Here is a 72,089-nt window from a genome sequence, read left to right on the forward strand (position 1 = left end):
AGTATGGGCAGCCTTCCTGGGCCTGACAGCTGCCAGTTGGGAGACAATGGGTCTGCCAGGAGCATTGAGCCTGGGACTCAGCTGTGAGATGCCTGCCTGGCCTGGCTCTGGATCTGGTTACCAAGGATGCTTGCTCTCGGTGTTTGTGTCCAGGCCAGGCATGGCTGGATGGTACTCACTGTTAGGACCACACTGCTACCCATCCCAGCACTGAGGCTTCTATGCAGCCCCATCACCTTTCCTCTTTCTGGAATCCAGTATCTTGTAGATACCATCAGGTGAGAAGCACTGTGTGGCCCCCTTTGACCAAACAGACACCAAACACATGGGACACTGTATGCCACTCACTTCTGCTGAGTGCTTACAAGGTGCTAGGTGGGGCATGAGGCATTAACTTGTACAGCCCTCTCTGTACTTGGGATCATAAAGAACAAGGACCAAGGGTTGGGGAGATGGTCCGGATAGTGAATGCTTGATTTGTAAGCATGAAACTTGACTTAGATTCCTCAAACCACATAAAAGCCGGCATAGAGATGTTTGTAATCCTAGGGCTGGAGAGGGGGAAATGGGTGGACCTATGGGACTCCCTGGCTAGTCAGGCTCGCCTGCTCAATGGGAGACCTTGTCTCAACAAACAAGTCAGATAGTGCCTGAAGACTGACACACGTGATCATGGTAGCTAAACCCACATGAACACACACACACACACACACACACACACACACTCCATCCATGCCTTCCTCTCTTTCTTTCTCTCTCTCATACATACAAACACAGAATGAGGACCAGCCCTTTCTTCATTGAGGAGGACCCAGAGCTATAATTCAGATTCTGAAGCTGGAGGGAAGCTAGGAGGCCATTGACACAGTTGGCCAAGTCCGGCATTGTGAAGGAGAAGGCAGTCTTTATTAACTGACCCAGATCAGGCAGATCGCTGGGTTTGCAGGTGCCAGGGCTGAAATGAGAACTACAGGGCCTGGGCTGATGCAAATCTGGGAACCCTCATCCAGAAGACACTGGCACCATCTGCGGATGGAGCAAAGAGCCACTGGGTGGCACACTTCCAAATAGTGCATGTGGCTTAAGGTGAGGCCTAATAAAAAAAAGACAGGCAAGCATGACAACACACACCTGCCATCCCAGAGCTTGGGAGGCTGAGGCAGGAGGACGCCAGCCTCAGCCGCAGATTCTGTCTCGAAGAGCCCAAGCAAACTGTTCCTCTAGCAGATGGCACAATGCAGACTCTCCTCTGGGTCTCTGGCCTCTGGGCTGCTCTGCAGATTTCGGGCTTCCCAGCTGACATTGCTGGGAGGTCCAGTCCCTCAAGTGCTCAGTAGATCACACCAGTTCTTGTCTACATGACCCAAATCCACACTGTTTGTTGTGACTTAGCTTTGAATTCTCTGGTGATGTCATGTGATTAAAATCAGAGACAGTTATCATGAGAGTTCTGCCGCCCAGTTCTGGGTGTGACTCCATGGGAAAGGTGATGAGGGCAGTAGAGACTTTCACATAAGGACCGAGTGTGTCTCCTGGGCCTGAGCAGGTCAGCCAAGCAGCCAGCACAATCATTTCTAGCACGGTTCTGATGGTGAGAACAGGAAGGACAAACAATGGTGGTGATTTGGGGAAATACTGGTTGGCTCCTAACATTAGTTGTTATGATCTCTCCCTGTTCCTCCACGCTTTTAACAAACTTCCATTCTCATGGAAACAAGCAAACAACAAAACCAACCAGACAGAAACAAAAGCATGAGCTTGATCTTGCAGGATGCTCAACTGCTTTCTCATAGCTGCTCCAATTCCTGCATCTCCGCTTTGGCCCATCTTTCTGGGAATGACACTGGGCTGTGGATTGCAGAGCCATTGCCCTGTTCCCCTGTCTGTTCAGTGGCTATCTGGTGTCATTCTAACACTGCCACTCATGGGTTTTTCATCAGCTTGCAGTTCCAAGCTAGAGTTCATCATTGTGAGAAAGTCAAAGTGGGAACTCTAAACTGCTAGCGGCTTCGTATCTGCAGCCAAGCGTGGAGAGGAATGCACGCATGCGTGCTCATTCCTGCTCAGCTTGCTTTCTTCACTCCCGCATAGTTCAGCCTAGGGAATGGTGTCACCCACAGTAGGCTCAGTCTTCTATCAGCTAAGACAATCAAGACAGTCCTTCCTAGACATGCCAAGTCAACTCTCCCCAGACAGTTCCCCAGTTAGGACCCTTTTCTCTGATGATTCTGGTCTGTGTAAAGTTGGCAAAGCTAACTACCACCAGCACCTTCACCATTTTGTGGGAGTCAGAATTCCACTGAGCTGGAACTTCGCTCTAGGCTAGGCTGGCTGGCGAGCAAGCTCCCCAGATCTGCTTGTCTCCACTTTCCATTTCACTGATACTGGGACTACAGGTGGGAGCTACTGGGAGGACTTTGGTTTGATGTGCATCTTGGGAAACTCCATCTTTCTCAGCCTCCATCTGTGTCAGTTGGGGGAAAATGTTGCCAGGATTTTAGTCTGGACCCCAAGCACCATCAGGAATGAGAAGAAAGGAATGGCCCTGGCATATCTCCTGCATCTGCCCTGCGGCTACCTGGCCAGCCTTGCTTTGGAACCATCAACATCCCTTTCTCTCCCTTGAGAACACTGGCTGGGAACCTTGAACCTAAGCCCACATCCATCTTTGGTCCTGTCCCAGCCATCCAAGTGCGGTAAAATCACACCAGAGAGAAATGAACAAATTAGCAATGTCCTCGGTACAGAATGAATATAAATAAACCAACCGAGACCTCTGTTCTCCCAATAATTGTTCACATATAACTCCCAGGACACCCCAGCCCAGCTAAGATCCATAGAAGTTAATGATAAATTAAGCCCATTAATCAACCCAGATAGGATTTCAAGGGGGAAGGCAGGCTGTAGGATTGAAACCAGGCAGTCAGATGGGGACCAGGGTGTGACACAGGACCACCACCTCAGAGCATGGTCTAAATGTTGGGAGTTTTACCTCATGGTCTCTGATTTCTGGGTCTCCTGTGTATTTCAGAAGCTGTGGTCCTTGGGAGGAAATCAAAACTCTGCCATGAGCTTCATTTTTATGCCCTCTGTGTATTCTTTCCTCCTACCTGCCAACATTTGGTGTCTGTCCCAAATATTCTTGGAACTTGGCCCTGAGAGCTCCCTTATGTTGACTGCTGGGTCTCGGATCCTGTGCTGCCCCACAGCCCCTTATTTCCCTTGTCACCTTGTCCTAGGAGTTTAGGTGACCTGTTCAAATCCTGCTCTTCCCTCAGCTACGCACAATCTCCATGTGTTTCCTGTCATGATTTGAATTGAAATGTCCCTCACAGGTTCCACTTGGTCAGACACCCCCAGAGGTGTCTTTCTAGATGATTCCAAATCCAGTTTAGTTGAAGTAGGCATGAGCCATAGCATCTTCCTAAAAGTTCCACTGGGAAAACTCAGTCCTTGTGGCCAACAGTCCAAAGCGTAGGTTCTGAGTTGGCTGCTGTTCATGAGTCACCCATGTTTTTTGTCACATGACTATCCCATCAAAGCTAGCAAGAGCGAGAGCCACAAAGGTTCCTGCCAAGTGACATTGTCATCTCCATGTGGTACAATTTTAGCCACATCTTGTTGGTCAAGAGCAAACTTCAGGTCTTGCCCATTCTGAAAGGAAAGGATCGATCACATAGTATGACCATGTAATGAGCCATCCCAGACCACCTTAGAGCGTGTTGCCTACCATCAGAATGACAAAGTCCAGGGCTGGCTATATATCTCATATCTGGTAAGGTTATACATCTTGCAGACGGGTGGACTGGGAAGCAGTTCCTATGGCAACCAGCAGCCTGGTTTCTGCCACATCTCTGGCTGTAGAAACTCAGCATCTTGCCCACTCATCTTTAGCGCTCAATGCACTTGAACTTGAAGACCTTGTTTGAGTGGGACTGCTTTCTCTTTGATCACACCTTTGCTCAGCCTCATTGAGTGCAAGCTGTTTCCAGGCGCTGCGAACATGGTGTGAAGTGCACTGAGCCAACTTCCTCTCTCACACGCCTTCCGGGCTCAGTGTGAGATGAATTGGATCTTTGCAGTATGCAGGATTGAACCCACAGCCTCCCACATGCTAAGAAAGGGCTCCATCTCTAAGCTACAGCCTCAGCTCTCTTTTTATGTATAAATTTTGACAAAGAAGCTTGCTGAGTTTCCCAGTCTGGCTTTAAACTCATTCTGCAGCCTAGTTTGTGCTCCTCCTGTCTCTGCCTCCTGAGTAACTGAGATGATGGGTCATCCCACCAAGTTCCCCATGTCCTATGGCCCAGTGAAAGACGGCAATGGGGACTTCTGCTCTAATGTCCAAATTCTGGGAATGCAAGAGTAGCGTTGAGGTTGGTCTTTTCTCTGGACCGTAAGGAGCCAGGAACCAGAGAAGCGGGGGGCAAACTCAAGTGGTGAAACGGTAGAGAGCAAGTGGAAGTGTGGCTGTCTTTCCTGGAACTGGAAAACAAATTGGTATTCACGCCAGCCCTCCACTGCTTCTGTGACCAAACACAGAGGATCTGATGGCTTGTTTATGACTGTGTCTCCAGAACCAAGCGCCAAATCCACTTCACAGTCAACATACACATGAACCTGTTGATTGAGGAAGGAGGAAGAGAAGAGGGAGCAGCAAATGAGCTGGGGTGAGAGGCCTGGATGGTACAGATTTCACCGGGCTCTGCCTCTCATCCCTGGGGGCTCCCCCGTTCTCCAGTGAGAGCTATCGGCAGCCATCTTCAGTGTCATCACCCACATCCAATGGGTGATGATTAGAGGAGGAACACTGGGGGCTTAGAGAACACTGGGAAGGACATGTCCTTGGGTGTGGATAAGACTTCGGGCTATTCAGGGTCAGATGAAGACACACACAGAGGAGAACAGGCAGACCTAGCAGGCATCTGAGGAAGCAAAGTCTCCAGCACTCAGGGACACATGCTGGAGCCAGGGCAAGAACACCCGGTGATGCCCAGAGCCTGGATCACAGCCCATTGGAACAAAACTTGAAACAGTGTGTGAACAGTTTTGGTTTGAGCAGATGGTATCAGGGCACAGTATTGAGCACAAAGATAAAATGCTGGTGGTCCAGCTGAACCTTTCCCCAGGGCATATTGACCCACACCTTTGGGTGTTACATCATTTCCTCAGAATAATAGGTCTGAGGCACCTGTGTGTGAGAACTGTTCATGAAAGGCATGCAAGCACACCCAGCATAGACCTGGCCCTGGTCAGCTGAACCTGCTTAGCTGTGTGACCAGGGCTGGTTATCTAATCTCTGTGTCTCAGTGGTAGGGCTCTCATTCTCAAAGACTTCGCAGAATGGTAGGAGGCAAAACAGAAGCTGGCCCAATTTGTAGTCCCCATGAGCCAAAGGACCTCCCTTTTAGTCAGTGCATTTGGTCCCACCTTATGCCATTAGCTAAACTGGGTTGCATAGATGAGTCCAGATTTAGAGTCTGGGATGAGGGAACAGTAGAAGAGGCGGAGGACAAGGCTGGAAGCTGTAATGTCTTTCCTGTAAGTGACCAATGAGATACTATGGCTTGCATGTGGCAGGCGCTCCATAGATCGGAATTAGAGACACCAGGCCAGGAGCTTTTGTGGTCAGATAAGTCACATGACAACTTGAGCCTCTATATGTTGGCAGTTATGACATCCCTCCACCAGTGCAGCTCTGCATGCCTCCAGATTCTGCCTCAGTTTCCCGGTGGAGAACTGTTGGTGTCAACATTAGCTACCATTCTCAGGATCTGAGTGGTCACGTGTGAGATAGTCTGTGTGATGGCAATTTCCCTTAGCTGAGGTACTTAGCTTGTTGCCACAAGGAAGACCCCATGGGAGGGAGAACAAATTGCAGTAAGGGGCCTGGAGCTGTGGAAACACCGTGTGGCCAGCTGTTCCTCCTATTGTCTCTCTAAGGAATTAAAGAGTTACAAAGGGCTCAACCTGAGCCTTTGCTCCTCTGGGATTCTTGGGAAGAACAGGTTGTGTCTGCCATGGGGAGCAGTAGTGGCTGCGTTTTAAACAGTGGCCTGTTTAACAGCGACGAGTGACGATGCATTGGAGACTTGGGTTGGAGCAGCATAGAAAGGTGAGAGGAACCACGGTTTCTTGACTCTTGACCGTGTGTGCTCCAGAGGTGATCCAGGCCTGGTTCCCTCCCATGGAAGTTTCCTTTTGTGTTTTGTTGATCTCTGTCATTGGATCAAGGGAGGTCATGATAGTATAAATTGTTTATTTGGCACCAGACATCTTTAGGAACAAGGCTAACCACTGTATGTAGTGTCCACTATCTCTTTCTTTCTTTCCCCCCCACATTACACACGCGGGCACGGATGCATTGCAAGCATGCGCACACACATACGCACAGGAATCAGTGGCTTTGTTCAGAAAGTTTCAGTTTTATTCCCATTTCACTTTTTATTTTTCCCCGTGTGTGTTGTACATTCATGTGTATGTGTGTTAGCATGTATGTGGTTCTGAGTGTGTGGGTGGCCTGAGGTTGATGTTGGGTACCATTCTTGACCCCTCTTTCCGCCTTATTCACTAGGCAGGTTCACAGGAGAGCTAAGATGTAACTAGTCTTGCTAGCCAGCTTGCTCTGAGGATTGCCCCCTCTGCCTTCTGAAGTTGGACTTACAGGCGGTTACAGCTTCCTCCTGGATTTATGTGAATTCTCTGGTTTTGAGACTCCAGTCTCACACTTCCACAGCGAGTGCTTCAACCACTGAGCCGTCTCTTCAGCCTTTACCTCCATTTTAGAGATGAAGAAGCTGAGAATCAGGAAATAAAGCTGCCAGCCTGGAATTGTACAGTTGAAACACCAGAGCGACGATTCCAGCCCTCAACCTCCCATCCACCTTCTGATGCTTTATCAAGGAGAATCTGTGTCCCCGAGAGAACTAGACTTGTGGGGGGTGGGGACAGGAAAATCGAATGGACTCATCCTTCCCCATCTGTGCCAAGCACACCCTGAAGTGCATAAAGCACCAGGTATTAAGGTTTATGAGTCTATTAATCCGCGGCTTTGGAGGTATTAAAGTTTCATATTGATGATAAACCTCCCCTAATAAAGCGTAAGGGAAGGAGGAATAAATCTCCAATTTCAAAGGACCCCAAACCTCTTAAACAATTGCAGGGAAGATGGATGTGAGCGGCAGTGATGGGATGATATGTCTTGTCCAGTGGAGGGTACTTTGGCAAAGTGGTTTTTGCTTCTGCTAAGTGGTAAAGATAAAATGATGGATGTGAGCTATTGATTGCATGGGCGTCTGCATGGGGTGAGCACAGCTGGAGGAGGAAGGAGCCCATGGTGTGGTTGAGAGCTCCTGAATATGGATTAGGAGGAGAAGGAGACTGAGTTTGCCAGGCTGGCTCCACCCAACAGGGAAGGGTCCTTTGCTTTCTGGAGTCACTGTCCAAGTACTTGGAAGTCCCTTTCTCTTCACCCTTTCCGTCCCTTCTTTCCTCCTTATTCTTCCCATATTCTTCTTTTCTCCTCTCCTTCTTTCCTTTATCTTTTCCTCTTCTCCCTTCACCTTCTTCTCCTTTCTCATCTTCTTTCCCCTTTATCCTTCTCTTTTTCCTATTTCCTCTTTATATCCCTTCCTGCCTCAGGGAGAAAAGCGTCCCAGCCAGTGCAGGCTAGCTCACAGCATTCCAGCCAGTGCAGCCCAGCTCTAGGCTGTTGGTTTAAACACAGCCCAGGAGGATCATCTTGACCTTGTCATTTACAAGCTCTGTGACTTTGGACAATGTCCTTCATCTCCTTCGGCCCCATTCAAGTCTTTAAAAAAATTCATCATTTATTTTCAAATAGTTTTAGATTTTCAGAGAAGTTGCTAAGATGGTCCATGTTCCCAGCCCTGTTCTGGCTAATATCATATATTACCAAGGTACATTTGTCAAAGTTAATGGACCTGTGTTAAAGCGTGGTTATTAATGCAAGCTGGTACTTTATTACGGACTATGCCTTTCTACCTTGCACCCACTTCCTATTTTAGGATTCTCCCTAGGGTGTCACCACACCGAGTCCGCCTATATCTCTCTAGGCCTCTCAGATCTGCCTTATTTGTGGTGACCTTGATGCTCCTGAGGAAGACCTATCAGTATCATAAAGAATATCCTCATGACACTAGACTTGGGGATGATGAGCAGAGAGAGGGTGTAAGCTTCTTCCCAGCATAGGGAGGGGCAGCTGTTAACATGGCTCCACTCTTGATGCTGACCTTGGTCTGGCTAAGGACAATGCTTCTCAAGTGTCTGCCAGACTGTCGTGGGCACACCACACCTTGCATCTTACTCTCGTCTTGTGGAGGGACGCAGTGCCTCTAGTGCTCATGGCAAGGGTGACATTTTACTTCTTGGGAAAGGAATGTGTACATAAATTATTTGGAGTCCTTCTGTACTGGATATTTGTGTATTCCCCCACATTCATTTACTCAATCATTTATTTATGTCAGTATGGAGCACAGATTTTATTTCATGCCCCGAGTTACAATCCTATAGTATATTATTTATTTTGTTGCTCAAATTGTTTCAATATCATTTGGAACTTACTCTTTTTTTTTCTCATGAAATCATTTTTTTATAAAAAATAAATGTGTTAATCAGGGCTGAGAATAGGGCAAGGTAAATGAAAGCTATGAAATTTAACAGGATGTAAAAAAATGCCATACCACCCTCACTAGTTGAGATAAATAAAACATTAAGGCAATTTTTAAGAAATCATAAAGAATGAAACAAATTTTACAATGACTGAAATATCAATATTTATATCGAGGCAGACTCTGTAATGACTGTAAATCATTAAGCCAGCTGTCTAGTAGTTAGTATATATGTAATAGATATATCCTGTCAATTCATGTGGAAGCCCATCAGGGACTTAATGCCTGATGAGATCATCTGCACCTGCCTTGGTGGTGGAGCACAGACATCAGGTCATCCTGTAGATCAGCCAAGGGCGCCACTGGCTCAGCTAGGCCCATTGGGTATCTGGTGTTGGCTAACTGTTGGCAGATCTTGGTTTGCCCCAGTGGGAATGGCTAGGGAAAGTCTATATCTGTCCTGTGTCTCTCCCATACTTGTCCTGTCCCAGACATTCTGTCCTGGGTGTGTCCCCTTGCAGATGATGGACAATGAGGAAGGGAGAGCCCTACAAAGCCTTGGAGGCCTGGGCACAGAATGACATTTCATCATGTCTGCTGTCTTCCCCTGGATACAGGAAGTAACTTAGCCAGATTTCAACGGAAAAGGCAAGAAGGAGTACGTCTTTTGTGAGACGACCTCCAGGTCATGCGGTGGAGGACAAGGGGTGGAAATAGGTGTGTGTACGTGGTGAGTGTGTGTGTGTGTGTGCGTGTGTCACTGTGATCAAATATCTGTCAGATACGACATTAGGGATGAAGGATTTGCTTTGGTTCATGGTTCAGAGGGTATAGTGGAGCAAGGGGCTGGTGTGGCTCAATCCACATGGTGGGAGCTTGTGTCTCGTTCATACCACAGCCAGCCAGGAAGCAGAGAGAGGTCGACAGAACTGTAGAAAGGTGATCACCCTCAGACGCTTTCTCCTAGAGGAGAGCACATCTCACATCTAGGTGGTACCTTGTAAAGGTGTCTTCCAAAACAGCATCACACCAGGACCAAGTGTTCTAACATGTGAGCCCGTGAGTGGCAAAGGCAGAGGAGAAGGAGGTGGGGGGACAACAGCAGAGGAGAAGGGGGAGGGGACACTTTTGGTCTCAGTCTTCCAGGACTGTTTTCAGTGCTAAAGGAATACCATGCACAGAACAAGCTGTGTGTCTGCACCCCAGGGAGCTAACAGCAGAACAATATAGGTCACAGTTATAGCAGTGATAAGGGGAAGAGGGACAATTTCATCCCACCTCTTGGGGCCCTTGGCTCCCTGTGGACATGTGGACAAGGAGGGTATTTTTGGAACCTTGTGGGAGATTCTGATCATTACTGCAGCTTTTTCTATTTGTGGTCAAATTCAGGAAAGAAATTCTGCATGAGACCTGACCACTGAGGAGATAGGAGGTATCTGCTATGGCCTTGTCTTAAGGGTCCCCTTGTTCAGCTCCTTAGATTAAACCAGCAGTTCCCATTTTGCAGATGGAGGCTGTTTTAATTGAGATATTGAAAGACTGATTTCCTTAATTTCCTCCTAATGGAAAATCCAGATGCCTAATCAATTTGGGTCAGTTTGGTGCAGTTGTTGCTCCAAATGCAGTTTATCTAAGGGTGTTCATGCCAAAAAAATCAATATTCAATACTGTGAGGAGATGCAGCGTGTTCTGCCACAGAGGAACTCTGGGAGAACTCTGAAGCTGACAGGACTCAGGGCTGGATAGCTTCATCCAGTTTGTCAGGAAGCAATTTTCCTTCCTCTTCACCTGACGGTTGAGGCTTGGAACTGGACCTTCGCGTATGACGTCTAAACCCTCCCTCCCAGTGAGGTCATCTATTCGTATTTTGCTCTCACAGGTGGAGAAACTGAGGCATGAGATAGTGTCATGGACCCAATGATCGGTAGGGTCAGAATATGAGTCAAAGAGCTTTACCCAGTGCTGGTCCTCCCTCTCGACTGTTCAATGTGGCAGTTGATGTTAGCCTCACATGGTCGTGTTCTGGTGGGCGATGGTAGGCAAGGAGCGCTGACTGTGTTCAGTGGACTTCTGGGTCCTGTAACTGTTCTAAGACAGGGCAGCTAACCCCCACCCCAAGGAAGCCAAGCTTGATGGCAAATGTTTATGTTGCAAAATCAGGCTAACTTATTCTCAATCCCTCCTCCATCACTTCCTGGTTTGCAGCATCATTAATATTTTGTATTATTGTTTTGTGTTTTTAGAGATGGTCTTCTTGTGTAGCTCAGCAGATTTCTCCTCCTGCCTTAGCCTCTGGGGTGCCAGGAGTGTAGGTGTGCAGCACCCCCCTTTCCCTCCCTTCCTGTGTGCCAAGCCCCTTCCTGTCTCCTGTACTCCTCTGTGTCCCATCACACCCTGCCACGTCCCTTCCTGTCGCCTCTATTCCTCTCTGCCCCATCACACCTCTTCTCCTGTTTCTTTCTTGCAATTGGCCCTGGACAAGTTCCAGTCTTTGAACTGTTTAGTAAACACAATAAAATTAATTTTAGAGAAATAATAAAAATTAAGTGTGGTTGTGTTTGATCTTCTTTTCTCAGAGAAGGCATTTAGTAAATCCTGGTTTACACCTTCCCAGTTCCTCTTTTCAGAAGCCTCCTGGGTGAACTGGTGCATACAGAGGCATGACAGAGACCAAATACAGGTATTAGGAGACCTCTGTTGAACACAGGGCACTGGAGCAGGCTAGAGGCATAGACCAGTGGTTCTCAACCTCCCTAATGCTGCAACTCTTTAATACAGTTTCTCATGTTGTGGTGACTCCCACCATAAAATCGTTTTCATTGTTACTTCATAGCTGTAATTTTGCTACTGTTAGGAATCGAAATGTAAATATTTATGTTTTCTGGTTGTCTTACTCAACCCCTGTGAGAGAGTCCTTTAAAGAGGTTGTGACCCACAGGTTGAGATTCACTGGCATGGAATTCACTCAGGATCAACTCAGGGGCCATGAATAAAGGAGGTTACATCTTCCAGCAGGATGAGGGCCTGGGGTTGGGTTGAGAGGTCAGAGGGTGGCTCAGACCTTCTAGGGCCTTTCTCAGGACTTTATCCTACTAACTCATTCCCTGTATCTGGCCAGCTACTTCATTACACACGTACATACATACATATATACATACACATTTACAGATATGTTTGTGCAGATCATGAAGTAACTCAGTCATGTGATGAGGCTGGCAAGGAGAAAATGGGAGAAAAAGAGAAAATTCATTTCTTAGACTCTTTGTTGGATGGCAGCAAGGAATGACTTCTTATTATGCACATGCCAGGCTTGTTTGTTACAGCAGCTGTAACAGTGCATCCTTGGTTTTTCTCCCCTGTCTCACTGGAGGGAAGAGCAGGGCTTAGTGCAGTCCTTTAGCCTGTTCCTCTGTCAGCCAGATGATAAGAGTGTAGGACATTCAGATCCTTTGCATGATTTCTGACTCTGCCCTGTGCGTGCGTGCGTGCGTGTGCACGTGCATGTGCGTTTTCAATGCCTGCTTTGTAAATGATGACCCATGTCCATGGGCCTAGGATTCTGGCTTTATGCTCCAGGTAATGCGTATGACATTCTGTGAAGATAGCGATCATCTTAATTGTAAAACACGGGTTCTCTAGAAAGCAGCAGCAACTGCTGCATTTATGAGAAAATTTATTGCCCTGAATCTCCTATCCTGGTAAGTAAGTGTGTAAGTGTTCCCTCGGAGCATCTAACAGTGCCCTTGTTGTCATTAAGTACCACTAATGGGTGCTCAGCATCCAAACTCCTACTTACCGTGTGGATTTAGTCATCCTGGAGGACCGCTTGCTACTTAAATAATACATGATTTTGAAGCAGTTTCCTACAGGCTGTGTGCAGGAGGCAGGGCTTCTGGGTCCAACAATTTCCTGTTGCAGGCATCCCTTAAGCCTTTCTGATGGAGGGTCACAAAGCTGGTCCCCAGTGTTAGTATCCTGAGCTATAGTGTCTGCCTGTTTTCCCTTGGGTATGTGGGGGATTACTGTCCCTTGGGCCCCACCATAGGCAGCTCTGTCACAGGGCTGGCATGAAGTATGCATTTCTCAGGAAGCACATCCAAGGGCTTCATACATATCATGGGTGTCCATCTCATACATATGTCCCTGGTGTTGTTTATGCATACAGAGTATACAGATGCATTTTCTTTATCCTTTCCTCTGTTATTGGATGCTGATGGCGTGAGAAAGCCCTTTCTCCAGTAATCTTCATTACTTCATTACCAATAGTCAATAAGCAGGAAAGTGTGCTCCAGCTCATTAACTATCAGGGAAGTGTAAATTACAACCACACTGAGGCCCCATCTAACGCCAGTCAGAATGGCTATTACAGAGTAAACATCACTGAATTCCGATAAGAATGCACGGAAACGGGAACCCTTTACACACCTGGTGGGGGTATAAATTGGCACAGCCACTATGGAAATCATCATGGATTCTTCAAGAAGTTCCTCAAGAAACAGAGGCATAACTGTCATGGAGTCAGCTACGCCACTCTCACACACGCCCCAAGTCAACACACCACCGAGAAACTACATCGGTGTTTACTGCATTGCTGCTCACAGCAGCTAGATTACAGAACCAACCTAGGTCTTTGCCAACTCTTGAAACAATCGGGGAGACAGAGAAGTCCTGTCACTTAGGCTTCCTGAATCTGGTCTGGGACTTACAATCTAGGGACTTGTCTAGTGCAATGGTGGGTTGTGTGGGTGAAAAGGAGACACCAGGAACATTGCACTATGCTCAGTGGCAGGAGTAAGCTGTCGCTCTTTATCCACACTTCGTTTCCCTATTCTGGGGAACTGCTGCAAAGAGTTCATGTGTTTATCACGAGGGGATAGTGAGGATGTTTTTCATACCCCCATTATATTCTTATATTGGGCAAGAAAAAAGACACTAAATTCGAACTTTGAATTCCACTCAGATCCATTTTCAGCATTTTGAACTTGGAAACTTGTGCTCCTAACTGGGAAAAAAGCCAGGAACTTCACAGCGAGGAAGTCAGCAAGTTCTACGTGTCTGCTGCATGCGTGTGTGTGTTTGTGTGGAGGGTTTGGATTTGATGGAGGAAAATGATTTCTGACCTGAAAGAAGTCTGTTTCAGCATTTAACCACAATCAAAGGATCTGATCACTCTGTGCCTGTTTTCTTCCTCTCTCAGTCCTGCCAGTCTTCCTGGACAGCAGGCAGCAGTCTTTCCAAAGAGCACGAACAGTTCAGAATGGAGCTGTTTAATAGCAGGAGTGCCCAAACAGCAAGACAAAGAGGCACCTAGCTGCCCATTTTAAAACTCAAGGGTCTAGTCTCCACACCATCTGGTGCTTCTACAGCATCTGCTTACACCACCGAGTGCAGACTTCCCCCAGCTGCAGACACTGCCTGCGGACTGCCCATGGTTCTGAAGAAGGTAGCCTATCCCCCAAAGCATCCTCCAGTGGGCTGGTGCTATCTGAACCCCAGAGAGTCAATGGTGACTCTCAGGAGAGGAGGGCACGACATCTGTGTGAGCCTGCTTCCTTCTCCCTCCCTGTGGAATCATCTCTAATAGGTCAGGTATCAATTTCACTGTTCCACCAAACTAGGAAAACAGCCAGAGAACAGACTTGAAGTGGATAAAAGACCCCCAGTCCTTCCTGTTTCTCGCAGATATGTTGATTTTAAGCAAGCAGAATGAAAACTGTCAGTCTGACACAGCAGCGCCTTGCATTTTGCAGTAAACAGGCCAACTAGGATGCTTATTTCTCTGGTTTTGCCATTGCTGTCTTACTGTCTGAGACCATCAGTAAGGCAGGGTCCCAGAAGGTTAGGGTTGTCGCAGGGGCCCAGGCTGGAAGGGTTATTAGAAGAGCCACTCATAAGGATTAGAGGGACGAATTCCTGGTGGTGTGGGAAGGCATCCTCTCCCTCAAGCTGAAGCCTGTTGTGGATTCAATGTGTGTAATGATATTTCATTTGTATTTTAATAAATAAAGCTTGCCTGAAGTTCAGAGAGTAAAACAGCTGCACTGATCAGCCTTACAGACCAGGCAGTGTGACACACACCTTTAATCCCGCAGTCACATTAGTTGCCAGAGAAACTGGGCTATAGTGGTGTACGTTTTTAATCCCAGCCCTAGAGAGGATTATAAAACAGGAGACAGCTCTCAGACACAGTCTTATTCTGAGATTCCTGGAGGCAGGATCGCCATTTCAGATGGAAGTAGAGGTAAAAGCCAGTGACTGGCTGTTACGCTTTTCTGACCATCAGGTTGAACCCCAGTTTCTGTCTCTGGATTTTTATCAATTGTGCTACAAGCATGGAACGTTGGTCCACCATGGGGTCATGTGTTCGGACACTGACTCTCTGGTTGGTGGCTCTGTTTTGAAAGATTGTAGAAACTTTAAGAGAGGAGCTTGCAGGAGGAAGAGGGTTACTGGGGAGTGGGCCTTGGCCCGCTTCATCTGTTTTCTGATTTTTTTAAAAAATAGATTTTATTGAGCTCTACATCATTTTTTTGCTCCTCTCCCTGCCTCTCCCCTCCCCTTCAGCCCTCTCCCGTGGTTCCAATTTACTCAGGAGATCTTGTCTTTTTCAACTTCCAATGTAGATTAGGTACATGTATGAGTCTCTTAGGGTCCTCATTGTTGTCTAGGTTCTCTGGGATTGTGATTTCTGGGCTGGTTTTCTTTGCTTTATGTTTAAAATGACTTATGAGTGAGTACATATGATAATTGTTTTTCTGAGTCTGGGTTACCTTCACTCAATATGATATTTTCTAGTTCTATCCATTTGCCTGAAAATTTCAATATGTTATTTTTTTCTGCTGTGTAGTACTCCAATGTGTAAATATGCCACATTTTCCTTAGCCATTCTTCTGTCAAGGGGCATTTAGGTTGTTTCCAGGTTCTGGCTATGACAAACAAAGCTGCTATGAACATAGTTGAGCACGTGTCCTTGTAGCATGATTGAACATCCTTTAAATATATACCCAAAAGTGGTCTTGCTGGTTCTTGAGGAAGGTTTTTTTTAGAAATTGCCACACTTAAATCCAAAGGGGCTGTACCAGCTTGCATTCCCACAAGCAATGCAAGAATGTTCCTTTTACCCCACAACCTCTCCAGCATAAGTTGTCATCAGTGTTTTTGATCTTGACCATTCTTACAGGTGTAAGATGGAATCTCAGAGATGTTTTGATTTGCATTTCTCTGATGGCTAAGGATGTTGAGCATTTCCTTAAGTGTCTTTCAGCCATTTTAGATTCTTCTGTTGAGAGGTCTCTGTTTAGGTGTATACTCAGTTTTTTAATTGGATTATTTGTTCTTTTGATGACCAATTTCTTGAGTTCTTTATATAATTTGGAGATCAGTCCTCTGTCTAATATAGGGTTGGTGAGATCTTTCCCCATTCTGTAGGCTGCTGTTTTGTCTTGTTGACCATGTCCTTTGCTTTACAGAAGCTTTTCAGTTTCAGGAGGTCCCATTTATTAGTTGTTTCTCTCAGTGTTTGTGCTACTGGGGCCATATATTTAGGAAGTGGTCTCCTGTGCCAGTGCATTTAAATGTACTTCCTACTTTGTCTTCTGTGAGGTTTAGTATGGTTGACTTTATCTTTAGGTCTATTTGGACTTGAGATTTGTGCATGGTGATAGATATGGGTCTATTTTCATTTTTCTACATGTTGATATCCAGTTATGCCAGCACCATTTGTTAAATATGCTTTCTTTTTTCCATTTGATATTTTTTGCTTCTTTGTCAAAAATCAGGTATTTGAAGATATGTAGATTGATAACTAGGTCTTCGATTCAGTTCCATTGGTCCTCCTGTCTGTTTTTATTTCAATATCAGGCTGTTTTTAGTACCACAGCTCTGTAGTGGAGTTTGAAGTCAGGGATTGTGATGCCTCCAGAAAATCCTTTTTTATACAGGATTGTTTTGGCTAACCTGGGTTTTTTGCTTTTCCAAAGTTGAGTACTGTTCTTTTGAGGTCTGTGAAGAATTTTGCTAGGATTTTGATGGACATTGTATTGAATTTGCAGATTGCTTTTGGTAAGATTGCCAGTTTTACTATGTTAATTCTACCTCCACAAGAGCATGGGAGTTCTTTCCATTATCTGGTGTCTCCTTCAATTTCTTTTTTCAAAGAAATTTAACATTCTTGTTATACAGGTCTTCCACTTGTTTGGTTAGAGTTACTCTGAGAGGTTTTCTGCTATTTGTGGCTATTGTTTTTGAAGGGGATACTTCTCTGATTTCTTCTCAGCCCATTTATCATCTGTGTAAAGGAGGGCTACTGATTTTTTGAGTTAACCTTGTATCCTGCTACATTAATGAAAGTGTTTATGAGTTGTAGAAGTTCCCTGGCAAAATTTTTGAGGTTGCTATGTAAATTATCGTATCATCAGCAAATAGTGAGAGTTTGACTTTTTCTTTTACGATTTGTATCCACTTGATCTCCTTTAGTTGTCTTATTGTTCTAGCTAGGACCTCAAGAGCTTTATTAAATAGATATGGAGAGAGTGGACAACCTTGCCTTGTTCCTGATTTCAGTGGGATCGCTGTGAGTTTCTCTCCATTTAATTTGATATTGGCTGTTGGCTTGCTGTATATTGCCCTTATTATGTTTTATGTATGTTCCCTGTTTCCCTGCTCTCTCTAAGACCTTTATCATGAAGGAATGTTGTATTTTGTTGAATGCTTTTTCAACATCTAATGAGATGATCATGTGGTTTTTATTTTTCAGTTTGTTTATATGGTGGATTACATTGACAGATTTTTGTATGTTGAACCATCCCTGCATTTGAAGAGTATTAGTATTCTTCTTTGAAAATCTTGTAGAATTCTGTACTGAAACAAACTGGCCCTGGGCTTTTCTTTTCTTTTTCTTTTTTTGGTTGGGAGACTTTTGATGACTGTTTCTATTTCTTTAGAAGTTATAGGTCTGTTTAGTTTGCTTATCTGGTGTTGATTTAATTTCAGTAAGCAATATTTATCCAGAAAGTTGTCCATTTCCTTTAAGCTTTCCAATTTTGTGGGGTACAGATTTTTGAAATATGACCTAATGATTCTCTTGATTTCTTCTGTGTCTGTTGTTATATCCCCCTTTTCATTTTTGATTTTGTTAATTTGGATATACTCTCTCTGACTTTTGGTTAGTTTGGATAAAGGTTTGTCTATTTTGTTGATTTTCTCGAAGAACTAACTCTTTGTCTCATTGATTCTTTGTATTGTTTTCTTTGTTTCTATTTTGTTGATTTCAGCTCTCAATTTTATTATTTCCTTCCATCTAGTTCTCCTGGGTGAATTTGCTTCTTTTTGCTCTAGAGTTTTCAAATTTTCTGTTAACTCACTAGTGTAGGATTTTTCCAGCTTCTTTTTTTTTTTAATTTTTATTTATTTATTTATTTTGGTTTTTTTGTCCTGTTGTATATCTTTTATTTATTTATTTTTATTGAGAAAAGGAGAAAAAAAAACAAGTTTCCACCTCCTCCAGCCTCCCATTTCCCTCCCCCTCCTCCCACCCTCCTCCCCATCCCCCCACTCCTCTCCCCCTCCCTCTCCAGTCCAAAGAGCAGTCAGGGTTCCCTGCCCTGTGCTAAGTCCTAGGTCCTCCCCCCTCCGTCCATATCTAGGAAGGTGAACATCCAAACTGGCTAGGCTTCCAGAAAGCGAGCACATTACGTAGGATCAAAACCCTGTGCCATTGTCCTTGGCTTCTCATCAGCCCTCATTGTTCGCCATGTTCAGAGAGTCCAGTTTTATCCCATGCTTTTTCAGTCACAGTCCAGCTGGCCTTGGTGAGCTCCCAATAGATCAGCTCCACTGTCTCAGTGGGTGGGTGCACCCCTCGTGGTCCTGACTTCTTTGCTCACGTTCTCCCTCCTTCTGCTCCTCATTGGGACCTTGGGAGCTCAGTCCAGTGCTCCAGTGTGGGTCTCTGTCTCTATCTCCATCCATCACCAGATGAAGGTTCTATGATGATATGCAAGATATTCGTCAGTATTGCTATAGGATAGGGTCATTTCAGGTTCCCTATCCTCAGCTGCCCAAGGAACTAACTGGGGACCTAGGCTTGGGTATTTAGTGTTATGAACTTTCCTCTTAACACTGCTTTCATTGTGTCCCATACATTTGGGCTTATTGTGTGATTATTTGCATTGAATTTTAGGAAGTCTTTAATATCTTCCTTGACCAATTGATGCTTCAGGTGAGCATTATTCAATTTTCAGTGTTTGTGGGATTTCTGGAATTAGTGTTACTGCTGAATTCTAATTTTAAGTCATGGTTCTCTGATAAGATACATGGGGTTATTTCAAATTTTTTGTATCTGTTGTGGTTTGTTTTGTTACCTAGTATGTGGTCAGTTTTTGAGAAGGTTTAATAAGGTGCTCAGAAGAAGGTATATTTTTTTCTGTTTGGATGGAATGTTCTATATATGTCTGTTAAGTCCATTTGAGTCGTAACATCTATTAGGTCCCGTAGTCCTCTGTTAATTTTTTTGTCTGACAGACCTGTTCAGTGGTGAGAGTGGAGTGTTAAAGTCTCCCACTATTAGTATGTGGGGTTTAATTTGTGATTTAAGCTTTAGAAATGTTTCTTTTACATATAGGGTGCCCTTGTGTTCAGGGCGTAGATGTTCAGTATTGAGATTTCCTCTTGATGAATTTTTCCTGTGACTAATACAAAATGTCCTTCTTTGTCTCTCTTGATTGATTTTAGTTTGAAGTCTATTTTGTTAGATATTAGGATAGCTATTTCAGCTTGTTTCTTAGGTCCATTTGATTGGAAATTTTTTTCCTAACCCTTTACTCTGAGGCAATATCTGTTTTTGAGGTTGAGGTGTTTTTCTTATATGCAGCAGAAGGATGGATTCTGTTTTTGCATTCAATCTGTTAGCCTGTGTCTCTTTATAGGTGAGTTGAGCCCATTTATATTAGGGGATATTAATGACCAGTGATTGCTATCTCCTGTTATTTCAGTTTTCGCTGTAGTGGTGTTATTTTGTATGTTTTCCCCTTCTTTGGATATGCTGCTGTGAGATCATCATTTGTTTGTGTTTTGTTGATGTAGCCAACTTCCTTGGGTTGGAGTTTTCCTTCTAGTACTTTGTGTTGGGCTAGGTTTGTGGCTAGATATTGTTTAAATCTGGCTCTGTCATGGAGTATCTTATTTTGTCCTTATATGGTGTTTAAAAGTTTTGTTGGATATAGTTGTGTGGGCTGCATCCATGATCTCTTAATGTCTGCATAATGCTTAACCAGGACCTTCTGGCTTTCATTGTTTCCATTGAGAAGTCAGGTATAATTCTAATAGGTCTGCCTTTATATGTTACTTGACCTTTTTCCTTTGAGGCTCTTAATTCTTTCTTTATTATGTATGTTTAGTGTTTTGATTATTATGAGGCAAGGGGACTTTTTAAATCTAGTCTATTTGGTGCTGTGTAAGCATCTTGTATTTTCAGAGGCATATCTTTCTTTAGGTTGGGAAACTTTTCTTTTATGATTTTGTTAAATATATTTTCTGTGCTTTTGAGTTGACTTCTACTTCTTTATACTTATTATTCTTAGGTTTGGTCTTCTCATGGTATCCCATATTTCCTGGATATTTTGTGTTAAGCTTTTGTTAGTTTTAATATTTTCTTTGACCGCTGAGTCTATTTCCTCTATTGTATTTTCAGCACTTGAGATTATCTCTTCTATCTTTTGTATTCTGCTGTTTATGCTTGCGTTTGTGGTTCCTGATCGTTTTCTCATTATTTCTGTTTCTATTATTGCCTCAGCTTGTGTTTTCTTTATTGTTTCTATTTCAGTTTCTAAGTCTTGAATAGTTTCTTTCATATGTTTGATTGCTTTTTCTTGGTTTTCTTTAATGGATTTGTTGATGTTTTCCAATTTTTTGTTTGCCTTATCCTCCATTTCTTTGAGGGATTTTTTTTTTATTCCCGTTAAGGGCCTCAAACATTCTCCTAAAGTTATTTTTTAGGTCATTTTCTTCTGCTTCATCTATATTTGGTTGTTCAAGTCTTGTTGTTGTAGGGCCACTAGTTTTTACTGGTGTCGTGTTGCTCTTTGTGGTGTTGCATGTGTTCTTACCTTATCTATTGATCTTTTCCTCTGACTAGTGTAATTGGGGTTGTCTGTGACTCTGGTGCTCAATCTTCCAAGTGCCAGTGCATCCCAGGCTTAGGTGGTTGCTCCTTGAGGTGCAGTCAGAGCCATGGTTCCAGTCACCCCGTTGATCACTCTGTGCTCCTGGAGGTCGCTCAGTGCTCCAGGGTTCACTCTGCAATACCAGGGGTCTTGGGTCTGCTCCCACAGAGATTGCTTGCTTGGGGCTCTTTCTGCTGAGGTTTCTGCCTTGGGCCTGCTCTGGCAGAGGTCCTCACTCAGACCTATTCCCTTGGAGGTCTCAGACTGGCACCCAGACCCACAGAGCTCTCTGCTTCTGGCCTACTCCCTCAGCAGTTGCTCCCTTGTACCTGTTCCTGTGGAGTTTGCTGTCTCAGGCCTGCACTGGCCTAGGTAGCTGGTTCAGATCTATTTCTGTAGATGTTCCTGGTCTGGGCCTGCTCCTGCCTGGAGGTCCCAGACTTGTACCTGGACCCACAGAGATCCTGGCTCAGGCAAACACTTGAGTTTTTAAAGCTACATTGTCAAATCAGTAATCAGCTTTAGACTGGGAAAATATTTATTCAATTTAAAATGGAAGGACTCATCCAGAATGAATAAAGTATTCCTCAACCTCACCAATAGGAAAATTGTAGATAAAGCAATGATACAATGTTTGAGTAGACTCTATCCAATTAATTGTATGTGGCAAACAATAGCAGAAAGCGCATTTTCCCTCATTAGAGAAGTACAAGCAGAGGCTGGCCATGCGGCTCAGTGGGTGAAGGTGCTTGCTGCTGAGTCTGACCTGCACAGTTGAGGGAGAGCACTAGCTTCTGCCATCTGTCCTCTGACCGCCGTGTGTGGCCATGGCACCCTCTCACAAAGGAAATGTAAATGGAACAAAAGCTACAGTGTGGGGCCACTTACGTCTAGTGGAGGGCCTGCAGCTAGGAAAACACACTGTACAGAGCAAGAGCAAGGGTGAGCAGGGCCTGAGACTCCCATGGGGACATCTATGGGTGTGTCCAGTGGCTCAGTCATTTGGGAAAAACAGTTTGTCAATCTTTTATTTTTTATTTTTATTTTTTAATAATTTATTTTAGCTTTATTTTGTGTGCATTGGTGTAAAGGTGTCAGCTCCCAGGGAGCTGAAGCTACAGGTAGTTGTGAGCTGCCATGTGGGTGCTGGGAATTGAACCCAGATCCTCTGGAAGAGCAGCCAGTGCTCTTAACCATTGAGCCATCTCTCCAGCCCCTTGTCAGTCTTTAAATTAGCTGACTATCACCCGACCAGGCTCTTTAGTTATTTAACTCTTGGAGTGGCAATTAAGAGGAAGGAAAACATAAGCCCAAGGAAATGTGTGCGTGAACCCAAATGTCCATCACCATGGGGACAGAGGGCACCAGCTGCGGTGTGTGCCTGTGATGGAATAGCAATGAAAACAAGTGGCTTCCACACAGCGTGCAGCAATGTGTGCCCGACTCTGAAAGGCTTCACTCTGAGTCAAAGATGCCCGATTAAGAGGACTTCCGGTCACATATTCCTCCTCTGGATATGAATCCTGAAGCTGCAAACAAATCTTAGTGCTGGAAAAGCAGATCATGGTTGCCTCGATCTTCACTGGGAGGAGAGGTGGGCGGGGGTTGGAATAAGGTAAAATCCCGAAGTAGCCCAGCTAGTAGAGTGCTTAACCGGGCATTCATGAAACCCTTGTTCAGTTCCCAGCACCACATAAGCCAGACATGACAACAAAGGCCTGTAATTTCAGTTTGGGAGGTGGAAGCAGAAAGGTAAGAAGTTAAATGCCATCTGCAGCTACATAGCTAACTCGAAGCTAGCCTGGGTTACATGAGTCTATCTCCAAACACACGTTCAGAAAAGGCAGAACTCCAATACAAACAGTAGTACCAATTTTCATGCATCAAATGGCTAACCACACGCATATATATCATGATAAATAACCCCATACCTTGAAAAAGAACTTAAACTTGATGCGGACATGGAGCGTTGGAGGGAAGGGTATGCAGTCTGTGAGTTACCATGATGAGTGGAGCAGGGCACTGAGGGATTCGAATCTCATGACGTGGGTGGGTAAGAATGGGGCACCCGAGCCTGTATGCAGGGGATGTCAGCGGGAGGGAATGCCTACACATTTCCATGTATCTAATCCCAGCTGTTTACGGCTCTCTGTGTTCACCCCGTGTTTCTTACAGATGCGATCATGCATGAGAAAATGCAAAATACCTTCTGCTAGATTGTTCCCCAGTGTGTCAGCTGAGGTGGAACAAATTCACATTCTTAGAACAAGGACCAGTGCAGGGTTGATTGGCAGTGGGGAGGTGCTTTTGGGAGGAGCGCTGGCTGAGGCCACATCCAGTGGGACTTCCTAAACAGTCACTTTGTGACCACTTTCTAACCCCAGACTTTTGTATAACATGAGTAATATAATGCAGGCGTTGACTGATAATAATTCATAAAGAAATTTATCTTAAGACATTTCTTTAGTATATGTATAATTTCACCATTCCTTAAAAACAAATTTGCATACTGATGAGGTGGGTGTGCGTGTTTATTTTACATACATAGTCAGACCTTGATTGGATATTTATACTGCAGGACACAGATCATCTTCAATGTCTTTCATTCAGAGTGTGTGTGTGTGTGTATGTGTGTGTGCAGGCATATGGGCCATGTGGAGGGCAGTTCTTTCTTCCCAGAACGTGGGTCCCTACGGATCAAACTCAGGCCACTAGCCTTGGCAACGAGAACTTTTATTCCTTTTCTCACTGAGTCATCCTCTCGCTCTTCTTCGGTGCCCCTCAGAGTTTATCAATATTTCGATGTTCTAGTCCTTAGCTCTGAGAGTGCTGCTTTGCATACCTCCGGTGGTGAGAAGTGGGGGAAGCATGTTTAGGTTTGATTCCGGAGCTTTGGGAATTCTACCCCAATCCCAAGAAAAAATTAGCATAATGTTTTTTTTTGACAAACAGCAATTTTTAAAACCAAACATTTAAACGCAACACAACCTCAAAATAGACAAATTTGATATTTGCATGCTGAGGAGTGGTAAGAGGGAAATGTTAGAATTTGTAGAATTAAAACATGTTTCTGTTTGATCAGAAGCCCTTGCACGTACAGTCAACACCACATTGCTAATGTGGGGTTCCAGAATGTGAGCTGAGATCCCTGGGATGTCTGTGGTCTGATAGCGCAGGCAGGGTGGGATATTGTATGTTCAGAACCATGGCTGAGGTGAAGTCTTGCGATACAGCTCTGGTGAACACTGCCGGAAAAATGGCAGGTTCATTTGTGTTTGACATTGAGTTACTTTTGGTTGTTGTGTGTTCAGAAACCTTATACTGCTGCTATTTTTTCCCATATGCAGGTGGGACCCAAAGTTTAAGGAACTAGGTGTAGGCGTGGGAAGGAGCTGTACTTGTCAGGAATGCCACACCTTCTACCTGCCCTTTACCTTGCAATGGTATAATAATAATAATAATAACAACAACAACAACAATAATCTTCTAATCCTCCGTCTTCTGTCGTGGTGGCTTTGAGTTGACCTGGGCTCTAAAGTCTGTTCTATATCATAAGCCATCAAAGAAATGGGACTGTTCAGGTGAGGGCCTAGGAAAGGGTGCTGGCTGCCCCAGAATCAAAGGCTGCGTGGAGACACGACCCAAGATGCCCTTTCAACCCTGGTAGTCAATAGAATTGCAGGTGTCACAGCCAGATTGGCCTCACATTCACTGTGTCCTAGTCAGACCTGTTAGGTGAAAGCAAACAAAGTCTGGGAACAATGTTGCTAATTTAACCAGTAGCTTGGTACAGGTACCAATTTTGATACCTAACAGAGGAAGGGAGCAGAAGTCCCTGCTTTTGTAGAGTTTGTTTTCTGTGACTACCGGCTGCTTTCCCCATGGGACACAATCAGGAGCAAATCAACAATAACAATAAAAGCTCATGCTTCCCATGAAGAATACAGCCCCCTTTATTTTCACAGATCATCTTTGAATGAGGAGAAAGGCCCTGGCAGGACCTCTTGGTGAAGGGCTAGCTTTTTAAGAAAGGGGTTAGTGGATGTTTGCAGTCGATGGTTGGAGAGCAGGGAAGGGCACAGCTACCTGCGGGTGTCCTGTGCTCAGACATGGAGGAAATACAAAGATTCACCAGGTCATACTTCAAAAACCCGTACTCCACAAAATTGGAAAACTTAAAGGAGATGGACAATTTTCTGGATAAGTACCACATACCAAAATTAAATCAAGACCAGATAAGCAAATTAAATAGACCTATCACCGCTAAGGAAATAGAAACTGGATGTTGACATGTAGAAGAATGCAAATAGATCCTTATCTACTGCCATGCACGAAAATAAAGCCCAAATGTGTCAAAGATCTCAACATAAAGCCAACCGCACCGAACCTCATAAAGAGAAGGTGGGAAGTACACTTGAACACATTGGCACAGGAGACCACTTCCTAAATATAACTCCAGTGTCACAGATACTGAGAGCAATAGTTAATAAATGGGACCTACCTCCTGAAACTGAAAAGCTTTTGTAAAGCAAAGGAAATGGTCAACAAGACAAAACGGCGGACTGCAGAATGGGAAAAAAAAATCTTCACCAACCCCACATCTGACAGAGGATTGATCTCCAAAATATTCAAAGAACTCAAGAAACTAGACATCAAAAGTACAAATAATTCAATAAAAAATGGGATACAGACCTAAACAGAGAACTCTCAAAAGAAAAATCTCAAATTGCCAAAAGACGCTTAAGGAAATGCTCAACATCCTTAGCCATCAGAGAAATGCAAATCAGTACAACTCAGAGATACCATCTTCCACCTGTAAGAATGGCCAAGATAAAAAACACTGATGACAGCTTATGCTGGAGAGGGTGTGGAGGAAGGGGAACACTCCTCCATTGCTGGTGGGAGTGAAACTTGTACAGCCACTTTGGAAATCACTATGGTGGTTTCTCAGAAAATTGGGAATTAATCTACCTCAAGACCCAGCACGAACAGAGGCGTAGCGGCGGCCAGACGCACAGAGGCAGAGCTGCAGCCAGACGCGGCAGAGCAACACCGCATTCAGGAAGAGGCTTTGGGAGACCAGCGCAGCAGCAGATGCAAGCGGCAGGGCCAGGCGTGCAATAAGGAGAGCAGATCGCCTTACTAAAATCAAATCAAAGAGGTAGGCCTTTGGTTGGCCAGGTCACTGGCAAACGGGGAGCCTGGTCCTGTCCTGAAGACCCTTCGGAGGGGTGAGAGGGTTCTTGGCCTGCGGCAGGAACCAGGAAACAGAGCGAGGGCATTTTGTAAGCGGAGCCCTGGGCCAGCAGGGAAACCTGATCCGGTTTTTAAAAGACCCATTAGATAGGATTAATAGGAGGAGATGGGCAGACGCCAAGGCAAGAACTCACCCAATAATCTGAAAAACAACATGAAAACACCAGAACCCAAGGATCTTACAACAGAAGTATTTGAGCAATCTAACACAGAAGAAGTGGAAAAAATTGACTTTATGAACGCAATAGAGTCCCTTAAACAACATGTAAAAAATGCCCTTATATTAAGAAATGGATGAGAAGTATAACAAAAAGTTTGAAGAAATGAGTAAATATGTACATGATACCCTGGGAAACCAAGATAAAACGATCAAACAGGTAATGGAAACAGTTCAAGAATTGAAAACTGAAATGAAGGCAAGGAAGAAAATACAAACTGAGGACCAGCCGGATATGGAAAATCTAGGTCAACGAGCAGAGTCTACAGAAACAAGCATAATCAATAGAATACAAGAGATAGAAGAAAGAATTTCAGATGCTGAGGACACCATAGAGAAAATAAACGAACAGATCAAAGAAAACAGCAAAGCCAACAAATTCTCAACACAAAACATTCAGGAAATATGGGACACACACACACAAAAAAACCCAAACTTAAGAATAATAGGAATAGAAGAAGGAGAAGAGTCACAGCTCAAAGGCCCAGAAAATATATTCAACAAAATTATGGAAGAAAACTTTCCCAACTTAAAGAAAGATGTTCATTTAAATATTCAAGAAGCATACAGAACACCAAACAGACTGGATCAAAGAAAAACATCTCCTCGCCATATAATAATCAAAACACAAAATATATAGGTTAAAGAAAGAATATTAAGAGCTGCAAAGGAAAAAGGGCAAGTAACTTATTAAGGTAAACCGATCAGACTTACACCTGACTTCTCTATGGAAACTATGAAAGCCAGAAGGTCCTGGATAGATGTACTGCAGAAGCTAAGAGACCATGGATGCAAACCCAAACTACTATACCCAGCCAAGCTATCGTTCATTATCAATGGAGAAAACAAGACATTCCAGGATAAGAATAAATTTAAACAATACGTAGCCACAAATCCAGCCCTACAGAAAGTAATAGAAGGAAAATCGCAACCCAAGGAATCCAACACTGCCAACACTGCCTACAATAACCCAGGCATCTAGTGACCCTTCACCAGCACATCTCAAAGAAGGGAGACACACAATCTCTACTACCAAAAGCAATAAGAATAACCGGAGTAAACAACCACTGGTCATTAATATCACTTAATATTAATGGGCTCAATTCACCTATAAAAAGGCACAGGCTAAAAGATTGGATACGAAAACAGGATCCAACATTCTGCTGTTTGCAAGAAACACATCTCAACCACAAAGACAGGCACCTACTCAGAGTAAAGGGTTGGGAAAAGGTCTTTCAAGCAAATGGTCCTAAGAAAAAAGCAGGTGTGGCCATATTAATTTCTAACAAAACTGACTTCAAACTAAAATCAATCAGAAGAGACCGAGATGGTCACTTTATACTCATAACAGGAACAATTCATCAGGATGACGTCTCAATTCTGAATATCTACACCCCCAATATAAAAGCACCTACTTATGTAAAAGAAATATTACTAGAACTCAAAGCAGACATCAGACCACACACACTAGTAGTAGGAGACTTCAACACACCTCTCTCTCCAATGGACAGGTCAATCAGACAGAGACCTAATAGAGAATTAAGAGAATTATTGGAGGTAATGAAGCAAATGGACTTAACAGACATCTATAGAACATTCCACCCAAATAGGAAAGAATATACCTTCTTCTCTGCAGCTCATGGAACCTTCTCAAAAATTGACCACATACTTGGAAACAAAGGAAACCTCCACAGATACAAAAAAATACCAGTGTCCACCTGTGTCCTATCTGATCACCACGGATTAAAGTTAGAAGGCAACAACAATGCTACCCACAGAAAGCCGACAAACTCATGGAAACTGAACAGTCAACTACTGAACCACACCTGGGTCAAGGAAGAAACTAAGAAAGAAATTAAAGTCTTCCTTGAATTTAATGAAAATAAAGAGACAACATACTCAAACCTATGGGACACAATGAAAGCAGTGCTAAGAGGAAAGTTCATAGCACTAAGTGCCCACTTAAAGAAAACGGAGAATGCATACATTGGGGACTTAACAACACACCTGAAAGCTCTAGAAAAAAAAGAAGCAGATGCGCCCAGGAGAAGTAGAAGACTGGAAATAATAAAACTGAGGGCCGAAATCAACAAAATAGAAACACAGAAAACAGTCCAAAGAATCAATGAAACAAAAAGCTGGTTCTTGGAGAAAGTCAACAAGATCGACAAACCCCTATCCAAACTAATTAAACGACAGAGAGAGAACACACAAATAAATAAGATCAGAAATGAAAAGGGGGACATAACCACAGACACAGAGGAAATTCAGAGAATCATTAGATCTTACTACAAAAGCCTGTATAACACAAAATTGAAAAATATAAAAGAAATGGACACTTTTTTAGATAAATACCATATACCAAAGTTAAACCAGGACCAGGTGAACAATCTAAACAGACCTGTTAGTCACGAAGAATTAGAAGAGGTTATCAAAAACCTCCCTACCAAAAAAAGCCCAGGACCAGATGGTTTCAATGCGGAATTCTACCAGAACTTCCAAGAAGAGCTAATTCCTATACTCCTTAATATATTCCACAATATAGAAACAGAAGGGTCATTACCAAACTCCTTCTATGAAGCTACAGTTACTTTGATACCAAAACCACACAAAGACTCAACCAGGAAAGAGAATTACAGGCCAATCTCACTTATGAACATCGACGCAAAAATCCTCAACAAAATACTGGCAAACCGAATCCAAGAACACATTAGAAAAATTATCCATTATGATCAAGTAGGCTTCATCCCAGAGATGCAGGGCTGGTTCAACATACGAAAATCTATCAATGTAATCCACCATATAAATAAACTGAAAGAAAAAAATCATATGATCATTTCATCAGATGCTGAAAAAGCATTCGACAAAATTCAACACCCCTTTATGATAAAGGTCTTGGAGAGAATAGGGATACAAGGATCATATTTATACCTAAATATAATAAAAGCTATTTACAGCAAGCCAACAGCTAACATTAAATTGAACGGAGAAAAACTCAAAGCCATCCCACTAAAATCAGGAACATGTCCACTCTCTCCATACCTCTTCAATATAGTGCTTGAAGTTCTAGCAATAGCAATAAGACAACATAAGGAGATCAAGGGGATTTGTATTGGAAAGGAAGAAGTTAAGCTTTCGTTATTTGCAGATGATATGATAGTATACATAAGTCACCCCAAAAATTCTACCAAAGAACTCCTACAGCTGATAAACACCTTTAGTAATGTGGCAGGATACAAGATCAACTCCAAAAAATCAGTTGCCTTCCTTTACACTAAGGATAAGGAAGCAGAGAGGGAAATCAGAGAAGCATCACCTTTCACGATAGCCACAAATAGCATAAAATATCTTGGGGTAACCCTGACCAAGGAAGTGAAAGACCTATTCGACAAGAACTATAAGTCTTTGAAGAAAGAAATTGAAGAAGACACCACAAAATGGAAAGACCTCCCTTGCTCTTGGAATGGGAGGATCAACATAGTAAAAATGGCAATTCTACCAAAAGCAATCTATAGATTCAATGCAATCCCCATCAAAATCCCATCAAAATTCTTCACAGATCTGGAGAAGACAATAATCAACTTTATATGGAGGAACAAAAAACCCAGGATAGCCAGAACAATCTTATACAATAAAGGATTGTCTGGAGGCCTTACCATCCCTGACTTCAAACTCTATTATAGAGCTACAGTACTGAAAACAGCCTGTTATTGGCATAAAAACAGAGAAGTCGACCAATGGAATCGAATAGAAGACCCTGACTTTAACCCACAAACCTACGAGCACCTGATTTTCGATAAAGGAGCTAAAAGTATACAATGGAAAAAAGACAGCATTTTCAACAAATTGTGCTGGCAAAACTGGATGTCACTCTGTAAAAGAATGAAAATAGATCCATATCTATCACCATGCACAAAACTCAAGTCCAAATGGATTAAAGACCTCAATATCAGTCCGAATACACTGAACCGGATAGAAGAGGAAGTGGGAAGTACTCTACAGCACATGGGCACAGGAGACCACTTCCTACGTATAACCCCAGCAGCACAGACACTAAGGGCATCATTGAATAAATGGGACCTCCTGAGGCTGAGAAGCTTCTGTAAAGCAAAGGACACTGTCACTAAGACAAAAAGGCAACCCACTTACTGGGAGAAGATTTTCACCAACCCCGCAACTGACAAAGGTCTGATCTCCAAAATATATAAAGAAATCAAGAAACTAGACCGTAAAAGGCTAATCAATCCAATTATAAAATGGGGCACTGAGCTGAACAGAGAATTCTCAGCAGAAGAACTTCAAATGGCCAAAAGACACTTAAGGTCATGCTCAACTTCCCTAGCGATCAGGGAAATGCAAATCAAGACAACTTTAAGATACCATCTTACACCTGTCAGAATGGCTAAAATAAAAAACACCAATGATAGCCTTTGCTGGAGAGGTTGTGGAGAAAGGGGGACACTCACCCATTGCTGGTGGGAATGCAAACTTGTGCAACCACTCTGGAAAGCAGTGTTTCGGTTTCTCAGGAAATTCGGGATCAACCTACCCCTGGATCCAGCAATACCACTCTTGGGAATATACCCAAGAGAGGCCCTATCATACAACAAAAGTATATGTTCAACTATGTTCATGGCAGCATTGTTTGTAATAGCCAGAACCTGGAAACAACCTAGATGCCCTTCAATGGAAGAATGGATGAAGAAAGTATGGAATATATACATATTAGAGTATTACTCAGCAGTAAAAAACAAGGACTTCTTGAATTTTGCATACAAATGGATGGAAATAGAAAACACTATCCTGAGTGAGGTAAGCCAGACCCCAAAAGAGGAACATGGGATGTACTCACTCATATTTGATTTCTAGCCATAAATAAAAGACATTGGGCTTATAATGCATGTTCCTAGAGAAGCTAAATAAGAAGGTGAACCCAAAGACAAACACATAGGCATCCTCATGAATATTAACCTTCATCAGGCGATGAAAGGAGACAGAGACAGAGGAGCACGGGACAGAAATCTCAAGGTCCAAATCAGGAGCAGAAGGAGAGGGAGCACGAGCAAGGAACTCAGGACCGCAAGGGGCGCACCCACACACTGAGACAATGGGGATGTTCTATCGGGAACTCACCAAGGCCAGCTGGCCTGGGTCTGAAAAAGCATGGGATAAATCCGGACTAGCTGAACATAGAGGACAATGAGGAATACTGAGAACTCAAGAACAATCGCAGTGGGTTTTTGATCCTACTGCACGTACTGGCTTTGGGGGAGCCTAGGCAGTTTGGATGCTCACCTTAGGAGACCTGGATAGAGGTGGGCGGTCCTTGGGCTTCCCACAGGTCAGGGAACCCTGATTGCTCTTTGAGCAGATGAGGGAGGGTGACTTGATCGGGGGAGGGGGAGGGAAATGGGAGGCGGTTGCGGGGAGGAAGCAGAAATCCTTAATAAATAAATAAATTAAAAAAAAAAGACCCAGCAGTACTACTTTTGTGTATATACCCAAAGGATGCCCAGTCACACCATAAGGACATGCTCAGCTGTGTTCATAGCAGCATTGTTTGTAATAGCCAGAACCTGAAACAACCTAGATGGTCCTGAGCTGAACAATGGATAAGGAAAATGTGGTACGTTTACACATGGAATTATACTCAGTGGTAAAAGCAGTGACATCTGAAATTTGCAGGAAGATGGACAGAACTAAAAAAAATCCATACTGAGTGAGGTAACCCAGACCCAGAAAGACAAATACAATATGTACTCACTCACTCACTCACTCACTCACTCACTCACCCACTCACTCACTCACAAGTGGCTATTAGACATAAAGCAAAGGTTCACCAGCCTATAGGCCACAACCTCAGAGAACCTAGAACACAAAGAATATTCTAAGAGTGACATACACGGATATACCTAGGAACGAGAAAAATACAAGATCTCCTGAGCAAATTGGCAGTGTAGGGGCAGGGGAGAGGGTGAAAGAGGAGAGCAGAGGAAAGAAGGGGAATCAGAAAAAAATGTATAGCTCAATAAAAACAATAAAAAAGAATTATTTTGTGGTCAAATGCTTTTGAGAAATTGTGCAGCCCACGTGTCTTCCTTTCTTGTTGATGCACGATTTATGTGTGCACATATATATTTATAATGTATTTTAAAGGTTCTGAGCCTGCTTGGGGCTAAACTCCATGAGCTCTATTGAAGCTGGAGTGTCTCCAGATTAATTTGAGTTCCTGAAAAATTGAAGAGAGTTTTGAGCTTCTTTCCCCTCATTGGCAATCACAATACACCGAGGCGAGAGACGGCAGGATGGATGAGGCAGATGGGCCCTGTGTGGCATCCTGCAACTTGGAGATGGATCCCAAACAAAGAAAACAGGAGCAATGATAAACTGTGCGCTGTGTTGTAAAGAGAGTCTTGGTAATAAAGAGAGGGGTAGATATCCATAAATCAGGGATGGATGTGAGAGATGAGAGGCCCACCCTGAGGAGGCAGCTTTTGGTAAATCAGTATAGCAGGCAGTGGGGGCAAACATATGGGACGAGGCATAAAGAGGTGTGTGTGTACGTGCGTGCATGTGTGAGTGTGCATGTATGTGCGTGTGTGTGTGTACGTGCGTGCATGTGTGAGTGTGCATGTATGTGCGTGTGTGTGTGTACGTGTGTTCATGTGTGAGTGTGCATGTATGTGCGTGTGTGTGTGTAAGGGCCCCAAGGCACTGACACCACTGTGGAGTTCTAAGAGATGTCTGGAGTCCAGTAGCATATGCGGTTTATCACTGTGGCCAGTGCGGTTCCTAAAAGAGGAACGAAAAGGCCTGAGACAAAGCTGCCAAGCAAGACCGACCCCTTTTCACGTCAAGGGGATTCTAAACGTGGTTCTCATAAAAGATTTCTGCTCTGGGCCACTTTGGTCCTGCCGTCACCTCTGGTTTGTGACTAGGACCACTAGACTGTCTCTCTACCACTTGGCAAATGGTCGCCTTTGTGGTTCTCTGAGCCAGGCCAGGGCTCACTGAGGTGTGTTACAGGGACTCATTCAAGGGCAGATAAAGAGACATTCCCATTCTCTTTTGAGTCTCAGACATCTGGGAGATATCACCTTGAGAGCCCTGTCCCACCTGCTAGCTTTGGAACTCAAGGTTAGGCCTACCTGGGTGGTGCAAGCTTTGATGACCCAGAGGAAGCCTGGGACTTGTAACCCTTGATGAAACTCTGCCGTCATAGTGGTTACATGCGGACATACACCAGCTTGGCTGAGGTTGGTCCCTGGGGCTCAAGAAGGAATTGAATTTTCTCTCTGTTTTTGAGACAAGGTCTCACTATGTATCTCAGACTGGCCTAAAATTCATGTTGTTCCTTCCTCTCCCTCCCAAGTGCAGGGATTACAGGTGCAGGCCAACACATCTTCTTGAAGCACCATCAGTCTGGGGGAGGCTCCTGTAGTTGGGGGAACCTTTAACTGAGGCTGTCATGAGCAAGGGAAACTGGGTGCAGACCCCACCCCTTTTCCTGGTCAAGCAGCCCACCCCTAGTCCCGTTTTCAGCCTGTTGAACTGTGCTGTCTTTCTCTTTTTGTCTGTTTTAGATCTACCTTAAGGGCCATGATTACCCACAATTTAGAGACCCTTCCTTTTGTAGTCTAGTGTGGTTGTGAACATCAAATCTGAAATACAGTCTGTAGGATAAGAAATCCAGAAATGGACTTTACTTATAAACTTTTAAAACCAAGAAGTACAAAGCCACAGAATTACCACAGGGCAAGGAGACACATGCCTCTGGGTCTAAGTGGGGCTGGATCTTGGCCACAGGGTGAGGGAACTCACCCCTATTCCTTCCTGGAGGCTGACACATTCCCTGCTCTGGAGGTTCCTAGGACCTCAGGTCCCTCACTTGCCTTTTGAAATAGAAACAAACTGCCCATGTCTCCCTCTCGACCAATCAGATTTACCCACACAATCTTATGAAAGTGCCCTTGGTGCCCACCACATCCTCCTCAGCTGGCAAATGGCAGCCAGAACAATACATGGAGGACCTCTGATTTCCTTAGTCCAATGCCTTCTGTGTAATATTTGGGGCCCACACCAACTGCCCTTCCTACCTCGTGGGCTCTGTGTTGCTCCTGACTCTCTTGCCTGACAGTGCTTGGCTATCTCCAACCCTTTCTTTCACCGGCCCATCCCTGCGCTTGAAGCTTTCTTACTAGCATCTACTTTTGCCCGTATGCTTTTGTTTATTCTCTCTTCCTAAGGACAGAGGAAAACAGGTGAATTTGGGGCGTTTATCTACCTGGTGAATGGCTTGCTTACCACACACATTTCTTCCCCTCCTCTGGCTGCTTGTATTTGCAATCTTTCTCCTCCACGCATCTTTGAACTATTAGCTCAGAAATCCCCTTCTCGAGCATGCTGTGATCTGCAGGCTTGGGATGATTCTTTCAAGTCGTGTGACCTGATGTGACCTTTCACCCCGATACCTGGTGTGTTTCACTTCTCTGTTCTCACAGCTCCAACAGGGCAAGAGGCTGGTTTCTTTGTTAGCACTGTGGGGCCATGAGGTCCAGTAGAGACCAAATTCTTAGTGCATGTGTAGGAAATTCTCACTGCACAAATGATTTTTTTTATACCATCTACTTCTCTGCTCCAGTTTTTACCCAAAATTTTAAGAATCACACACATTCAATGTGTTCTTCACTTGGGGTGTATTGTCCTGTGAACCTTGTATCTGCCCTTGGCCTTCAGTGGGGGAGATACCCGTGGACTTCACAGACATCCCAACCTTTGCTTTCTTTGCCTGCCCTGGGGATTTAACACTGTAGAAAAGTCCCATTTTAGTGTTGGGGTTCATAATTCCCCAGATTCCTCCTGTCAACTTGTCTTCCCCTGAAACAACCTGTTGAGGGAGCTGCGGGCCTCTTCCCACAGCCAGGCTCCCGGCCGCCTGGCTAGTTTATACCCCAAAATAACAACACACAAACTGTATTTTTTAAATCACTGCTTGGCCCAATTCTATTAATGTGTGTAGTACCCCAAGGTGTGCTTACCAGGAATATTCTAGCCTACATCCATCCTGGGTCAGAGCTTCATCGCGTCTGCCCGGGAGAGGGGAGCTATCGAGTCTGAGCTCACTTCCTCCCAGCGTTCTGTTCTGTTTACTCCAACCCACCTATGAGGGCCAAGCACAGTTTCTTTATTTTTTAACCAATGACCTTCCTCCATCAACAACCCTTCTTGGGAGGGGTTGTAGGTGCTTGGATATTTTTAAGGCATGGAATCGACTCCCTTGGACCTCAGGTCACAGCCCCTGAAAGCAGAAACTCTATCTCATCCTGACTCTTTATTTCTGATAGTCATCAAGTGACAACGGATTTTGGTAAAATGCGGGGGAAGCTGTAACTTCGTTTAAGAAACTTTTTGATTCTTGTTGCTGTGGTGCTGGGGATTGAGCTCAGGGCCTTGCCCAGGCCAGGATAGGACTCTACCACTGAGCAACACCATCAACTCTTTTGACTTTTGATTTTGAGACAGGGTCTTACTAAGTCACACAGTAGCAGCAGTTCAAGCTGGGCTTGACTTTGCAGTGCTCTTGCCTCTGTCTCCCTGGTGGCTGGGATGACAGGCCGGTGCCGCCACAGCCCTCTTCAGGAGCCCCTGCGTCTCTCTCAGCCAGACCAGGTGGCGGAGACAAGCCTGCTGGGGCTCTGCTGCCTTGTGGGCATTTCTGGAAACAGAAGTAAAGCAACCTAACTTAATTAGCCAGGAAGAAAAAGTACAAAGGAAACCCATTATGTGACTGTCAGGCCCTGCTGGACATCAGGGGGAGGGTGACCATATCTGGATCTGAATGCATTTCCAATTTTATTTTAATATTAGACCTTTGTAGATTACATTCACCAAGAATGAGCCTCTGTGCTCTTTGACCTAAGGATTATCTGAAATTCGCTTATCTCAGTGAAGTACCTGTGCTTTGGGCTGGGCTATCCGCCCCCTTTATTTGAGAACCTGGATTTGGGCTCATTTGTCTATTTTCAGGTATATTTTAGGAGAAAGGACTCAAAGAACCCGGGCGTGGTTTCTTTTGCAACTTCATTTTAGGATGATGACCCTGGAATTAATGAGATTTTTTTTTCTTCCAAGGGTATCATTGTCCATTGAGGAATTGAGTTCACTTGCTGTCATTCCTTGCTTTTTGTCACCTGTTCCTACCTTAGTGCACTTAAGACTCCACACAGTGCCGAAAGTGCTGTAGCAGGGTCACTGCTGTGTGCTCTGAACTCCTACCTGTCACTTCATCCTTAGCTCAAAGATAGGAGTCTGTCTGAGCTGGGAGCAAAGTCAGAGTGACTACTCAGTGTCCAGGACAAAGAGCGCTGTGAGGGAACAGATTTATTTCTGTTCTATCTACTTTGATTTCCGGGGACATCAACCGTGGCAAAGCTTGGTAATTGACGGTCAGTGGTGATCTGTCAAGTCTGGCCTGGCCCTGCCAGCGATTCCAGTCAGAAGCTCAGACATCTGCCGGAGAGAGCTGCCTTCTTTCTCAATTCTGGCACTGTCAGGCTCAGGCCCTAACGAATGAACTTATTGTTCTCGCCTTTGTGATTCTGGTTATTCGTGAGCTTGGAGCTTCGGTGGTAGTTGTGTTGTAAGGGTTACCAGGAATTCCAAGGGTTCTTAGAGCCATTTGTCAGGATTAGCAGCCAGGGGAGGAGCAGGAAGACAGGTAGATGGTTTTGGAATGGGGAGGGGGGACACACCCTGGCAACCACCAGTTTTCCAGGGCACATGTTATGGATCAAATATTAAATGTCCCTTACAGGCCATGTATTGTGTGCTTGTTCCCCAGCTGGTGACACTATTTTGGGAGGTCCTAGAGTCTTTGGGGGTGAGGTCTATCTGTAAGAAGCAAGACCTGGGGTGGGGGCAGGCCCTTGGGGCATATCCTTGGTGCTTCCTGTCTCCTTTCTACTTCCTGTCATCCATGGGATGAGTACTTTTCCTTTGCCACAGGCTCCAGCCACTTGTCAGAGTGTTTTGCCCTGGAGCACAGGCTGTAGATGGAACCTCAGAAGCCACCAGGTTAAAGAAAACTTTCCTCCTGTAAGTCTTTTCTTTTGGGGATTTTGGTCATTCCAGCAGAAAGTAGCCAGCAGCGCATACAGTGGCGGCTTCCACACTTGCCAGCCAATGGCGGCTTCCACACTTTCCAGCCAATGGCGGCTTCCACACTTGCCAGCCAATGGCGTCTCACTAGAAGGCCACCTGTTCGAGCTGCTGCTGAAGCCTCTGCAGGAGTGAGGCCGCAGACTCAGCCTCTCCTAAACTGGGATGGCAGCTGTGTTCGGACACACGGAGCCCTCTGCTGCTAGTGTGGACTCTGGGGACGAGCTCAGCCCTTATGTCTGCATGGCAAGCACTCTACCGACCACGCCAACTCCCTCCCTCTCCTGTGATTTATTCCTTCTTAAATAACAGCTTTTCTGAGGTACAGCTCATAAGCCAGTGTGTTCTTTCAGTCTGCAGCTCAGGGATTTTTGTAACACTTCAGCTGTGCAGCAATCTCCACAATCAACTTTACATCATCACCCCAGAAGAATACTTGAGCCTTTGATGATCAACTTCCGGCTTCGCATTTCCCCCAGCTCCTGCAACTGCTTATCTGCCTCCTCGTTCTTTTCCTTCTCTGTCCATCAGTGGCACCCAACAATGAGCTGGATGTGGTCAAAGCCACGTCAGCCTTATCCACTGCTGCAAGTACCGAGACAGACTTGTAAACAACAGTGCAAGGACAGGAACGTCTCTGGCTGCTCCCTGGAGATGTCTCCAGCTGCCCCTCACTGCCTTCTCCAGGCATTTCTTCCGTCTGAACTGAATTCCCGGGTCCCTTCTTGGGCTCTTTGTCTGTGAAGTCGAATAGATTATAATAATAACTGTGTGTGCAGGTTGTATGACAGTGTATCTCGTGAGAGCGTATGTGTCTGTGTGCAAATGTGTGTGCATGCATGTGGAGTTCAGAGAACAGCCTTGGCACCATTGCTAGTTGCCATGTTTTTGAGACATGGTCTTTCAATGACTCAGTGGTCACTGAGTACATTGGGCTGGTCAGGAAGTGCTGGGATCTGCTTGTCTTCCCCTCCCCGGCACAGGGACTACAAAACAGTCCAGTTTGCCTTGCTTTTAAAAATGTAAGTTCTAAGGATGCTCTTCTACACGTTCTCACTTCCACGATGGCCCATCCAGCAATAGGTTCAGATCCATGGACCCAGCTGGCTGTGGACTGAAACCCATGTACCCCATCAGGCATGTCCAACCTTTTGTGACACAATGTTGTCATCTTCAGAGTTTACACTAAAAAACTACACACTTGAGTTAAAAAATCCTCACACCTCATAATGTTTAAGTATGTTTATGGTTGTGTGTTAGGCTGCATGAAGGCCAGAAGGCCATAGGCCATGAGTTGACAACATCTTCTTGGTCAAGCTAATCTTGTCTACTTTCAGTTATCAGACATTCTGTCACAATGACAAGAAATTGACTAGCACAGAAAGTCCCTCTGGATATTATTTTTTGGGGAAGCGGATTTCCTTATGTTGGTTGACTTTTCTTATAACTTGGCCCACATCTCAAAGACAGAAAAAAAGGAAGAACAGAAATGATATTGAGAAGGATAAACAACATGCATTGTTCTAGACTGCTCTGAAATGGGTCACTTTTTTTGTTGAGTCTTAAAGACGCTTTCAAATAAGCCACAAGACAATTCGCTGCGGATGCGCATATCGACTCGCCTTTTCCTTGTGTATTTAATCAAATCGCCCATAATAAATTAGCAGCGATTCATTTGGACACCGAATACCAAGTTGTTCTCCTAAGTGACCTGGATTGATTTCCACATGTCGCTATTCATCAGGATGAAGTGGCTTCACCAGCCAGGAGTCCAAACACCCAAACACATTTCTGTTCTGTTGCATTACCAGCCGACAGTGTTTGGATTTCTGCCTGAGCTGGTGAGTCTCACAATTAGCTGGCCTGAAAATGCCAAACAAAGGCTTTCAGATAGATCACTGTTCCCAGAAGAGAGCAGTCTTGTGAGAAAGCGAAGGGAGCAAATTGTAGCTGGAGCCAGTAGAGGAAGGCAGGGTATCTATTGTACCCCCAAGCCTCATGCCTGTGGTTATGTGAATGCACGTATCAGGGGCTATAGCATTCTGGAGTAGTCGGGTGGGAATAAAGTATTTATAGATTAGGGATTAGTTAATAATAAGCACACATTACATCTCCACAAGGCACTGAGCTCTCTTCTAAATGTAAAACAAGTTCACATACATCTCATCTCGTTGCCACCCAGATGCAAGCAATCACTGACTACAGTCTCATTTTCCAGGCGAGGGTGTGGGGAGTCACCTGCTCAGAGCCACACAGAGATGGCAGTGGAGAATCCTTTGGTCCAGAGTTTTATGGGGAGAACAAGGCTGACTGATATGGTTGGTGGCTGTCAAGAGGGACAGCAAAGACTGGTAATGGAATAGCCAAGTTCACGGAGAAAAGCCAACGGGTCTTTGTAGGTGGAGATGAAATCACTGTTCCATTGCAATCACTCTCTGCTGTTGCCACCCCATCATCCTCGTTACCTCTGTCAACAGTCTCCACCATCATCCTCATCACCAATATGATCATACTGTTCTTGTTGGCACCACGGTCATTCTTGTCAACATTGTTTTCACCATGACCACCTTCAGTATAGCCCACCATCACCACTATCACCATCATCATCACCCTTATCTTCATCATCTGTCTCTACCATCTTCACCAATATAGCATCATCATTGTTACCATCACCACTCTTGTCTTTGTAACTGCCATTAACATGGTCTCCGCGGTCACCATCTTTTCTGCAGTGGCTATCTCCATTGTGAACCCCAGGATCACAGCTATGACTGATGTAATCATTGGCACCCTCATCTTTTTGATGATATGTCTCTATCATCACCATAACCAACAATGTAATCATACCATCTTTTTATCACCATCACCCTCATCACCAGCATTGTCTCCGTCATCATGATAATTGCCATCCATGTCATGAGCCCCAGCATCACTGCCATCATTGATACCTTTGCCCTCTTCATGTTTACCATATTCACCATCACATGTGATGACTGAAGCTGGTATACCAGGTGCCTTTCCATGCACGCCGAATCCATCCCCTTCTTAGCCCACACAAGGCTCTTGCTGTGAGTTGTGTTTTCAGACACATCTTAAGCATAGGAAACTAGGGATTCAAGAAACAAGGTCATTTGCTCAAGATTTCAGACTGTAAGGAAAAGTCTGGGTTTGGAACCCCATGTCCCTATTCTGGCATGAATTCTCTTTTATTTCTTTAGATAGAGTGTCATTGTGCTGCCCAGGCTTCCCTTGAACTCACAGTATTCCAGTCTTCCTTCCTTAGTCTCTCATGTATTGGATCACAGAAATGTGTAGCTATACCCACCTTCCCTGTTTACTTTCTGACCTTCCTCTCTCTCTTTCTCTCTCTCCTTTCTCTGTCTGTCTGTCTGGGGGGCAGAGTAGAGTCTCTCACTAGGTGCCCAATAATCTAGTGATGGAATTACATGTAAGTCCAGCATGCCTGGCTATTTTCTAAATGTGTGTTCTGGGGATTGAACTGAGGTCTTCAGGCTTGCATAGAAAACACCTTCCCCACCGAGCCACTGCCAGAGCCCAGACCTGCATCTTTCTCTTTGGTTGATCCAGGGTTCACTTCGTTGTGTCTCCTTCATTAGGAAATTCTAGTAAAAAGACAAAAATGCCAGTCATATTGCAGCTGCCCCAAAGATTAAGCATTGTGAGCGAGGCTCGGCAGTTATGTGGAATGATCCGCACGAGGAGTGGTTCAAATTTTATCAGCCTTTTCATAGTGCCACATGAAGTGACCTTCATAGAGGAGTCTGAGGTGTGCAGATGCAAATCAGGCCCCAGACTTGGTGGGCTTCCTCACATGCCCAGCTTCACGACAACCCCTGGGGCCCTTTCACTGCACTGCGTTCTTTCTCTTATTCTCGTTCCAAGCCAATGGGCTTGCATTTCGCTTAGCTTTTTCAAAGCATGTATTATGGGAGATTGGACATGGGTCCTTAGGCTGTGCAGCAAGCACTTCAGCAATTGAGTTATTTCCCCTCTCTCCCTCCCTCCCTCCCTCCCTCCCTCCCTCCCTCCCTCCCTCCTTCTCTCTCTTCCTCCCTCCCTTCCTCCCTCCCTCCTTCTCTCCCTCCCTCCCTTCTTTCCCCCTTTCCCTCCTTTCCTTCCACTTCTCTCCCTTCTTTTCCTCCCTTCTTGCCTTTCCACCTCCCTTTTTTCTTCCCTCCCTCCCGTTCCCAATCTTTCCCTCCCTACTCTTTCTCTGAATCCCCTCTCTCCCAGGATCGCATGTAGTCAAGGCTGGTCTTGAACTCTTGATCTTCCTGTCTCAACCTCACAAACGCTGGGACAATAGCTGTTCCGCTGTGCTTGGCTCCAAAGTACTTTTCCAGCAGAGGGTTCACAACAGTGACCACAGCAGATGAACCTCTCTGTACTCATTGTACACGGTCATTGGTCATTGTACTGCATGCTGCTAGATGCTGGATAGCATCTCTCCTTTCTGCTCTGTAGAAGTTAGTGGTACCCCCTTCCCAGTCATAACAGCCACATTCTCCAGGAACATTGCCTCATGGTCCCCAGTAGTCAAGGTCATGGGTGGGAATGAGTGTTTTTGCAAGACAAGAGGCAAGCTGTAAAATAGCACTACACAGGAAAGCTAAAAGGGGTGAGACCTAGATTCCCAGGGTGGGACTGGTAGCATTAGAGGGGAGGGGACCAGAGGAGCCTCACAGAGGATAACGGAGTGCATGTGTGAAGAGGCAAGACTGTCTCGTGGACAGGAGGGGCTAGGGAAGGGGCTTGGGACACTGGGTGAACACAGGAGGACAAAGGCAGCGTGGGGATGTGTTGGGAGGAAGGTGGAAGGCACTACAGGATTCTTAGCCCAAGAAAGGCTAGTCCGGCTACTATGGAAACAGGGCCATAGAGGCCAAGGGCAGGTGACGGGAGGATCTCCAGGCAGCTGTCATAATATGACTCATCTAGTCCAGGGCGGAAGGAATGGCAGGGCTGAGAAGTGGGGGATCCCGTGCCATAATAGAAATCATACGGGAAACTTGTCATGTACTGCTTGTCCCTGTTCAAAGTGGACTCTGGGAGTGAGGAGGACACCCTTATCCCAGACTCAAGAAAACTTACTACAAGTATTCTCCATGGTTCACTGTCCTGTGAGGCTGGCCCCAAGCCTGTCACAGGGAGAAAACAAAATAGTAGCAGGCAAGGGTGTGAAAAAACATGGCACCTTGAGAGCAGCTAGATGGTAAGCCGTTTCCAGCAGGGGCTACTATTATTCATCCTGTAGCATAAAGATCTCTGCAGGGAATGAGGAGCTGGAAGCTCACCCAGGAGAAGACAGAGGAAGCTCTGCCTGGAGACCTCAGTCAGGAGTGCCAGCATGGCCGTTCCAGGGCTTCCTCAGCCAGTACTACTGGATGTTGTAAGGGCCCAGTTGGTGATGTTTTGCTTCTTGCTGTTTGTTCTTTTACTTGGGAGCCTTACCTGAAGGGAAATGCTCTGCCTAAAACCCCTCTCCTGGTACCTCCAGCAGCCTCAGTGTACCTTCCCCAGGTGGTTTCTGTTGGATGTTGTAAGCACCCGATTTGATGATGGTTTATTATTTGCAGCTTGCTATTTGTTCTTTTACTTTTACTTGCTGTGGTCGAAAGAAAATGGCCCCACAAGTGGAATGGCACTATTAGGAAGTATGGCTTTTTTTGGAGGAAGTGTGTCACTGTGGGGGCAGGCTTTGGAGTCTCCTATGTTCAAGCTACCCTCAGTGAGACAGACCACATCCTGTTGTCTGCATGTCAAGATGTAAGAAATCTCAGATCCTTCTCCAGCACCATGCCTGCCTACATGCCACCATTTCCTATCATGATAACAATAGAATGAACCTCTGAAAATGTAAGCCACCCCAATAAGTGTTTCCCTCTATAAGAGCTGCTGTGGTTACAGTGTCTCTTCACAGCAATAGAAACCCTAATTAAGACACTTTCTCTACATATGATAAGCTCTCTCAGTTGAAACCAGAAGTTCAGCTGTTGTTGCTCATCCCCTGGGTAGAATGCATGTTGGGAGATCACATTTGTGGACGGGAGATGGGCTGAGAGGAGTGCCAGGGGTCTTGGAGGCATTTGGTGTGAGCACAGCCATCAGGTGTGCCCGGATGCTTTCCTAGTAAGGTGGCTGACATGCTAGCCTCCTGCCTGGCCTGGCTGGGATGGTGGGTCCCTTGAAGCTGGCTCCTCTCGAGCTTTCTTGTCTGGTTTGTCCAAGCCATTCCATGGCAGGTGCTTCTTGAAATTCTGAGGGCACTAAGTTCCTTTCGCTTGTCCCCAGCTACAAAAAGTGAGTCTTCAGAAGTCATTTTGTATGGCTGAGCCACCCCATGATGCCATTGCTAATGATGGTGATGATGATGATGATGATGATGATGATGATGATGACTGTGTTGTGTTGGGGTTTTTACCTTCCCATTCTCGGTGAAGCCCTGTATCCTCATACTGGCCCACCTGGGCATCTTCACAGCTGCTCTCACTTTCTAACTCCAGAACATCACACTTTCTCGGTACATCACCCCTCTAACTTCCCCAGCCACTAGTCTTCCTGCCTCTGGGATCTGTTCTTTAGGAGCTTAAAGGAAACATCTGAAAGTTGTTGCTTCATTTTCTCACTTTGCTAGACAAGATTGGCTCTGGGGAAAGCTTCCAGAAGCTACAGGTGAGTTGGAAAGGCAGAAGCAGAGCCTCTGTGGTGTCCAGAGGCTGTGTGTTTCACGCCAGTTCCTCCACAAACACGGTGCTGAGTGGATTCTGGCTCCATCCTCCCACTAAGCAATTTGCAAGTGGCCACCCCAGTAACTCAGCAGGGTATCCTTTCCTCGCGCTTCAGTAGCCCCCCAATAGCAATTCCACATTAGGGTTATTAGGTTGTTTTGGAGGCATGTTTGACTCAGCACAGTTCTGAATGAAAAACCTTAATTACACTTTCAGAATGCTCTGTTTTTGTGGTGTGTGTATGGGGAAGAGTGTGTGCACACATGTATATGGTGAGTGTGTCTGCATGCAAGTATACCAAGGGCAGGGAAGGATGCTGGGTGTTCTTCTCTACCACTTTTTGTCTTATTCCCTGGGAGACAGGTTCTCTCACTGGACCTGAAGTTTGCTGTACCAGTAGGTTGACTGGTGAAACCCCAGAACCTCCTTTTCTCCATCTTTCAGTACTGGGGTTATGGGCATTGGCAGCCACGGGCTTACTACATGCATGCTGGGAATTCAAACCCGGGCCTCATGCTAGCAAACCTGGCATTCTGAACCATTGATCCATTTCCATAACCGTTACTCTGTTTCTTAGCTCTGATTTTGAGATCCCAGGTACTGAGGAATGAATGAATGTAAGGGAAACCATCATCATCAGCATCATTTTCATCATTCCCACCATTGTGATCATCACCACTGCCATTGTCAGCTCCAGTCTCTCTCCTATGCTCTTATATTTCAATACTTGGTTTCTAGTTGGTGGAACCATTTGGGAAGGATCATGAGGTTTGGCTTCATTGGAGAAGGTGTGTCACCGAGGGTGGACTTTGAGCTTTCAAAAGACTCACACCATCCCCAGCATCTGTCTTTCTGCATCACAGCTGTGGATCAAGATGTGAGCTCTCAGCTGTTGCTTTGCTCTGCTGTTATAGATTCTAACTCTCTGAGACTGTAAGTCTCATCTTCTTTTATAAGTTGCCTTGACCACAGTGTTTTTCAAAGCAAGAGAAAAGGAACAAAGACAATCATCATTGTCATTTTTTATCACTATCATCATCAGTGACACCAGACAGTTGCCATGTGTTGTGTGATCAAGTTCTTCATATGTCCTGTCTCATATGAGCAGCCTGAATGCTATGTACCAGGCAGTTAGAGCTTGTCTCATCTTAAGGAGGGAATACGTACTTGGGGCTCAGAAGCTTGGATGTCCTGCCAAGAGTCATCAAAGTCCCTTCTCATACCCTGTTCTGGGGCGACTATAGATAGCTGGTGTTACTCCTCCCAGAGGGGACATCTCCAAGACATGTGGAACAGGTAGAAATGCCGTCCTGCATGGACCATTATGTGGACCCACTGTGTGGAGTTGGACCCGCTGTGTGGACCCACTGTGTGGACCCACTCTGAGGCAAGTCATCCCTCAGGCTTCACTAGACTGACAACCTCCCTGTGCGTGCTCCTTGGCACAGGCTGCAACCTCCCTTGGGTTGGAACAACTGCCCAGAAGTCATGCTGCCAAGTTGCTCCATGCTTCCCACTTACAAAGAATAATAGCGTTGAAAGCTGCCAGAGGTGAAGCTCGCAGCAGAGAGGCCGTGTTTGCATTTTGCTGGGATGGGGAGTCTACTCCTGAGGTTGGGGCGGGGTAGAGGACCCCAGCAGTGTTTTTTGCTGGAGTCCTGGTGAGATATGTGTCAATCAACTTCCTTTTCTCCTGCACCCCACTCAGCCTCCTTTCCTATCAACTCCAAAGCCGGTGTCCGTTAAACATCCTTTTAAAAAGCAAGCAGGCCCCACCCTTGGAGGCTATTTTTCCCCATCTGTCAGTCTTTAGCATTGCTTAGTGAGTGTGGTGGTTTCCAGATCATTTTGAAATGAAGAGTATGCTGGCACCCTTCTCCCAAGGTGCAGAGGCTGTTTGGCACTCCTAGGTGGTAGGTGACCTGGGAATGCCAGTTTCTGGATGGAGAAACTGTCCACCTGCCAACTCACCTCCTCCTGGACAGATATCTCCATCAAAGCCTGTGTCTGAAAGTGTCTCCTCCGGGGCGGCTGAGCCTGCGTGCTGTTGCTCAGCAGGGAAGTGAAGTGCAGACACTTTAAGAGGGCAGGGAACAAGGCACAGTGGGTCCAAGTGCTTCCAGCCTGAGTCAACCCCAGCAAGGGATCTCGTAGAGCCGTTATGGGTTGGATGAATGGGAGCTATTAAGTTCCGAGAGTGTCCTGTAATGGCACTTGGGCCAGATTAAAGAGGAGCTAAGCCTGGTGTCCATTAGGAGTCACTTCAGAGGCCGACAGCCTTGTGCTGAAGCTGCCGTCTCCATGTCCCTCCCCCATCTCCACAGTTTCTGAAGACAGATACTGTTCTGACATCAATGGTTAAAAGTTTCTCCCCACCCCCTTTACTGTGTGTGTGGAAGAAAGTTGTGCATATAGAGGCCAGAGCATACCTTGGTTTCATCCCTCAGGTGTTTGATTTTTAAGCAGTCACTGAGGTATGGATTTCACTGATTCGGCTAGACTTCCTGACCACCAACCCTCAGGGATCCATCTGTCTCAACCTTCCCAGGTGTCTTAGGTAGGATTTCTATTCCTGTTAAAACAAACACCATGACCAAATTCAACTTGGGAGGTGTACTGGCTGGTTTTGTGGGTCAGCGACACAAGTTAGAGTCATCAGGGAGGAAGGATCCTCAGTTGAGGAAATGCCTTCATAAGATCCAGCTGTAAGGCAATTTCTCCATTAGTGATTACTGGGAGACATATAGCCCAGGGTGCCATCCCTAGGGTGGTGGTTCTGGGTTCTATAAGAAAGCAGAGCGAGCAAGCCTGGGGAGCAAGCCAGTAAGTAGACCCCTCCTTGGTCTTTTCATCAGCTACTGCCTCTAGGATCCTGCTGTTTGAGTTCCTGTCCTGACTTCCTTCAGTGACGAACAGAGTATGGAAGTAGAAGCCAGATAAACCCTTTCTTCCCCAACTTGTATTTTGGTCATGGTGTTTTGTCACAGCAAAACCGAACTATGACAGGAAGAAAGGGTTTATTTCACCTTATTGTTCCACCTCACAGTCCATCACTGAGGGAGGTAAGAGCAGGAATCCACACGGCAGGAACCTGGAAGCAGGAGCTGATTCAGAGGCCATGGAGGGGCTGTCTTACTGGCTTGTTCCTTGTGACTTGCTCAACCTACTTTCTTATTTATAGAACAACAGCCCAGGGATTGCACTAGCCACAGTGAGCTGGGTCCCTCCCCCATCAACCATCAGTTAGGACAATGCACCTCAGCTTTCCCCACAGGCCAGTCTGGTGGGGGCATTTTCCTCAATTAATGTTCCCTCTTCCCAAATGACACCAGCTTGTGTCAAGTTGACATAAGACTACTAACACACCAAGTCTGGAAAATAGGCATGTGTCACTATGCCTAGCTTTTCATGTAGGTGCTGGAGGCTTGAACTCAGGGTCTCATGCTTACATGATAAGCAATTTATGGACTGGGCTATCTTCTCAGCTCCTCGTCTTTCTCAATCAAACAACTCCAGGAAACCTGGAATGATGTCTTTATATCTAACTATGCATTTCACCTGGTGAAGGAAAAATCTTCCCAGGTAAAAGCATGGGTAGTTATGCTGTAAGACTGGGCATCCAGCCAATTCCGGTGTTTGGTGCTGGCTTTATAGGTACCCTCTCCTTGAAGAGGAAGAGGGGTGTTCCTTTGGGCTGGGGAGGGGTTACTGAGGCACAGATCTGTTTTGAGGGTGGGTTCACCTCCCCCCAAACATGGTTAATGTTAAATCATGAAGTGGCTTTGTCAGCTGGCATTTCTCGGGGAAATAGAACCTTACCTGTGTCCATATAAGAACAGTCCAAACCCTACAGTAATCTCTGACCCCATCTGGAGCAGCCTGCCCTCGGTGACCTCCCCGGTACCTGCCTAGAAGAGAGAGTGAGCATGCCATGACAGGTTTGGTCACCATCCCTTCACTCTACAATCTCCCAGGGCCTTTCATGTTTTAGCACGGCAGTGCCAGGCATAAACTTCATGTCACATCACCCCTCCCCCCACACCTCACGCAGAGATTTCTATTAGTTTTACCTAAAATAAAGAGCCTCGGATGGGACCAGGGAGATAGACCAAGTCTTATTTAGGGAGAAAATTTCAAAGTCAGGCATGATGCTGTGTGGTGTGTGTGAGTGTGTGTGTGTGTGTGAAGTTCCAGAGCTTGATAGGCTGAGGCAGGAGGATTGCTTGAGCCTGGAAGTTCAAGACCAAAAGAAAGAGAACAAAACAGGGTTTGGGGTAGAGTTCAATGGTGGGATGCTTCCTGGCATGTGCAAAGCCCTAGGAATGGGTTTTTATGCCTGTTTCCCCCAAGCAGTTAAACATTCAGATTGTCAAAGAGCTTTGGGATGCGGTGTGTGAGTGTAATTTCTGATGTGTTTTTTCTAGGAAGGGGTCAACTTGTCCTCATTTGCAAAAACTACTATTGTGGTTTCTGTTTTTTAATATCCTCATAACCAAGTTTTACTTATTTGACGTGTGTGTGTGTGTGTGTTGAGAGCGAATGAGGCAGGAAGAATAAGAGCCATCCCATCTCAGCCATCCCATTCCGTCATGTTCTTCTCTCCTTTTCCTTTCTCCCTTCTCCTCCCCTTCCCCTTCCACTCCCCCACCATGTTCCCAATTTTCTCAGGAGTTCTTGTCTATTTTCCCTTCCCAGGGAGATCCATGCATATCTCTCTTAGGGTTCTCTTTGTACCTAGCTTCTCTGGGGTCATGGAGTATAGGCTGGTTATCCATTTGCCTGCAAATTTCAAGATGGCATTTTCTTTTAACCTCTGAGCAGTACTCCATTGTGTAAATGTACCACATTTTCTTTATCCATTCTTTGGTTGAGGGGCATCTAGGTTGTTTTCAGGTTCCAGCTATTATGAATAATGCTGCTATGAACATAGTTGAGCAAATGTCCTTGTGGTATGAGTATACATCCTTTGGATATAAGCCCAAGAGTGGTATTGCTGGGTCTTGAGGTAGATTGATACCCAATTTTCAGAGAAACCACCATACTGATTTCCAAAGTGGTTGTACAAGTTTGCACTCCCACCAGCAATGGAGGAGTGTTTTCCTTACTCCCCATCCTCTCCAGAATAAGCTATTGTTGGTGTTTTTGATCTTAGTCATTCTAACAGGTGTAAGATGGTATGTCAGAGTCATTTTGGTTTGCATTTTCCTGATGGTTAAGGATGTTAAACAATACCTTCAGTGTCTTTTGGCCATTTGAGATTCCTCTGTTGAGAATTCTCAGTTTAGATCTGTACCCAATTTTAAAATTGGATTATTTGTTCTTTTGATGTCTAGTTTCTTGAGTTCTTTGTGTATTTTGGAGATCAGTCTTCTGTCGGAGGGAGAGCAAAGAAAGAGATATCCTGATTGAGGAAGCCATTAGGGGCTAGCAAGAAACCTGGCACGAGGGAAATTCCCAGGAATCCACAAGAATGACTCCAGCTAAGACCCTAAGCAATAGTGGAGAGGGTGCCTGAACTGACCTTCCCCCGTAATCAGATTGATGACTATCGTAGTTGTCATCATAGAACTTTCATCCAACGACCAATGGAAGCAGATGCAGAGATCCACAGCTGAGCACTAGGCTGAACTCCCAGAGACCAGTCCAAGAGAGGGAGGAGCGATAATATGAGCAAAGGAGTCAAGACCATGATGGGGAAACCCACTGAAACAGCTGACCTGAGCTAGTGGGAGCTCACTGAGTCTGAACTAGCAGTGGGGGAACCTGCATAGGTCCAAAGTAGGCCCTCTGAATGTGGGTGACAGTTGTGTGACTGGGGCAGTCTGTAGGGCTACTGGCAGTGGGGCCAGAATTTATCCCTAGTTTTTAAACTAGCTTTGTGGAGCCCATTCTCTTTGGAGGGATACCTTGTTCAGCCTTGATCCTGCCTCAAAGCGATGTGCCAGACTTTGTTGATTCCCCATGGGGTGCCTTGCCCTCTCTGAGGAGTGGATGTGAGAGTTAGGAAAAGGTGGGGGAGTGGGAGGATGGGAGGGAGGGAGAACTGCGATTGGTATATAAAATGAGAAAAAGATTGATCTCACCTGCTGCATTCTTCTACAGTCCATGAAGGACCTTGGACCCTGAACCCCATGAGGAAACTCCAGCCCGTGGTCTGACATTTCTGAGTTTATTGGCTGGCATGAATATCTTCAATTCCAATCCAGGCAGTGTGGCCAGGAGACCAGGTGCGTCCTGCAGGCGCCCTGAACTGTGGCTCCCCGCACACAAGTGGCCTTATTGTTTTATTAATATTCCACGGACAGCTGGTACTTCTGAGCCCTTTCAAAGTTCTCTAGAAATCAAACGCATCCAAACAATCTGTCTGTGAAGCAGTGGTAGTGAGCCTTGTAGGCAATCCAGGTTAAATGGAGACAAAAATCGAGATAAAATCTCCACAGGACTCCATGGTCAGATCCCTGCAAAGCCTGTGGCCCAACCACATGAAATGGTCACATCTCAGGATCTCCAACGGGGTCAAAGCTGGCCCTGGAGTTTAAGTGGTAGTTTTTCCCAGAGGTTTCTGGCTGCTGCTCTGATCACACCCCAAGCAACCCCTAGACCCCTAGGCTATGAGTCTTCCCTCCTCATGTCCCCTTCCCCTACCTCCACAGTTCCCTTGACTCTTGAATTCTTATGACCTTCTCTCTACTGCACCCCTGAAATGCATAGTCTCTGTTTGATGTGTGTCTCCCCAGCTTTTCCTGTGACTATGACGTCATCTTTATGATACCCTTTTGTTTCTTGAAGTGCCAACTCTGGGCACCGCAGGCACTCATTTAACTCCTTGGATCTGTCTTTGGAGATACCTTCCCAGGCTTGTACTCAGGGGATTTCCTTGGAGAACCTTGGATATCTCTTATTGCTTATTTTATTTTATTTTATTGGTCAGGGTCTCTGGAAGAGACTGGTCTTGAACTCCCTATCCGGCAGAGGATGGCCCCAAGCTTCAGGTCCTCATGTCTCCACCTTCCCAGTGCTGGGAACCAACCTGCATCACTACCCTGGGTTTATGTGGTTCCAGAGAGGAACTCAGGGTCCTGTGAATGCTCGCTACCATCTGAGCGAGAGCCAAACCTTTCTTAGGACCCTTATTCTATCATAACTACCTAGCAGTGCCGTAACTACTGTGTAGCATCTCTACAGGCCTCCGTGAGACCCTACTGGACAGGACTCCTGCCTGCTTCTTCCCTAGCTGCCTCACCTGGCTTTCACATGGTCACAATATTGGGAGAATGCTAGCCCAGTATCGGGTTGGAACTGACCAGGCAGAGCATGGTGACATCTCTGTCTCTCTCCTTGGGTTCCTCTGACCGCCTGGTTGATTCCACTCTGATCTAAGAGCAGCTCTACGACTGCTTGGTGATCCAAGGAAATCATTTCTGGCCTGGTGGCCTTGCTTGTGCTATGCAGCATGGGTAAGTACCCATCAGGCAGAGGAGCTGCCCGTGGGTTACGGGCGGTCTTCCTGCCACTGTCTGATCTTCTTCCACCTCACTTGGGCAGACTTGGATGTTTCTGATGCCAGTCCACCAGCTTAGCACCTGTTAGCCAGAAGTCATGGCTACTATAGCGAGCTTGCTCCTCCTGACCACGCTGCTTCCCTACTTCATTTTTTTCTGGTGGGAGGGGTCACCACCTGCCTCCTTTAGACTTTAGGCTCCCAACCTGTGCACTTTCCGGGGAATACAGGCATTGCCTTCCTTTGCTTTCTTAGATCCTGGTTCTGCGCTATATGCAGGGGTGGATAGGTAGGCTCCTATTCTTAAATTTAATTAAAGATGCACTGATGGGATTGGCCCAGAGGACATTCCAGCCTCGAGCAGCTGTGGAGCAGATGGTGGCAGGTGTCTGCCATAACCCATGTGCTAATCCTCTTTCCCCAGTGTCAGAGTTGAATCGGTGCTGTCCACAGGGGATAAGGACAGCCCAGAGGCTTTCCTGGGGCAGGCTACCACAGAGGAGCATTTCCCTTTACTCAGTACCTCTAAGGAGGTTTTTTTTTAGGTATCTTTATGGCCTTTCATTTGATTCTCCTGCCTCAGCCTCCTGAGTGCTTGGATTACAGGCATATGATACTCTGCCCACGACAGGTCTTCAGTGATCTGGAGCAATTCATCTGTCTTCTTGGATACATAAAACACCCATGTTCACGGCCATAACATATTGTACTTGACAGGATGGCAGGTTGGAGGCGACCTCTCTCACCTGTTCCCTGTTAACATGGACGTCTGTTTTAAAGCCATGCCATTTCGGATGAAAGACTTTGTCTGTGTTGGGCTCTGCATGGCAAGGCACAGAAACAAGGCAGGCTGAGGGTGTGGTTCAACTGGGAGAGTTCTTGATGACCATGCTCCAAGTCTTAGGTACCTAGCTCTGCTTTAAACCAGATGTGGTGGTGCACAGCTGAGATTCTAACACTTGGAAGGAGTGGGGCTTTATGGTCAACCTCAGATTTATAGTAAGCTTGAAGTCAATCTTGGCTATATGAGGCTCTGTCTTAACAGAATGCAAGCAAGAAAGTGGACACACACACTCCCATGTATGAGGATGAATAATTCACTTGTCTAATTATATATCCACTTGTACTCAGGAACTCTGTTCTAGCTGCGGGGGTTAAAGCCATGTGGCATCTGTGGGACATGGACTGGACACACAGGTCCACCGGGAGATGGTTATCCAGTGGGTCATTGTGCTAACAGCCTGTCTTAGTTAAGATTTTATTGCTCTGAAGAGACACCATGACCATGGCAACTCTTATAAAGGAAAAGATTTAGTTGGGGTGACTTTCAGATTCATAGGTTCAGTCCATTATCATTGTGGTGGGACACAACAGCATGCAGGCAGACGCAGTGCTGGAGAAGGAACTGAGAGCCCTACATCTTGTGCCACAGGCAGCAGAAGGAAAAATTGTCACATTGGCCAAATTTGAGCTTATAAGACCTCAAAACCCGCCTCCACAGGGACACACTTCCTCCAACAAGACCATACTGCCCAAGAGTGCTGCTCCCTATGGGCCAAGCATGCACACACACGAGTCTATTCCTGTTCCTCTGCAAACCACCACATGCTGACCAAGCACCACAGCTTCAGGAAGAGGATCATTTCTTAGTCACCATGGAAAGGCAAATGAAAGCCACAGGGAGAGCCACAGCCCAAGCATGGATACCAACAGACCCGGAGAGTCAAGTCATAGCAAGTGTGGGTGAGAAGGTGGGGAGACCAGGGCCCTTGTGGCCAGTCCTCAGGCATGGTGTCAAGCTGTGGCTGAAGCTTAGCAACTTCTCCAGCAGTGGGTTAGAGTGACACAGTCTCCACTGTGCACAACAAGGAGAGATGACAGGGCCTCCCTGTGACCACTGGGACAAGACTCAGGCTGGCAACACCCCAGAAGTCTGTCTCCAGGTCAGGGGATAGACAGCAGGTGGGTTGTTGCACTCTGGGAGGTTTTCAGCTTCAAATCCAATGGAGAGCTGGTGAAGTGACTCTCTACCATGTCCAAGAACCTGGGTCTGAGCTCCAGGATAAACATGGTGGGGGTTGTCCTTGATATCCATGCATATACCTTGACGCATGCTCTCCTTAGTCCCAAATAAAATGTTGGGGGCAGAACAAATGAGCAGTTGAGGAGGTGGCTCAATTAAGTGTTAGCCTTGCAAGATGGGGGACCAAATCTCCAGCACCCATGTTCACAAAAGGCAGGCATGGGCACAATGGCTTCTAATTCCAGTTCTAGGGAGACAGAGGCAGGAAGATCCCTGGGATCACTGGCCAGGCAGCCTAACCTAGTCAGGGAGCCCTAGATCCCAGTGGGAGACTGTCTCACAAAGCAAGATGGGCATCCTAGGTTGATCTTTGCCCTCACTCAGCTGCACATGCCCAGAAGCAAGCGCCTGTATAGTCACAGAACTTAGAACAGCTGAAGCTTTGGCTCAAGCCATATCCTAATGAACTTGGAAAATGTGCCGAGCAACGTGTCCAGAAATGGAGATTCTCACTACATAGAGAAAAATGTAGGTCATGTTGTCCATGGCAACAGAAGATGGACAGGGGTTCAGGCTGGGTGAAAGCAATGGGCTGGAGTCCTTCTAGGGTGAAACCATAGCCATATTCACCACAGCCATATTCACCACTGTCTGGGAGCATGCCAAAGAACCTCACACTTGAGTGTGTGTCAGGAGTTTCAGTTTCAAAATCAGTCTAAGTATCTTTGAAGAAGCTGCCTGGGAATCACGGCACAGAGCTGAGTGTCCTCCCTCTGACATTTGTCTTTTACTTGTAATGAGGGACACAGCCAGTGTCCTACTACTGCTGAGTGGCTCTCACAGTTTCCCATCGGAGCCCTGGGCACCTCTGCTGGGTTAGCCCCAGGGTCAGTACTGTAAGATGCATGTTCCATGTGTCTACCATTGAGGGACATCAGGCCCCAGCACATCCCCATGGAAACCACTTTGTAGAGCTGAGGGCTGGTGGTGTGTGTTAGTGGGAGACACGGGAGCCAGTGTGTTCAGGGAAAATGACCTCTCTGACTGGAGGGGATGCAAGGTGGAGTCTAGGAGACCTTGTAGAGGTCATTGTGATGACCCTGAATGGAGTTTAGGGTTAGCATCAGGAAGTCAAAGTGGGACAGATGTGCCACAGGCAGGGTGGGATAGCGAGGCTACCAACTGGACAGGCAGATGGAGGTGTCACAGGTAGGGTGGGACAGGGTGCTGATTGGACAGGCAGATGGAGGTGTCACAGGTGGGATGGGACAGACTGCTGATTGGACAGGCAGATGGAGGTGTCACAGGTAGGGTGGGACAGGCTGCTGATTGGACAGGCAGATGGAGGAGTCATAGGTGGGGTGGGACAGGCTGCTGATTGGACAGGCAGATGGAGGAGTCATAGGTGGGGTGGGACAGGCTGCTGATTGGACAGGCAGATGGAGGAGTCATAGGTGGGGTGGGACAGGCTGCTGATTGGATGGGTAGATGGAGGAGTCATAGGTGGGGTGGGACAGGCTGCTGATTGGACAGGCAGATGGAGGAGTCATAGGTAGGGTGGGACAGACTGCTGATTGGATGGGTAGATGGAGGAGTCATAGGTGGGGTGGGACAGGCTGCTGATTGGATGGGTAGATGGGAACACTGTTGACTCTGGGAGAGCAGACATCTCAAGGGTGGTTTGGGCTGTTGAAGGCCCCTGTGGACATCTGAGTTCCTTGGATATGGATGACCAGCTGCATGCCCAGCTCAGGCAGTAGCCCGAGGAGGCTAGGACTGGCACAGTGGTGTGCAGAGGACTAGAGAGAGCCACCCCATTGTAGGAAATGCCCTGAGAATGCTCTCCCCTCTTGGGTAGAGCTTTCCTGAGTAGGTGCTGGCCCATTGTATGAGCCTCATCACTGGTATGGAGAGTAAAGGGAGGAAACACAAATATGCCCTAGGTATACCATCCTTCCTCACTGTGGGTGAGGGTAAGTGTGCCCTAGACACACCATCCTTCCTCACTGTGGGTGAGGGTAAGTGTGTCTTAGACACACCATCCTTCCTCACTGTGGGTAAGGTGGAGACACCATCTTTCCTCACTGTGGGTGAGGGTAAGTGTGTCTTAGACACACCATTCTTCCTCACTGTGGGTGAGGGTAAGTGTGTCTTAGACACACCATCCTTCCTCACTGTGGGTAAGGTAGACACACCATCCTTCCTCACTGTGGGTAAGGTGGAGACACCATTCTTCCTCACTGTGGGTGAGGGTTAGTGTGCTCTAGACACACCATTCTTCCTCACTGTGGGTGAGGGTAAGTGTGTCCTAGACACACCATCCTTCCTCACTGTGGGTAAGGTGGACACACCATTCTTCCTCACTGTGGGTGAGGGTTAGTGTCTTGTAGCTGTGAACAGCATGCCAACAACAAAGTTCCAAGTCTAGCCCCTTCTATACTGGGCCACCTTGAATAAGTCACTCTACCTCTCTGAGTTCAGTCTATTTACAAAATGGAGATAATGCTGGATGGGGCAGCATGGGATTGGAGCAGAATGAGCAGTAGCTTAAGGCCAGCTACAAAGTAAAACCAAATAAAAACAAACAAACAAACAAAAAAAAAAGGAAGGAGGAGAGAAGCAGGGAAGGAGAAGAGGAAGATAAGGTTCTCTTTCTAGAAACTGGTAATATCATGGCTTCCACCTTCTGGAGGAAGAGCCCCAGCACATGGTGGCCAAATGCTTCATTCAGTGTGATGCAGTTTACAGACAGCTCAAAGCCAGCTGGGATTCCTGGGCCTTTTTCCTTAATGACTACTCTTGGCAACTTGTTGGTGAGGAGCCTTGGTCAGCGTTAGCTGTGGAGGTGGCTACTTCACAGAAAGGTCTTCTGAGGTTTGGAAGGTCACAGACATAGAGTGACATGAGGCACATCCAGGTGGGTGGCAATGGTGGCAATGTGTGTGACTAACTATCTCAAGAGCCAGTAGACAGAGAGGTGAGACCCACTAAGACTACCGGATGGTCCCTAGAGAACCAGCTTCCAAGATGGTGCCTCTAGTGCCCCAAGGGTATCCTCCCAGAGACTCCACCCCTTCCTAATAGCACCACTTGTGGACCAAGCCTGTAACAACACAGGACCAAGCCTGGCGACCCAAAGCACATCAATACCATATACTCAGTACCATGAGGAGCTGCATGAACAATGGCTGTCAGGGACAGTTCCCTGGGCTGCCTACCATATGACAAATTCCGCAATGGATTGGCTTGCATGGCACTATAAATCACCCAGCCCTCGTGGTATCTTCAGTAATTACACTTGCAGACTTGAGGGCTCAGAGAGGTTGATTAACTTTCCAGGAGTCATCTGCCATCTGGTGGCCCTGTGGCGCTCCTTCTCCTGCCCTGCCTGGGCCTGCAGAGGGTCACTTTACCGGGTTTCATTAACCCTGCCCATCCTGAGCTCACACTCAGGATGAATGGGCAATGAGGTCAGGGTCTCCCCTGGCAAGACCCCACCTGACATGAGACCCACCTTCTCCTCTGCTTCTCGACACCGTAGATGACAGCATAGCATTCCCGAGGAGCCCGTGTGTGACGGGGAAGGGCAGCAGGTGTTATTGAGGCTAAATTGACCTTGAAATTGATTTCTTTATTTTGTGACTTACTGAGAGGAGATTAACACTTTTTCCCCCTTCCTGCAGTCTGAAACAGTTTACATGGTAATAGAAGACACAGTCAGTCAAATGAATTGCTGGAAGTAGTCCTGTTTCAGGGGAGAACGCAGAGTGCAGGCGCGTTGATTTCTTTGCTCGGAGAAAGGCCAAGAACTTAACATCTGTGAATAAGAGCTAAATTTAATCTCCCATCTTCAAAGCAGAGGGGCGAGCAGCGCTCCCTGCTTCTTGCTTGGCATTTTCAGGGTTGTCGCATGGTGAGGGCAGCCTGGGTTCCTTATTACAGGTTGTTTGGAGACAACCGTGTAGCTTACAGGTGGCATGAAGACAGGCGTGGAACACTGGCTTCCACTGTGCTGGGCATGCGAAGTACTGAGACTTTAGGTGTGATGTTTGGTGTTAATTGCCAACTCGACAAAATCTATCTGGGATCACCCAGGAGATGGGCCTCTGGGGATGTCTGTGTGGGCTTATTTTGACTATATTATCAAACATATCAGCTATATCGAATCAAATGGAAGACCTGCCGTCTGTGGGTGACACCATTCCCTGGTTAGGATCCTGAACTTTGTAAGCGGAGAGAGGGATCTGAGCACCAGCGTGCTCTCTGCTTCCTGATTGTGGGGGCAGCAGCTGTTTCACTGCCATGGTCGATGAGCCAGAACCCTTTCTCCCTTAAGTTTTTGTTAGGGTCTTTTATCATCTCAGCAGGAAAAGTAGCTGAAATTCTGGGTGACAAACCCTAGCCAGGTCAGGATGGGGATACTGAGGAAGTGTGTAGCTGAAGATTGCTTGTCTTGGCTTAGCTCTGGGGTCCACCCCATGTGTCTTCCTGTTAGTTGGTGTGTTAGCTGGATTGGATCAGTAGCAGCTCAGGTTATTTCTATCTCAACAGTAAAATACAGCTCTGGCAGTGTGTGGGGGAGGTAGTGTGTGTGCTGTTTCTTTACTTTCCTCACGGAAGTCAGTAAGCAGTTCCAGCATCCAGTCTGCATGCATGACTGAGCGCCAAAGAGGTTCTAAAATTGCACCCATTCTGTGAGCTCATTTTAATTTTTATTTCAAAATTTCAGTAAATGAATCCCTACCCAGCATGTTCTGGCCAGTGTTGACATGTGGGTCCCTGGGGGTCACTGACTGGCCAATCTAGATGAATCTGCGAGAGCCAATTCCAGCAAAAAATAAGTTGGCTAAAAATTGCCTTTTTACTTTTAAGCTTGACATTTTCATTAACAAACTGCATTATCAGGCAAAATGTTGGCTTAGTAACCATCTCTACACTGATCTAGTCTTCCCACAAATAAACAAATTGAAGAAAGAATGTGTTATCCCTGATGTATGTCCAGACAGTGAACTCAAGTGTGCAAAGGCAGAATCACTTTCTCCCTCTCACGAGTGCTCACACTCAGCTCTCTCTTCCATTCATCATTTTTATGATGTCTGTGTTTTCTTTTGCCTTCTGGAGAGCTCCTTACACCCGCTGGAATCACACTTCCTTCAGACAGCGAACAGCCGAAGATGCTGTACACACTGGGCACTGAGTACTATCCCTTGGTGTTCCCTGTAGACCCCCTAGGTCTTTACTGAGCCTGCCTGCATTTGCTTGAACTTTGGGTGAGGGAAAATGTGTTGCTGCTCTCAGAACCTTGTCATCTCACGATTGCTTCCTTGGTACAGGCCATTCTGTGCACAGGCAGATGTCAAACGGGGGCTCCAAGGCAGGGAGCCCCAAGTCCAAACGTTCAGAGATTTCCACTGTGGCTCAGAATATGCTCCCCTCTGTGCTCATGACTCCCACTTTGTCAACTTTCATCTGTGTCAGTCTTAGTTCAAGTGAACAGTGTGTGTGTGTGTGCATGCGTGTGCCCATGTGTGCCTCAAGAGATGATTCATACAGTGCTCTTGTAGAGGACCTGAGTTTGGTTTCCTGCATCGGCAAAGGTTGCCTGTAACTTCAACTCCAGGGGCCATGAGGTCTCTGGCCTCTGTTGAAACCTGCATTCACATAACCAAACACAAGCATACGCATAATTAAAGTTAAAATAAATCATTTAAGGTTATATATTTTGTATTTATAATAGAGAATATCTATTATATTTGGCATTTTCTTTTGTCTTGTGTGTTGAGATAGGGTCTCACTCTGTCTAAGAGTTCACCAGAGTCTGTCATGTTTGTGCATGTGTGTATGTGTGTGTGTACATGTGTGTGTAGGTCAGAGATCAACACTCTCCTACTTAAGTTTTTGAGACAGGGCCTCTCGGTGAATCTGAGCTCAGCACTTTATCTAGACTGGCTGGGTGGTAAACCTTTCCTCTGTTTTCTCAACACCGAGCTTATAGGTGTGCGTTGTTACATGCAGAATTTACGGGAGTCCTAGCGATCTGAATTTGGGTCCTCTGTGTAGGATATTTAAAGTATTTTAAGACTTTGGGTTTGAAGATACAATGAGAAAGACCTCTGTCCTCTGAGAAGATGGCAGTTTGTGCAACTGGACTGAATAAGTTATGTCCTATAGTCAGTCTGAACACTGGGAGTTATTTTTATTTTTTGTCTCAGATGGCTTCCTTGAAGTAGATCAATGCTATCAGCATCAGGTATCTCAATAGCCTCAGGTTATTAAACATATTAAATACTGTATCTAGTAGGTCTTTGAAATGTTTGAATGTATTTGTATATGATGCTGAAAAAATACCTAAAAGGACTATACGTTTGGCTATTATAGATGACAATTAATTTGTATTTCTTAATTATACATAGTATTTTTAAATGTATAAGCACAATACTCCAAATAAGAGTAGCAATATACATATAGTATAAAAGAAATAACTTTAAATTTGTAGCAATTAACTAAAACTCCATACCAATGTAAACTATTTTGAGATTAATAGATGGTTTTTTGGATTAAAATAGATTTAGTAATCTACCTGTTTATCCTACCATTTCTCTATCCTCTTACCCCTTTAAGAAAGTGATTTCTGAATTTAACTCCTTTGTTTAGTATTTTTCCCTAACTATGACCAATAATGATTTTAACCAACCCTCCTTAAAAGTTGACAAACATCTACAAAAAATCTTTTGAGAATGTAGATGTCGCTCTCTACACTACTTCCTGTTGTTTGTGGGTTCCTGTTATCTTTGGGGAAACCCTGAGAAAGTTGGGATAATAATGAAGTCCCAGCTTGAGAAGGCTATGAGGCTGGACCATCTCAGCCAGCAGCCTTGAATCTGTTCTGGATGTTGGAGCACTTGGACCACCTGTTTTCATTGGAGTCTTGTCTCTTCTCTGAAAATACATAGACTTTTAAAGGTAACATACATGTCTGCATTAATTCAAGTCGGTATACAGAAGTCAGTCAAAGATTATCTTTTTGTTATATGTTTGAACAGGAAAATGATTCATCCTATGTATTGTGGTTCTTTTAGGTTTCTTCATGTATATAGTCAGGATTTTCAGGGGTATCTTCCTTAATCAAACATGATTTTCTTTATCCTGGAATGAATTCACAGCTTCTTATTTCCTGTGGAAATAAAAGCATAACCTCTCCCCTAAAGCAACATAGCTTTTACCTTAAATTTTGAAGTCAAGATATTTTTGAAATATATTAGGTTGGTTTAATCTAGCAGCTTTAGTCCAGTGCTCTTAGCAGTTATGGTTCCTTCCTCAGCAGTCAAAAAATAAAGACAACACAATCACATACCAGACCATCTGTGTATTTTCTATCTTTACATGGCTTTTTTTTAATTACTTTATTCCTCCTTTAAAAACTTTATTATTTTAAAACTATATTTTTAAATCTAAGACTGTATATACTCTATCTTCTCTCTCCCAAGTCTTTGTATATTTTTAAACACACTGTAATACATTTAAAGATTTTTTTTCCATCTGAATCTATCTTTACTGCATATCTGTAATCCTTTTCTGTCTGCATAGGCAAAACTCCAAACCCACCATGCAGCATGGCATGCTGGCGGAGCTTGCGCTGGCAGCTTAAGCTTGCAGGCAGCAGTTGGGAGAAGCCCTCTGTACTGTGGCCCATGTGAGACTGCGGGACCCCACCATGCTGCTTAGCTCATGGCATTTGGCAGCTGGCTCCATCTTGTAGGCAGCTGTCTGCAGTTGCATCTCTGATTGTGAGACTAGAAAGCTGCATTTGTCTCTGTTTCTGTGCATTTGGAACCCTTTAAAAAGTCTTCTCATGCTTTATGTGGGTGTATGTGGTCCCATGTTGGGCACCATTTTTAGGTGGGGTTTTTCCTGTCTTGATTACTAGCTCCAAAATAACGGCAAAGAGGCTTAACATAATTACAAATGCTCAGCCAATCGCTCAGGCTTCTTACTAGATAACTCTTACATTTAAATTAACCCATATTTCATATCTATGCTTTGTCACTTGGCTTGTTACTTTTTCTCAGTATGGCATCTTCTGGCGACTCCAGACTCTGCCCTTCTTCCTCTTAGCATTCTTCTTGCCTGGCTCTCCTGCCTAACCTTATTCTGAGTAGCTATTGGCCAGTTGGCTTTTTTATTAAACCAAAATCACAGTGATATATATTCATACAGTGGAAAGGAATATTCCACAGCAGCTGCCTGAGACTTACAGCATAGCCTTTACAAGCTGTAAACCAAGGCAGAAGTGGGCAGAGATTGCAAAACCCAGGCCTGCTGGATTCCCAAGGTGGGTCTGGGGAATGGAGAAGCAGCATAGAACACACGGAAGGGTGGTAATGAAGACAGCATCAGACTTCCAGCTCAGAGCTAAGATGGGAGCTGAATGGGATCAAGAGACCCAGGGTCTCAAGAAGACTTGTCCGAAGGTTCTAGGGAGGACACACACACACACACTGAACACACACAGGTGAACACATAGCTGAGCACACACAGGTGAACACACACACAGGTGAATACATACAACTGAACAAGCACAGGTATTCACACACAGCTGAGCACACACAAGTGAACACACACAGGTGAACACACACACAGGTGAACACACACACAGGTGAACACACACAAGCAATCACACACAGGTGATCGCATATACAAAGAATGTAGCACTAGAAGCATCAGATAACTGGGGATGGTTGTTTCTGTGCCTGGAATTTTGAGAACAGAGAGGAACAGGAGACACATATGATTTTGATTTTTTGTCACTAGATTATTCTGTGACTAGCATCTACTACAAAAATGGGAAGTGACTGGCAGTGTAGGAATCATTGGTGTGTGAAAAACTATTCACAGAGACAATCATCTCAGAACTCAGGCTGGGTGCTAGGTAGAAGAGAAGGCATGTCGTTTCTCTCCTTGTGTGCTTCTATCTGGTTTCTGGTCTCTAGGCGTGTCTGCCTCTCGCATGAGCACACACACAGAGTTGCCCTTGTGGAAAGCACTTTGCACCAGCACTGTAGATGTCCTGTTCAGAGTGCACATAACAGCATTTCAGGTACTCTGTGTGCAGGCACTTGGTACATAGCACGTCTGTATTGCATAAAGGAGGGCTTGGCATTACAGCACTATAGGTGAACCAGGCACAGAGCGTTCAAGAGCACTGCAGGTATTTTGGGCAGAGAGCACTTAGCACACAGTGTCACAGGTGATCCACATAGGGAGCACTTAGCACACAGTGTCACAGGTGATCCACATAGGGAGCACTTAGCACACAGTGTCACAGGTGATCCACATAGGGAGCACTTAGCACACAGTATTGCAGGTGATCCACATAGGGAGCACTTAGCACACAGTGTCACAGGTGATCCACATAGGGAGCACTTAGCACACAGTGTCACAGGTGATCCACATAGGGAGCACTTAGCACACAGTATTGCAGGTGATCCACATAGGGAGCACTTAGCACACAGTGTCACAGGTGATCCACATAGGGAGCACTTAGCACACAGTGTCACAGGTGATCCACATAGGGAGCACTTAGCACACAGTGTCACAGGTGATCCACATAGGGAGCACTTAGCACACAGTATTGCAGGTGATCCACATAGGGAGCACTTAGCACACAGTGTCACAGGTGATCCACATAGGGAGCACTTAGCACACAGTGTCACAGGTGATTCACAAAGGGAGCACTTAGCACACAGTGTCACAGGTGATCCACATAGGGAGCACTTAGCACACAGTGTCACAGGTGATCCACATAGGGAGCACTTAGCACACAGTGTCACAGGTGATCCACATAGGGAGCACTTAGCACACAGTATTGCAGGTGATCCACATAGGGAGCACTTAGCACACAGTGTCACAGGTGATCCACATAGGGAGCACTTAGCACACAGTGTCACAGGTGATCCACATAGGGAGCACTTAGCACACAGTGTCACAGGTGATCCACATAGGGAGCACTTAGCACACAGTATTGCAGGTGATCCACATAGGGAGCACTTAGCACACAGTGTCACAGGTGATTCACAAAGGGAGCACTTAGCACACAGTGTCACAGGTGATCCACATAGGGAGCACTTAGCACACAGTGTCACAGGTGATCCACATAGGGAGCACTTAGCACACAGTATTGCAGGTGATCCACATAGGGAGCACTTAGCACACAGTGTCACAGGTGATCCACATAGGGAGCACTTAGCACACAGTGTCACAGGTGATCCACATAGGGAGCACTTAGCACACAGTATTGCAGGTGATCCACATAGGGAGCACTTAGCACACAGTGTCACAGGTGATCCACATAGGGAGCACTTAGCACACAGTGTCACAGGTGATCCACATAGGGAGCACTTAGCACACAGTGTCACAGGTGATCCACATAGGGAGCACTTAGCACACAGTATTGCAGGTGATCCACAATGGGAGCACTTAGCACACAGTATCACAGGTGATCCACATAGGGAGCATTTAGCACACAGTATCACAGGTGATCCACATAGGGAGCACTTAGCACACAGTGTCACAGGTGATCCACATAGGGAGCACTTAGCACACAGTATCACAGGTGATCCACATAGGGAGCACTTAGCACACAGTGTCACAGGTGATTCACAAAGGGAGCACTTAGCACACAGTGTCACAGGTGATTCACAAAGGGAGCACTTAGCACACAGTGTCACAGGTGATTCACAAAGGGAGCACTTAGCACACAGTGTCACAGGTGATTCACAAAGGGAGCACTTAGCACACAGTGTCACAGGTGATTCACAAAGGGAGCACTTAGCACACAGTGTCACAGGTGATCCACATAGGGAGCACTTAGCACACAGTGTCACAGGTGATTCACAAAGGGAGCACTTTGAACACAACACTGCAGGTGCTGTGCACACATGGCTGGTGCTATGCAAGTTGATGGCATGGTGACTCACCTCAGAAACAAACAGCTGGGCATGGCTCCAGTGACCCTTACCCCAGGCTAACCTTTAGCCCAGGCTAAGATGAACTGTCTATACTGCAAGAGGAATCTTGATTAGTTGCCTGACAGACGAGTTAGGAGAACCGTAGATACAATTTCAATTTTTCTGGTAGACACATTAAAAAGTAAATAGGAACAGATTAAATTAATTGTAATCATAAATTTAAATTTTTATACTCATAACATATTTATGTTTTAAACATTTTTATACATTATTAAAAATTATTCTAACATGTAATTAATTGATAGAGGAATGTTAATGAGACATTGATAATAATAAGATGTCTTATCCTGGTTCTCTTTGTGCTGTCTTCAAAAGCCAGTGTGACTTAAAGAAAGTACAGTTTGGGGCAGATCTGCCACACAGCTAGTGGCCACTACAGTGGGCCATGCAGACCTGGACTCGAGTGGACTGGTTGGGACACAGAGGGTAACTAGGTCAGGCATTCTACTAAGTCACTTTACTCCAAATTAGAATCTTCCTGTCCCTGGAGCCTTCATCCTTTCTGTGGCTTTGTTTTAGGACTCTGGGCACACCAGACTCCCTCCCTCATGCCTAGAGTAGCCCACAAGATACTGTAAGTGGCAGCGCTTGCTGGATGGGTCGGAGCTGGAAGCCCCTTTCACATCCTTTTCAGCCTCTTCGCTCCTACTCATCAATCAGCAGGATGTTTTACAATGTGAAATAGGTTTTGCTGGAGACATAACAGGCTTGGAGGGTGTGAGGTTGCTAAGCCCTCCTTCCGTTGCCGGCAGGAGTCCTCCAGGTCCCGCCTCTCTGGGAGTGGGAAGCCCAGAATTGCTGGCCAAGGAGGACTGGGATCAACTGGAAAGGGGTCTGGGGAGCATTGGTTGGCAAAGGGGCCACAGTAGGGCATCTTCCTTACTGACATGAGGCCCTGGCTGGCTGGGGGAAATGTTCCTGCCATTGGTTCTCATGAGACAGTGGGGATACCGTGTGACACCAAATTAATGCATCGTGGTTCTGGACTTGGGAGTCTCTGGGTCACATGACTGTTAACAAAGCTAGCTGGAGCTAGATTCCCAAGCAGCCTCTGAGGACCGTCTATGGGGCCCATGGCCTTGAGCTTCCTGCCCTGACATTTCTGCAGTCTCCTGTGCAGAAGCTCCTGGGTGCTGCTCAGTGCTGTCTGGTGCTTTTCTTCTGTGGGTCTGTCTGGAGACAGCTGGGAACTGTGGGCTTCATTCCATTGGCACACTGTCTGTCACTGTTATCTGTTTAGCTTGTGACTGTTCTCTGTATTTACAACAAGCTACACTGATTTTTTTCTTAGGATGGTAGTATGTGGTTTCCTTTGCAGGGTCTTAGTTAATTCAGGAGGTAAGTTGAGTTGAACATGGTGTGGCAACAACAGCAGAGTGGGCTGGCAAGACAGCAGGTGGTGGTGGAGAATGAACAAAGGGGAGGGATTGCAATGGCTGGTGTTGGGTCAGCCTGGCTGAAGTCAGCTGTGGCTTTAGGTTTTCATATATCACATGCTTCTTTCTTGCTCACTTTGGGTCCCAAATGGCACCAACTTCAATCTCTAGAGGTGGCTACTTAGCCTCCCTCTGTCCCCCTAAAGCTACATTTTCACAATAAATCACATTCTCTTATGATGGATAAGAGATTAAAAAAAAGGACAACAAAAAATGACATGCCCGCGATGACTTTCCCATCCCACACTGTGGCTGCATGAGTGTGCCCTGTCTACGCACATGATGCCCCCCTCAGTGACCCCATGTGGTAGGTGCTGCTTCTGTGCCCTTCTGTGAGTGAGCAAACTCACCCTCAGTTGCTCTTCTCATTGCTGTGACCAAGTATCCAAAGGAAGAAACTTAAATGAGGAAGGGTTGCTTTGGCTCATAATTTGAGAGGATACTGTTCATCATGGTGGGGAAGGCTGTAGAGGCAGATGAACTCACTGACATTGTAGCCAGGAATCAGGGACAGAAGAGAGCCTGTGCTCAGCCCACTTCTCCTTTTTGTTTATTCCAGGACCCCAGGGTGGTTCCGCTCATATTCAAGGTGGTGGGTATTCCTTTCTCAGTTTACCCAATCTAGAAACTCACAGAGATGTACAGCATGGTGCCTCCTAGGTCGTTCTCGATCCTGTGAAGTCGACAGTGAAGATCAGCAGTGGTGACTGTTAATAGTCACCGTGTTATAGATGCTTGTGAAGGGGAGCTCTGGCCTGGGGTGGGGTTAGGCTCTGATGGAGCCAGCTTGTGTTGTAGATATTTTCAGTCCATACACATGACCAACAAAGATCATAGCCTAGCTTAGCCAACCCCAGCCACGCTGGGAACACAGGTATCACCCCACCGTTGGGTAGAGACACCCACAGGCTCTCTTGGCAATCAGCTGTTGACTAACCGGGGTAATCAATGGATTGAACTGAAAGGGAAAACTGGACTGTTGCCCAGGTGCAGTTTTGTATCACTAGATACTTGAGAAATTCTCTAGTGAAGTCATCACAAGTGGTTGACATCTGAGTTAGTTATCTGAGGTCAATTAGTTTTCATTTTTGCAGTGCTTAGAAGAGCGCCCAGTATTCCAGCCATGTGAATGGCTGGTGTTGTAGTCTGAAGCGCCACTCGGCAGAGCTGGGAAAGGAAGATGTCATGGGTTCCCTGTTCCCTCTGGCAGGCATTGGGGTGAGGGGTTTGCTGAGATTCATGCTGTGAAGACTCAGGTCTCTAACTTGTTTCTTCTTCCCCAGCCCTGGTATCCTCAGTGCTGCTAGTCTTCGACCTGATTGGAATACCGTTGAATGGGCGAAAGGGCATCATGAGCTTTGCGACCTTGGTTGCGGGCAGCGTACGTTGGGCCAGCCGTTTGTAGCAGGCCATTTTTTCTCATGAATTTCCAAATCTTCACTCTTTGATCTACTAAGCCTGTTCACTCTTTGATCTACTAAGCATTCTTCTTACAGAATCCAAAATGCCATAGCCTGTAAATGGGAACCTAGGAAATACCAGGTATTTGTACCTTGGGGGATAGCAGTACATGTGTGAGAAGACACTTCTGTGTATTTACTGAACCGATTGCAGCAGCAAAAATGCTTTGAATAAAAACACGAATCTCCCATATCCATCAATAAAGCATTGTTTAAGCAAATTGTGTGCATCCATATGAAGTAATTCCAAGCTGCTGCTAGGATTCTCTGGTGAGGATTTATGTTTATTGGTTTGGAAAGATGCTGGTGACATGTTGTTGAGGGAGAAATACAGAATTTATCACATGGTTCCATTTGCACACAATTATATTCATAGATTTCTTCTTGCTCTTAATGCCGAGAGAGATGTCGGCAAGGCAGATGGGAAGCTCAGCTCGGTAGAAGGCTTACACATTTTTCTTTGGACTCTTCCGTTATTGTTGTTTTGTTTTGTTTTACAGTGGGTGGTTATTTCCCTTAGTCATAATAATATTGATGGTGTCTTTTGTTAAACAAAGTGGCCTCTCTGGGCTGGTAAAGAGGCCTTCCGGAACAGCTGATGAGGTACGGAAGTTTAGCTTTTGTCAATGTTAACACTGACAGCTTTTGGAGGAATGAAAATGAGAATTCCGAGACCAGGCTGTGGTCTTGTGGTGGGCATTCAGTCCTTGTCTGCCTCAAGAAGCAGACTAAGTAAGGCCTCCACCAGTTCCATGCACCAGTGTTTGGGAGCAGTCACCTCTGCTCTCTGACTCTGGTCCTTTCAGTTGGCACTGCCAACTGGAGAGGGCTCTCACTGGCACTGGAAATACAAGGATAGTAATGGTGACAGCCGGCATTGTCAAATGCTTGTCTCCCTCCCTCCCTCGAACAGTTCGAGGATGACATGTGTCCTGTGTCCTTGTGCTCTGTGACTTTTCCTGGGGAGATGTAAAGAAACATGTATTCACTCCAGTTGGATCACCCACAGATCCAAGAAGGATTTCGTCTGTATTAATTATTTGTGATTATGGCAGAGTGTCTGACAGGAAGCATTTTAAGATAGGAAATGCGTCTTTTGGCTTGTAGTTGGAGGGGTTACAGTCCGTGCGGGGGAAGTCATGGTGGCAGGGCCGTGAGGCTGCTGAGCTCACTGTGCCTGAAGTCTGGAAGCAGAGAGCAGACACAAGGGTGGCTGGGTCATTAAACCAGAGACCTGTTTCTCCCAGCCAGGCTCCACCTCCTAAAGGTTCTCCAAGCTTCTGAAAGGGCATCACAGCTGGGGACAAAGGCAAGAGCCTGTGAGGACAGTTTTCATTCAAACCATGAATAGGAGCACGCCCCCGTGGTTCAGAAGCTGTTTCCAAGTCACTGAAAGTTCTTCCGCCAGCACACGTGGATGGCTCAGGAAAACCACCCGTTTGGAGCAGTTTTCTGAACTGAAGAGTTCCAATTTGGGGGAGTCAGTCTTCAGGCTCCTACAGCAACCCAAAGCCAAGTGCAGCTGGAGGCCTGAGGGGCGGTGACTGGGATGTCAGGGAGTGGCACCTGTGTGAGTGAGTGTGGACAGCCCCATCGCTGTTCACAGATGTGTTCACAGAGCTATTACTCTGCTTATTTCGTCGCCATGACTACAGGCTGTGGTATCCCGAGGTCGCCCTAGGTTCCTTCACAGAGCCGGGGCCCTAGCGTTCGCGGATAGAACAGCTTGTGTACACGCATCGCAGCAACCACGCACTTACATGTGCAGTTTCCTGTGAGTTAATCCTGGGGTCTGCCCTACACCAACGAAAAAAACCAACACAACGAGAACTCCAGGCCGCCCTGGCCTCCGTGCATACAGAGACATCCCCAAGATGCACAGCCTTCTCCCTCCCAGGTGTACAGCTCTTTCTTTCTTTTCTCCCTGGCAGGAACCAGATCCCCTATTCTTTCTGATATTGCTGCCAATCTCCTTTTTCTTCTGGGAGTCTTCACTTCCTGCATGGTTTCTTTGGCCAGGAGGCCCCCTACTGAACCCTCGGCAGCAAAGGAATATTTAATAGAATGCTGCCACCTTTTGGAATTTAGCAAAAACGATCTGTGTCATTCAGAGGGCTGCAGGCAAAGCTCTCCTTCCTGGGTGCGCCTGTGCCTACGCGCACAGCCTGTTTCTGTAGGGACGTGACTAAGGCTGGGTTCTCTGAGGCTGGGGGAAGAGCCAGGTTCTCTGGGGAGGCAGGTACGACTGCCATTGCTGCTCTGGCTTGTGCAACTGCCACAAATGCTGGCAGGCAGGCTTGTGCCTCAGTCCACACACCAAGAAGCAACACAGCACAGGAGATAAATTGGCATTCTGACTTCCATGGTGTTCCAGCTTTTGCCAGCAACTTGCCAAGGGCTTCAGCCTGCCTCTGAACTGGCTCCCAGATCTCTGTAATGCCACCTGTACCCAGGAACAGAAACCAGGGGCCCTTTGTTTATGGATGCCAGTCAAATGGCAGTTGATCCCAGTCCTAGGCGAAGCGCACAGAGGACTATGTGTCCTTAGCAGGAAGGAGGAGCATAGTTGATTAGTGATGCCATCGCGGATGCAGGAAGGGAGAGAGGCGCAGAGTCCCCATTTCCATCCAGTGTCTTGCAGAAACTGCACAGTCAGCACAAGCCACCATGCAGTCCCTCCCTCGCTGCCTTTCTTCAGGGAGATTCCCCCCCATCACCGCCCTCCCGTTCCCAGCATCCCAGCACCATGCTATCTTCACTTCCGATGCCCCGGAACTCAGCCCTTTTCCCTTGGCCGCAGCTGAACCCTGCCCAGCGGATCAGCCTCACCTGTTAGGTGGGCTTCTCCACTGGAGTAGACTCCAGTAGCCTGCGTGAGGGGACAAAGGGACTGCTGCAAGCAAGCTCTCCCATGTCCCACTCGGCCCCCATCCTTGTCTCTGTTCTGTTATCCCCTGACTTGAGACGGGAGACCACCCATCAATGTGAGCCCACCCTTAACTATGACCCGGATGTCATGCCCATCATAACTCTTTAGAGAAGGCTGGTCTAAGGTTCTTATATAATTCCTGTACTGATCTTAGCCACCGAGACTGTCTCTCCCTCCATCCTCCCTGCTCATCACAACCTTTAGAGAAGGCTGGTCTAAGGTTCTTATGTAATTCCTGGGGCTGTACTGATCTTAGCCACTGAGACTGTCTCTCCCTCCATCCTCCCTCATCCTGTCTCTCCCCTCCCCTTCTCATTTCTGTCTTCTTTTTCCTTGCAAATCCCATCTTTATTACCAGGACATTTAGATGAGGAAGAGCCCAGCCCTTCTCCAGAAATCAGAGTGAAAGTAACAAACTATGTTACCCAGGCACAGCCGGGTTGCTCTGTAGCTGAGGCAGAATAGAATCCTCACTGAGAGCACACACACGTCATCAGGGAAGGCTTCCTGGAAGAGGAGGCAGGCTCTATAAGAACAACGGGAGTCTGCATGACGCTGGCCAGGGCTAGGGGTTCCACAGGTGTGGTGGTGCTGGTAGCAACATGGATGTGAATTCTAGCCTCTCCAGCCAGGGGCGAGGGGCGTGTGCCTTGGTGTCAGAAGCCAGGTAAGCCTGGAGCTGGCCAGTGGGGCTGGAGCTAAGTGTCTGCCCTGATTAGCATGAGGTCCTCTGAACAATTTGATGGTGTTGGATTGCTGTTGTCTGACCAGCGCTTCAGAAAGTTGTCCCTGGGACTGGGTGTCCGAGCCTGAGGGCCTGGAGGAGTTCTTGTCCCTCTTGGGAACTGACAGGGTTGTAAGGTCTGTGTTTGGACCCCAGGGCTTCTGGGGATGCTGTGCTTCTCATTGCTAACACACTCCTCAGAGGGGCTCAGCTTGGCGGAGCAGCTCTGTGCTGACGAGATAAAGGCATTAGGAGCAGACGGACACAGCTGATACTCGAGGCACTGAGACCCAGTGGCTTCAACTCTGTCCCTTCAAATGCCACACATGATTTTGCCCACATGGTTCTGACTGAAGCAAGCCAGACTGGTGGGGAGGAGGTATAAGCGGCTTCAGCTTTCTCAGCCTTGCTGGCTCGCTGGTCTGCTGCCCTGGTGACTATCCTCACCGTCATTGTCTTGCCTCCTGCCTGATAAAAGGCAAGCCCATTTAGTGATCTCCCTGGACCTCCAAGGAGGGCTGTGCTTAGTGGAGATGTGGTCAGCCAGACAGGTTTTCATGAGCATCAGACATTAGGCTGCAAGGAGTCTGTTCCTCCTTTCCCCTTCCTGTCCTGACAGGACAGGTAAGAGCCAGAGAGCACCTACTGAATGCTTGCTATTGAAATGCCGTGGACAAGCCGTCCTGTCAATTGGGGACTCCACAAAAGGCTCCCTTGTCCCTCTCCCAGTCCTCCCAACCTGAGTAACTTGCTTTCCAAAGCTGATACTGGTGTAACTGAGTCATTCAGTTGCTTCATGCAGATGAGGCCCCTGCTCTG

The sequence above is a fragment of the Microtus pennsylvanicus genome, chromosome 11 (genome assembly GCF_037038515.1).
Source record: "Microtus pennsylvanicus isolate mMicPen1 chromosome 11, mMicPen1.hap1, whole genome shotgun sequence".
NCBI classification, from domain to species: Eukaryota; Metazoa; Chordata; class Mammalia; order Rodentia; family Cricetidae; genus Microtus; species Microtus pennsylvanicus.